Source organism: Ovis canadensis, chromosome 2 (assembly GCF_042477335.2).
Source record: "Ovis canadensis isolate MfBH-ARS-UI-01 breed Bighorn chromosome 2, ARS-UI_OviCan_v2, whole genome shotgun sequence".
Classification (NCBI taxonomy): domain Eukaryota; kingdom Metazoa; phylum Chordata; class Mammalia; order Artiodactyla; family Bovidae; genus Ovis; species Ovis canadensis.
In genome coordinates, this window is record NC_091246.1 from 238,298,027 (window position 1) to 238,358,974 (window position 60,948).

The window sequence follows — 60,948 nt, forward strand, 5'->3', positions numbered from 1 at the left end:
ACACGTGTTCGATCCCTGGTCCGGGAAGATTCCACATACTGTGAAGCAACTAGGCCCGGTGCCACAACTACCAAGCCTGCACTCTAGAGTCCTTGAGCCACAGCTACTGAAACCCGCGAGCCTGGATACTGTACTCCACAGAAGTCACTGCAGCAAGAGAAGCCACGGCAATGAGAAGTCCGTTCACTACAGGAAAGAGCAGCCTGCCATCGCTGCAACTAGAGAAAGCCCACACACAGCAACAAAGACCCAGGGCAAACAAAAACTAATTAATTAATTAATTAAAAAGAAGTTAAAGAAAACCCATATGAGATTAAATTTGGGGTGGAAACATCAGTTTGAACCCATGTTGTTGCTGATTTTTTTTAACTTTTCCTGGATTGTTCACTATTGGGCCCAGAAGTGACTGCAACTCCTGTAGCAGTGAACACACATAACACTGAGTTCTTGTTTCCCATCTATCATTCACCACTGAGGGAACCAGGAACAAGGACTCTTTGAAGAAATGGTTCATTCTAAGTCTGGGGTTGAAAATGTACAATGTGAGCCTGGCATATCTTGCCATGCCAGAAAGCAAAAAAAAGTACACAAGATAAATGTGATTGTGTCAAAGGGATTCAGGCTCTGACCTAGATGCTGTGTGGGACAATGTGAACATCAAAATGGATAACAATATTACTGAGTTAGAACACTTTAAAAAATCCACAGTGATGTTTAGAAGAAAAAAGAAAAAGGTAGGTGGGTGGTGGCGGTGGCGGGGTCGGGGGCGGGGAGGGGGGAAGGGCGAGGATTCTTACAAAAAAATGCCAGCTAATAAATATAGAATTAATAAAAGAATGAAAACCCAGCACTTTTGTTTGTAGTGCTTCATTCAGGTAAGTCTCATCAATGATTGCTAAACTACTGGGTGAACTAGATATTCAGTTGATCCTCTGCCCATGTGACAATCCCATAAATCACTCACGAACTACAAAGTGGAGAGAGGCTTGGTGATCAAATTCAGCATCATCAAGAGTGCATGGCACGATGATGTTTGCCCACCAGGGTGAGGCAATGAGAAATGTGATTATCACTGAGTTTTCCTGCCCCAAATATTAAACCTGAATCTAACCATGAGTAAATCACCAGATTAATCCATTGTGTGGCACCTCCTACATGACAACTGGCTGAGACTTTTCAGAAAAACCAATGTCACAAAAACAAATAGCAGTGAAACAGCTGGAAGTTGAGAGACTGTTTCAGATTAAGAGAGACTAAAGGGACATAACCAAATATCATATGTGAACTTTGATTGGATCCTGGATAGGAAAAAAATCCAGCTATAAAAGACATTTGTTGTGAGGTTCCCTGGGGTCCAGCGCCCAAGACTCCACGCTCCAAATGCAGGACGCGTAGGTCTGCTCCCTAATCAGGGAACTAGATCTCACATGCCACAGCTAACAGTTTGCGAGCCTCAGCTAAGAAGTTCACATGGCGCATCTGAAGATCTCAAATGCTGAAACTAAGACCTGGTGCAGCCAAATATTTTAAATTTTTTAAAAATTGCTGCTGGTAGACAACTCTAAAGATCTGAATACGAATGGTATACTGGATGTTGTTACAGTGATGATAATGGTATTGTGGTTTCGTGGGAGAACATCCTTATTAGGAGATGCTGAGATATTTAGAAGTGAAGTGTCAAGAAGTCAGCAACTTACTTTCAAATTGTTCAGCAAAATAAAAGTACATAGGATAAACAGAGAGGGGGAGAAAGAGAAAGCAAACATAGCAAAATATTAACCGTTGGAGAATCCAGCGGATGGTGTAAGGCTGTTCACAATACTCGACTTGTCTGTAGATCTGACAATTTCAAAATGTTGGGGTCGGGGGGGATTTGCAGAGCAGACAGAGAAGGCTGTGATAGAGCTTGCTGCCAGACCCAAGGGGTTCTGCCACCCACACAGTTTAGAAAGGCTTCCTAAATTACCACAGACTAACCCTCTTATATCTTCCTAAAAGATGGAAGCGTCTATATTTCACGTTCCTTGAACATCCTCAGCCCCACTAAGCACCTGGTAAAACTCTCACCATTTACAGACACCATGAACCCAGCATTCATTGGAAAAGTTTCCGTTCAGTTCAGTCACTCAGTCGTGTCTGACTCTTTGTGACCCCATGGACTGCAGCACACCAGGCCTCCCTGTCCATCGCCACCTCCCAGAATTTACTCAAACTCATGTCCACTGAGTCGGTGATGCCATCGAACCATCTCATCCTCTGTCTTCCCATTCTCCTCCTGCCTTCAATCTTTCCCAGCATCAGGGTCTTGGGGTTCTCCCCTTTCTTTTCACCTAGGACCCTGGGGCTCTTCCTAAGTAGACTTCAGGCTGTGCTAGGGCAGGAGCTCTGGCCTTTCCAGCCCTCTCTTGGCTCAAAACTGTGTTTGTTCCTTCATTCACTCAATTATTTGACAAGTATTTCTTGAGCACCAGGCACTATTTGGGGCACTAGGGACACCCCGATGAAAGAGCAGCCCTCCCAAAGTTCACAGGCAAACTGCAACCACCACAAATGCCTTGAACGGGAGGAACACAGCGCCAGCAGAGTTGGCAATGGGGGAACTGCCCGGGTGACAGTCGAGTGACAAGCAGGAGGTACAACTGGCAGGCTCTGGGGATGGGGTGGATTTGGGGGATGATGAGCAGGAGGGTTGGCTTGTATAAGTGCACAGACGGTGGCGGCCCTCACAGGACATCCGGGAGCAGCCCCAAGGGAGGGAGGTGGGTGTACGACGGGCACGCGGAAGAGAGGCCGGAGCTGTGCTCTGGGTCTGTGTGGAGTCACGGAAGCTGCGTGTGGCCAGAGCCTGCCCCGCTCCTCCAGAAACCTCGGCCACTCCTCGAAGAACACAGAAGAACAAGTCTTGAGTCCTGTGCAGGCTTCTGTTTCTCCACTCTCCTTTGTCCTCAGAAGCAGATTCTGGACAGCATCCCTCATTCCAGGGGACAAGTCTCTGTTCTGCTAGCCAGGAGGATGCCTTGCCTTTCTCTCCTGGAAACCAGGATGGGGACAGAGGAACTGCTCAGGGACGCACAGGCAAACACAAACTCTGTCTCATACACACACACACACACACACACACACACACACGCTTGTAGACATGATTCTGCCTCTGAGGCCTGGCCACCCCAGAGATGTTATGATTTGCTTTGCAAAGGTTAGAGATCATTTTATTTACCCAGGATCACCCTGGAGACTGGAACCTTCCTCTGCTACCCTCCTTCCCCCAACACCATAATCCACAGTTTCCTAAAAACAAGAAATTCTTGGTCAAAGTGCACTGTTACTCGGAATGAAACAAAGGGACTAAGCCTCACTTCCAGGTGGACATGGAACAAAACATGGCAAAACACGGCAAAACAAGCAAGCATGGGAGAAGAGTCCTTAGAAATACAAACCCTCTGGAATGAGCAGGAACTGTGGGGTTGGAATCTGTTTTCATTTCCTGGGGCTCCTGCGACAAACTGCCACGGAGTCAGTGGCTCAAAACAACGGAAATGTATACTCTCACCAGAAGGCCAGAATCAAGGTGCCGGCACGGCCACACTCCCTCCAAAAACGCTAAGGCTGCGGGTGTTCCTGTATCCTCCAGCCTCTGGGGACTCTAGGCACCTCCTGGCCCGTGGCAGCAACCCTCCAATCTCAGCCTCTGTCTTCCTACGCCTTCTCTGCTGCGTGTCTGTCCTCTGTGTGTCTCTGATAAAGACACTTGGCATTGGATTTAGGGCCCATCAAGATAAAGCTCCCACAGGTCTCTTCATCTCAAGATCTTCAATTATGTCTACAAGGTCCCTTTTCCCAAATAAGGTCATATTTACAGGTCCCCAGAATTGTAAGGTGGATGTCTCTTTGGGGGCCCCCGTTCAACCTACAGCAGCGTGAGACTTTCACAGAAGATGGGAGAGGAGAGGCAGTGGTTTGCCTCGCTTTCTTTCTGACTTGGCTCTGGGGCCTTGTGGTGAGGACCACTCATACTACAACTACGCTGAGAAACCCATAACTCCCTCAGGCTCTCACCGCTTGTCAAGAAGAAAACAGAAGGCATTCTGGGAAGTGCTGGTGGGCCCCAAGCCCCTTCCCAGCACGCAGACGGAACTCTCTTCAGGCCTGCCTCCAAACCCCCCTGCCTTGAGGTCTCTCAGCCGGCCGCCCCAGGCCCCAGCTGTGTCGCCTTCCATCAGACTCCATGAGCTTGGGCATCGATCTTGTTTGAACCCCTTGACAAACATTTGCTGGCTGCCTACTCTGTGTCGGACCCCAGGCTTAGGAGAAAGCTCATCTGGCCATTAATCCTGCTGAGGGCTTCTCACGCAAGCCTTGAACTGGTTCTGTGAAGTCCCAGATTCCTGTGACTGGGGTGGGGGTGGGGGTGGTGTGAGTGCGAAGTTCAAAAGTCAGAACAGAAAGCTTAAATCCTTGTAGCCAAAATCACCCTCGAAGATCCCTTTTTTAAACCACCAAGAGCCAGACCTTGAAGCTCGAAAGCAAAAACCAACTTGTCCCCCTGCACTGTAGACAAGATCGCCCTTGCCCTGGGAGCAGATCTGATTTGAAAATGGGCGTGGGAAGAGGGACATGCATTAATGAGACTTTTTAAAAATTTCTTCATCCCGATTTTTTCAGTTGGATTTCCTAAGTTATGGGCGTGTGTGTGGCAACTCACTGGATGTTATTCCCACGAATGTCAGCTCAGTTCAGTTCGTCGCTCTGTTGTGTCCAACTCTGCAGCCCCACGGACTACAGCACACCAGGCCTCCCTGTCCATCACCAACTCCCAGGAGCTTGCTCAAGTTCACATCCATCAAGTCAGTGATGCCATCCAACCATGAACCACCCTGAATACAAGCTCCCTGACAGCGGGTAGAAATCTCCTCCTCTCCTCTAGAATGGGTCAGGGCCTGTGCAAGGCTGGGCAGGTCAGGGATTGGATCAAGGTGCTGAGGGAGAGAAAGAAGGGAGGGCAGTGGTGTGGTCACTTCCGGGGGGTGGGGGGGCTCACTTCCCCGAGTAACTCTAAGGTATTTTTCTGAAGATTAGTCTCATCAAGAGGAATTCTAGGATAAGCTGTCCATCTCACCTCACTGCCCAGGCCCAGTGCCTTCCCTCTGGGCTAAATATTCATCCAAAGCCAAGTCAGGGACAGGCCCACATCATCCAATTCTAGACTTTCAGGTGCAGCCTTGTTCATAGTCACCATGCCCAGTGTCTGGGAGCACAACACACCGCAGATGCTTGGTAAATGTTGAAAGTCTCAGGGAGTTCTCAGGTCTGCCAACCTCAGCCAAGGTCTGAGCTTCCCTGTATCAGTCAGGGTTCTCCCGAGAAATAGAATGAATAGGATGTGTGTATAAGGAGAGACAGATTCATTTTAGAGAATGAAGTGCACATGATCGCAGACACTGGCAAGTCCGAAATCTGCAGTGAGCCAACGGGCTAGGAAGAACTGATGCTGCCGTTCAAGTCTAAAAGCAGTCTGCCGACAAACTCCCCCTAGCTCGAGGGAGCTCAGTCTTTTCTCTTAAGGCCTTCAACTGATTGGATGTGGCCCACCCATATTAGGTTAAGGAGAGCAATCTATTTTACTCAAAAACTTGCTGACTTGAATATTACACCATTCTCCCCAAAAAACCCTCATAGAAACATCTGGAATAATATTTGACCAAGTTTCTGGGCATGGTGGCCCAGTCAATCTGACACACAAAATTAACCATCATATTTCCCTACCCCTGCCCTACTGAGGTTCTCTCTCTCTCTCTCTTTCTCTCTCTCTCTCTCTAATTCTCTGCATCCACTCCCTTCCCTGCTGGGCTGACCCTGAGCTGTCCCCTGCCCTGTTCTACCCAAAGAGGCCCCAGGGACTTGAATTTCCTCCTTCTTGGACCTTTTTCTTTCCAGCCAGCTGGATCTCATCACTCTGGTGATTCCCAAAACTATATTTTCCCCCAGGACCCTCCAAGAGGGACCCAAGCGTGGTTGGCTGTGCCAGGGGTTGGAAGTAGCTCTCCCTGGCCCCCTCCTCCACTTTTGCTCCTGTGTGCATCACTATCAGCCTGGACCAGTAAGGAAACAGCTTTAAATAGAAACCGATAACTTTGCTTTATTTTCTTCTAGCTTAACACCAAAAGAAATCATGGCATTGTTCTCCCTGTTTATTGCTGTCTCTCTGCTACCAAAACATAATATAATCCCCTGAAGTACTAAGGGGCTCCATCCCCAGAGCCTAGCCCAGTTCTGGGCACAGCTTAGGGCCTCAGAGTGCTGGTTGGATAAAGGACGTTTACCGAACATCTCCTTTGCTCAGCACATGCTGTGCCAAGGCACGGACACCAGCTCAGCTATGTCAGCAATTTACAAGTTCTGAGCATCTCCACCCTCGGGCCCTAGATCCTTCATTCCTCTCTCCCTGAAAGCTAGATTCTCCCTTCCCTGAGGACAGGAGCTATTTTCCATCTCTCTCCCGGTATCTACCCATGGACAGCTGAGTGTCCCAGGGCACGGACTGATCCCCTTTCATTCCCTGGAGAAATATGAACAGAATCAATGAGGAGAAGCTTGGGGACTTGTGGGAAGGAAGGGGCCAGGGCACACAGGAGGGCATGGGTGGCTGATGCCTTGGTTCAGCTCTTCCACAGTCGCAGCAGTTCGGGGGCTCTGCAAAGGAAAAGGGCTCAGGGGTGTGCTTTGGAAACAGAGTTCCAGTTTTGTATCCAGCTCTTCCTGCACCCCTGGCACTGGAGGATCCCCAAGGCCCCTGGCCCAAAGGAGGTAATGTTGCTCTTTCTCTAATGCTGCGATCCCTGGCCATCTGGACCCTTAGCCCCGCAGCGCCACCTGGGGGTCAGCATCATTCAGCCCGTGTTGTGAATTCCTATCCTGGCCAGGGCCTGAGTAAGAGAAGATAATATGTTCTGCCTCAAGGAACTTGGCTCTGGGGGGAATCCAGGAATCCACCGTGCACACGTCTTTCTTAGACAAAGCAGAACTCTAGTAAGTTCTCCTTTTTATTTCAAACTTAAGGTGCGTTTATCATTAAAAAAAAAAAAAAGTAAACAAAGAAAGCTCCCCCCTGTGGCACTGCCAGATAAAATACAGAACTTCCCATTAATTTAGGATTTCAGATAAACAACAAATAATTGCATGAACATGCTTGTTCTAAAAACAAATACTTGCCGTTTATCTAAAACTTAAATTTCGTTGGATGTTTTGTATTTTTTATTTGCTAAATCTGGCAACTCTATACCATAACCCAGTTAACTCTCTGGGTAACATGTTGAGGTGTATTTATATACTTTTTAAATCCCAATATGCGCATTTTTTAACCCAGAAAGGGGAGAGAGGCTCACAAGGTAGACTGTTTTGCAACGTAATGTCTCCATTTAACAACATTCCGTGAACATCTTTGCGTGGGATTGAGCGTTCTTTCATAGTCTAGTTTTCCATGCAGACGTAATCTAAGACTCTTTGACATCTGGCATTGATTATCATGTCCTGATTCCTTTTTTTTTTTTTCCAGGCACTAAGTGCCCTGATCCTCCCTAGTTTCCGGTACTTCACCACGGGCTCCCTTTCTGCTCTCTGTAGGCCATCTGTAGTAGGTATCAGTCTGAATTCTACACATTAATATACTAGCCGCTCAGTCACGTCAGACTATTTGTGACCTCGTGGGCTGTAGCCCACCAAGCTCCTCTGGAGCCTGGAATTCTCCAAGCAAGAATACTGGAATGAGTTGCCATGCCCTCCTCCAGGGGATCTTCCAGACCCAGGGATCAAACACAGGTCTCTTGCATTGTTGGCAGACTCTTTAACATCTGAGCCATCAGATTAAGCAGGGCTGAATTCTACAGCACAAATAAGCAAGTGCTGCCCTCAGACAACATGGACCTGGCTCAGGAACTGGACTGTGGGGTCTAATCCCTTTCCTGCAGCTCCTCACTCAGCAGCTCCATGGCCATGGATGTGGCCTGTAACTGCATGGCAGTGACCTCCTGGGTGGCAAGATGGGGTTGGTGATTATGCTAGGTTATTGTGAAGACAGGTCTTTCTCTCCCACCCTGGCAGGTGGCAATCTCCCAATGGGTAAGAAGCTTCCCTATCTATCCCAGTCACCACTGTATCCTTGTAGAATTTGCTCGATGCTTGCACATCACAGGCATTCACAAAATGTACATGGACCAAATGACAGAAAGATGAATGCTTTTCCATGGGAAGAAAGGATATGACTGTCCACTCTGGGAAGATGACGCAGTGTCCCTGTGCTGTGCTTAGTCCCTCAGTCGTGTCTGACTCTTTGTGACCCCATGGACTATAGCCCGCCAGGATCTTTTGTCCAAGGGGATTCTCCCGGCAAGAATACTGGAGTGGGTTGCCATGCCCTCCTCCAAGAGATCTTCCCAACCCAGGGATCGAACCCAGGTTCCCCGCATTGCCCAAAGGTTCTTTACCATCTGATGCACCAGGGAAGCCCAAGAATACTGCAGTGCTACCAGGATCTGTTAAAAAATAAACTGAGGCATATTAAAAATTTTTAAGAGTTTATTTGAGCAAAAACTGATTCAAATCCGGCAGCACCATACTAGAAATGATTAGGAGGGCCTAGCCTGAGTGACTTCACTTTCACTTTTCACTTTCATGCATTGGAGAAGGAAATGGCAACCCACTCCAGTGTTCTTGCCTGGAAAAACCCAGGGACAGAGAAGCCTGGTGGGCTGCCTTCCATTGGGTCGCACAGAGTCGGACAGACTGAAGCGACTTAGCAGCAGCAGCAGCAGCAGCCCCAAAGGAGCCAAAGGAAGATCAGATGTACAGAGAAAGTGCGGAAGCAAAGAAAGGAAATCATTTGATTGACTGTCAATTAGAGGCAACTTGGTGTTTGTGATTGGCTGTCCTTAGCATTTGGATTTCATGGCCCTGGGGTACTTACAGGCTTAGATTTGTTTGCTTCCAAAGGCATCACAGCATCAGAGCCACATCAGTCTGCTGTCTCCTTGTTTAGTTAATTTAACAGGTCTGACCACAGGCATTCTATCCACAGGCTCCAGAGCAGCCAGATTAGCCTCTGGGCTTTACCCCACCAGCAGCACAGCGCCTGCACTTCTTGTTCAGGTGACTCAGTCATCAGCGATGGGAGCTCCTTCTGCAGCAGAAAAGGTAAGTCTCTCAACTTTCTGGGAAAAGGGGTGGGAAGGGGAAGAGGGTGGGCCTTGGGTCCAAAGACCAGACTTAAGTCTGTGCCCTGCCACTTTCTGGCGATATGATCTTGTATCGATTTCTTATTGCTGCAAATTACCACATGCTTCGCAGCTTAAAACAACACGAATTTGTTATTTTAAAATGCTGTAGGTTGGAAGTCTGACGCAGAACTGTTTTCCTTTCTGAAGGATGGAGGGGAAAATCCATTTCTGGCTTTTCTTTTTGGTCCAAGGGCTTCCCTGGTGGCTCAGCAGTAAAGATTCCACATGCCAGTGAAGGAGATGTGGTTCGCTCCCGGGATCAGGAAGATGCTCTAGAGAAGGAAATGGCAACCCACTGCAGTATTCTTGCCTGGGAAATGCCATGGACAGAGGAGCCTGGTGGGCTACAGTCCATGGGGTCTCAAAAGAGTTGGACATGACTTAGTGACTAAACAAAACCAATGGTTAAAATTCTGTGCTTCCAAGGTGAAGAGTACAGGTTTGATCCTTGGTCAGGGAACTAAGACCTTGTGGGGTGTGGTCAAATAAACAAACAAAAACAGAAAGACCCCTTGTCTCTTCCACCACCTGAGATCCAGGCAGCAGGTACCAAATCTTGGACTTCTTAGCCTCCAGAACTGCAAGAAATAAATGTCTGTTCTCCACCAGCCAGTGTGTGGTATTTTGTTACAGCAGCCTAAGCTGGCTAAGACACTTTCCTTCCCTTTTAATTCAGTTCAGTCGCTCAGTCATGTCCGACTCTTTGCGACCCCATGAATTGCAGCACACCAGGCCTCCCTGTCCATCACCAACTCCCGGAGTTCACTCAGATTCACGTCCGTCGAGTCAGTGATGCCATCCAGCCATCTCATCCTCTGTCGTCCCCTTCTCCTCCTGCCCCCAATCCCTCCCAGCATCAGAGTCTTTTCCAATGAGTCAACTCTTCTCATGAGGTGGCCAAAGTACTGGAGTTTCAGCTTTAGCATCATTCCTTCCAAAGAAATCCCAGGACCGATCTCCTTCAGAATGGACTGGTTGGATCTCCTTGCAGTCCAAGGGACTCTCAAGCATCTTCTCCAACACCACAGTTCAAAAACATCAGTTCTTCAACGCTCAGCCTTCTTCACAGCCCAACTCTCACATCCATACATGACCACTGGAAAAACCATAGCCTTGACTAGATGGACCTTAGTCGACAAAGTAATGTCTCTGCTTTTGAATATGCTATCTAGGTTGGTCATAACTTTTCTTCCAAGGAGTAATCGTCTTTTAATTTCATGGCTGCAATCACCATCTGCAGAGCCCCCCAAAATAAAGTCTGACACTGTTTCCACTGTTTCCCCATCTATTTCTCATGAAGTGGTGGGACCGGATGCTATGATCTTTGTTTTCTGAATGTTAAGCTTTAAGCCAACTTTTTCACTCTCCTCTTTCACTTTCATCAAGAGGCTTTTTAGTTCCTCTTCATTTTCTGCCCTAAGGGTGGTGTCATCTGCATATCTGAGGTTATTCATATTTCTCCCAGCAATCTTGATTCCAGTTTGTGCTTCTTCCAGTCCAGCGTTTCTCATGATGTACTCTGCATAGAAGTTAAATAAGCAGGGTGACACTATACAGCCTTGATGTACTCCTTTTCCTATTTGGAACCAGTCTGTTGTTCCATGTCCAGTTCTAACTGTTGCTTCCTGACCTGCATACAGATTTCTGAAGAGGCAGGTCAGGTGGTCTGGTATTCCCATCTCTTTCAGAATTTTCCACAGTTTATTGTGATCCACACAGTCAAAGGCTTTGGCATAGTCAATAAAGCAGAAATAGATGTTTTTCTGGAACTCTCTTGCTTTTTCCATGATCCAGCAGATGTTGTCAATTTGATCTCTGGTTCCTCTGCCTTTTCTAAAACCAGCTTGAACATCAGGGAGTTCATGGTTCACGTATTGCTGAAGCCTGGCTTGGAGAATTTTGAGCATTACTTTACTAGCATGTGAGATGAGTGCAATGGTGTGGCAGTTTGAGCATTCTTTGGCATTGCCTTTTTTGGGATTGGAATGAAAACTGACCTTTTCCAGTCCTGTGGCCACTGCTGAGTTTTCCAAATTTGCTGGCATATTGAGTGCAGCACTTTCACAGCATCATCTTTCAGGATTTGAAACAGCTCAACTGGAATTCCATCACCTCCACTAGCTTTGTTTGTAGTGATGCTTCCTAAAGCCCACTTGACTTCACATTCCAGGATGTCTGGCTCTAGATGACTGATCACACCATCATGATTATCTGGGCCGTGAAGATCTTTTTTGTACAGTTCTTCTGTGTATTCTTGCCACCTCTTCTTAATATCTTCTGCTTCTGTTAGATCCAGACCATTTCTGTCCTTTATCAAGCCCATCTTTGCATGAAATGTTCCCTTGGTATCTCTAATTTTCTTGAAGAGATCTCTAGTCATTCTGTTGTTTTCCTCTGTTTCTTTGCATTGATCACTGAAGAAGGCTTTCTTATCTCTTCTTGCTATTCTCTGGAACTCTGCATTCAGATGCTTATATCTTTCCTTTTCTCCTTTGCTTTCGCCTCTCTTCTTTTCACAGGTATTTGTAAGGCCTCCCCAGATAGCCATTTTGCTTTTTTGCATTTCTTTTCCATAGGGATGGTCTTGATTCCTGTCTCCTGTATAATGTCACAAACCTCAGTCCATAGTTCATCAGGCACTCTATATCTATCAGATCTAGGCCCTTAAATCTATTTCTCACTTCCACTGTATAATCATAAGGGGTTTGATTTAGGTCATACCTGAATGGTCTAGCGGTTTTCCCTACTTTCTTCAATTTGAGTCTGAATTTGGTAATAAGGAGTTCATGAACTGAGCCACAGTCAGCTCCTGGTCTTGTTTTTGTTGACTGTATAGAGCTTCTCCATCTTTGGCTGCAAAGAACATAATCAATCTGATTTCGGTGTTGACCATCTGGTGATGCCCATGTGTAGAGTCTTCTCTTCTGTTGTTGGAAGAAGGTGTTTGCTCTGACCAGTTCATTTTCTTGGCAAAACTCTATTAGTCTTTGCCCTGCTTCATTCTGCATTCCAAGGCCAAATCTGCCTGTTACTCCAGGTGTTTCTTGACTTCCTACTTTTGCATTCCAGTCCCCTATAATGAAAAGGACATCTTTTTTGAGTGTTAGTTCTAGAAGGTCTTGTAGGTCTTCATAAAACTGTTCAGCTTCAGCTTCTTCAGCGTTACTGGTTGGGGCATAGACTTGGATTACTGTGATATTGAATGGTTTGCCTTGGAGACGAACAGAGATCATTCTGTCGTGTTTGAGATTGCATCCAAGTACTGCATTTCGGACTCTTTTGTTGACCATGATGGCTACTCCATTTCTTCTGAGGGATTCCTGCCCGCAGTAGTAGATACAATGGTCATCTGAGTTAAATTCACCCATTCCAGTCCATTTTAGTTCACTGATTCCTAGAATGTCGACGTTCACTCTTGCCATCTCTTGTTTGACCACTTCCAATTTGCCTTGATTCATGGACCTGACATTCCAGGTTCCTATGCAATACTGCTCTTTACAGCATCAGACCTTGCTTCTATCACCAGTCACATCCACAGCTGGGTATTGTTTTTGCTTTGGCTTCATCCCTTCATTCTTTCTGGAGTTATTTCTCCACTGATCTCCAGTAGCATATTGGGCACCTACTGACCTGGGGAGTTCCTCTTTCAGTATCCTATCATTTTGCCTTTTCATACTGTTCATGGGGTTCTCAAGGCAAGAATACTGAAGTGGTTTGCCATTCCCTTCTCCAGTGGACCACATTCTGTCAGACCTCTCCACCATGACCCGCCCATCTTGGGTTGCCCTGCAGGCATGGCTTGGTTTCATTGAGTTAGACAAGGCTGTGGTCCTAGTGTGATTAGATTGACTAGTTTTCTGTAAGTATGGTTTCAGTATGTCTGCCCTCTGATGCCCTCTTGCAACACCTACCATCTTACTTGGGTTTCTCTTACCTTGGGCATGGGGTATCTCTTCACGGCTGCTCCAGCAAAGCACAGCCGCTGCTCCTTACCTTGGATGAGGGTTATCTCCTTACTGCCGCCCTTTCTGACCTTCAACGTGGGATAGCTCCTCTAGGCCCTCCTACACCCACGCAGCCACCGCTCCTTGGGTTGCTCTTCCCGGCTGCTGCCTGTGGCCTCCGGCGCCGCCCCTGGCCTCCAGCGCGGGGTGGATCCTCCCGGCTGCCGCCCCTGGCCTTGGTAACGGGGTGGCTCCTCAGGGCCACCACCCCTGGCCTCGGGCGCGAGGTGGCTTCTCCCAGCCGCCCCTGACCTCGGACGCAGGGTAGCTCCTCTTGGCGGTTCCTGCGCCTTCACAGCCTTGCACTCTCCGCCGCTGCCCCTGACCTCGGACGTGGGGTAACTCCTCTCGGCTGCGCTGAGTGCACCGGGTCGCAGCCGCCCGCGCTTGCTTAGTGTGCCGGGTCGCAGCCGCCGGCGCTTCCTTCCCTTTTAAACAGCTTCTAAAGGTTGCCTACATTCCTTTGCTCATGGCCCGTTTCCTCCATACTTAAAACCAACACTCTGACACTCTTCTGCAGTTATATCTCCCTGCGACTCACCCCTCCTGTCTCCTTATTAAGGACTTTGTGGTTATATTGGGGCTTCCCAAGTGGCTCAGCAGTAAATAATCCACCTGCAATGCTGGAGCTTCAGGAGACACAGGATCAGTCTCTAAGTCAGGAAGATTCCCTGGAGAAGGAAATAGCAACCCTCTCCAGTATTCTTGCCTGGAGAATCTCATGGACATAGGAACCTGGCAGGCTACAGTCCATAGGGTCACAAAGAGTCAGACATGACTGAAGAGACTTACCATGCACACAGTGGCTATATTTGGCCTGCCTGGAATAATCCAGGATAATCTCCCTATTTTAAGATCAAGATTGTGTTTAGTCACTCAGTCATTTCCAACTCTTTGGGACCTCATGAACAGCCCACCAGGCTGCTCTGTCCATGGGTTTTTTCAGACTAGAATATTGGAGTGAGTTGCCATTTCCTCCTCCAGGGGATGTTCCTGGCCTATGAATCGAACCCAAGTCTCTTGTGTCCTCTGCATTGCAGGCAGATTGTTTACCCACTGAACATCAGGGAAGCCATTCTGTTGTTGCAAAAAAGCATATCCTAAAGTTGGGTCCAACGAACAAAACACCCCCTCCAGTCATGCCAACCCAGCACCTAGCACGGGATATGGTACAAAACAGGTAAGCACTGAACAGCAATGGCTGAATCAATGGAATAAGAATCAGAACCTCAAGGCAGAGTTTAGGGGCTAAGCAAGTATCCTTATCAGATTCTTGAAAGAGGCAATATGATACCTGTACTGAGGATTCCAACCGGTGAAGACAGGAAGGAGTCACTTCAAGCATCAGAGACAAGAAGAGGAGCCAGCAAAGGGCAGTCCAGAAGCCACTAGACCCTTTCAGGGGCTGGAAAGAACTGGCTACTTGAAGTAGAGGCAGAAGACCAAGGTGGAAGAGCTGGTTAGGCCCAGAGCATTCATATTTAATTTGCTGAACAATAAGATATCATTGATTAGGTTTTTGAGTTGTGACTCAATCAGGATTTGCCCAAGATCAAGTTACTCCAGAGAAGATGGAGTGAGGTAAGGGACCAGCAGCAGGGAAAACCAGATACCAAATGAAAGATGGTTAAACCATGGTTGGGGCATTGTTAGATAGGGAAAAGATGGTGGATCATCCTACAGGGAAGGATCAACCCCTCTGGGAACTTTGGACAGAAAAGGGCCAGAGTCATCTACTCTAGGCTTCAAATCTGAAAAGAGATGTGTATTCAAAAAAAAAAAAGGAGTTTGAAGAAAGTCTTTTTGTTTCAATGGGGAGACAAATTTAGTGACAGACTAAGTCTGAGACACAAAAATTTCTAGGGAGTGGCTAGACAGGACCTAAAAGTCAAAACAAATTAGATCAGGAAAGGATTTGGGGCAGTTTATTCCACCCAGAGAGGGTGGCAGATACCATTGAGGTCCTAAGAGCTGACCAACTTGAAAGCTGACAGCCAACTAAGTAACAACTCAAACCCTTATGCAAGTAACAACACAGACCTTTTCACCCTGAAGTGCCCTCAGAGAGAATTTTCATCTAAGAGTTTGTTCCTTACTGGAGTGTCTTTTTTTGCCCTAAATCTCTGGAACCATAAATCCGCCCTCGAACTGCAAAGCAAGAGTGGAGGAAGTAGTCTTTCCATCTTGAAGAAGAGCGTCACGTCCACGAGCTCCAGCTTCGCACACCAGGGCCCCAGACCCCAGCATCACCTCCTGACCCCTCCCCAGATCGCCTCGGGCTTCCTTGAACAGGCAGACTCTGCCCCAAAGTGGGGCCCAGCCTGCAGGCAGCCATGACAGCCCGTCCCAGAAGCGGGCCCTGTACCCCAAGATCAAGGATTAGCACTCACAATTCCATCTGAAACCTTAATTCACTTTTACCAAGTAAGCTGACATAGTCACAGGTTGCGTGGATTAAGACATTGGCACCTTTCAGGGTGCTGCTTACAGTAGACCTCGAATAATTACATAATCTCCAAGAGTCTGTTTCTTTATGAAGAAAAGTTCCTACAATGGTTGGAGCAGGGATTAGGGAGGGTGATTATATTAGTCATCTAACTACTGGGGAACAAGTGACCCTAAAATTTAGTATCATAACGCATTATCATCTACCTTTTCTGAGGACCAGAAATTAGTGAGCAGTTTACCTGAGCAGTCTAGAGGGAGGTCTTCCATTAGGGTGAAGTCAAGGTATCACCCCAGGCACCAAACATATGAAATATTGGCCAGTATTGAAAGTTTCCAAGATGTTTCCCTCACCGGCTGTGAGCAGGAGGCCTCAGTTCCTTGCGTGTGGGGCCCCCAAAGGGCTGCTCCAGTGTCCTTGCTATGTGGCAGCTGGTTCCCCCCAGAGAGAGTGATCCAAGAAAGCAAAACAGCGGCCACAATGTCTATTTTTCAACCCGTGTGCTGTGCTGGTGCTCATCACTTCGGTCGTGTCCGGCTCTTTGCGATCCTATGGACCGGAGTCCGCCAGGCTCCTCTGTCCATGAAACTCTCCAGGCAAGAATACTGGAGTGGGTAGCTGTTCCCTTCTTCAAGGGATCTTCCCAGACTAGGGATCGAACCCTTAGGTTTCCTGCATTGGCAGGTGAGTTCTTCACTACTGGCGCCACCTAGGAAGCCCACTTTTTAACCTAGCCACGTACCTATACTGCTTACTTTTAAATAATTTTTCAAAATAATAAATAGAAATTACTGAGTAATAACATTATTCAGTTTGGTCTATCTCAAAATTTCCAAGCATTATCAGCAGAATTCTTCCCTCAAATGAAATTTTACAGAAAATCCCAATATGACAACTAGAAACAACAGCAAGTGACCCAAAGGGTTAGTAGCCCCAGGAATTGACCATCTCTGTGCCTCTCACCCCTCAGTTTACAAACCTCTAGATTCAACCTTTTATCTAAGCAAGAACTTCCTGATTTTCCAAAGCTAGAAATAAGAGCTTTGATGAGATCTGAAATGGTAACACAGCTATTCTTCCCTCCTCCTGGAGTCTTTTCCTCTTAATGTCCCTTTATGATGACATGCTTGTGCTAAGTCACTTTAGTTGTGTCTGACTCTTCGAGAGCCCATGGACTGTAGTCCGCCAGGTTCCTCTGTCCATGGGATCCTCCAGGCAAGAATACTGGCGCGGGTTGTCATTTCCTTCTCCAGGGATCTTCCTGACCCAGGGATCGAACATGCATCTCTGAGGTCTCCAGCACTGACAGGCAGTTTCTTTACCTGGGAAGCCCTTTATGATGACATTTTATTTTATAATTTCTTTAGCCAGAAAGTTGCCCACCTTTCAAAGGAGGGACTAGTCATTTGCTTCAAACAGGAATTTCCGACTTTTTCTCACTGAGCCCTGAAAACTGTGCATCCAGAATGCTTTGCAACCTGAGAGCCTAAACAAGTGGGTTTTAGGTGCTCGAGGTGCTCCACTCTCCCCCACCTCCTCCCTCTCCACCATCCTCCCCAGTCAGAATTACAGAGGGTCACTATGACTCCAGAAGCCAGTATGACAGAGGGTCAGCTCGGCCTCTTGGACTCAGGATGCTGGGGTATTCACTGTGTCCTGGGAGCCACCTATAACTTGCAACCATTTAAACCTGGATTTAAATCCCAGACCTGCACTCACTAGCTGACTGAATATGGACAAGTTGCCTAACCTTCTGAACCTGTTTCTACATCTGGAACTTGGAAATGGTGCCCTCTTCATTGCTGGGTTGCACTAAAGATCACATGTGTAAAGCACTCAGCACGTAGAAGGACCTCAATTAAGGGGGGCAATTATTATTAGACACAAAGAAGGATCTGTTAAATGTTCCTCAATATCTGCTCACCCCTTCTTCCCTTTTGTAATAGACACACCAAAGGATTAACTGGGTTCCTACCTGCCTGCAATGCAGGAGACCCGGGTTTGATCCCTGGGTCAGGAAGATCCCCTGGAAGAGGGGATGGCTACCTACTCCAGCAATCTTGCCTGGGAAATCCCATGGACAGGGAAGCTTGGTGGGCTACAGTCCGTGGGGTCACAAAGTTGACACAACTGAGCGACTAATACTTTCACTTTCACTTTGGCCACCCAAGCGGAGGTCACCTATCTCAGCCTCCCCTGCAGCCAATGTGGTCACGTGGCTAGTTCCGGTCAGTGGCCTGTAAGTAGACTTGTGCCTTCGACCTTCACCTAGTCCCCCAGAGCCTCCTGGCCTGGGGCTCCTGGAAGCTTTCAGCAGGACGCCAGCTCAAAGTTTTCTGGTTAGCAACTTACTTTCCAGAGTCTTTGATTTTTTATATTTTTCAAAATAATTTTAAGCAACCTGGTAAAGTCCATTTTCTTAAACAAATTAATAAATGGAAAAAAGTGTCCCCACCAGAATTCCTGGTCAATGCAGTTGTCCCGGGCAGCTCTGTCCTCCCTCCCCACGGCTCTCTTTGCTCACCTGATGTGCTGGGCGGATAAGATCTTTTTATGCTTTTTATTTTGTTTTCTGGAAGATCTTTCCTAGCACTTTGATAGACCTCTGGTGCCCTGTGAGATCATAGAAAATATACAGTTTGGTCTCTGCACCTGATTCCTGGCACAAAGCTCCTGAACCCCTTGTAATTTCCTAAGTACTAAGAACACAAGGAGCATCTTTTGTTCCAGTAGTTGATCTTTGACCTTGGTTTCTGGGATTGAGCTTCTAGATCCCTTGGAATTTCTTGGGTGATAGGAGTGTCTTTTGCTCTACTGAGGCGACTCTGGGTAGCCTTTGTGGACATGAGCTGGTCACCCGAAAAACTAGCCATGATTCAGCTCAGTCGCTCAGTCGTGTCTGACTCTTTGCGACCCCATGGACTGCAGCACACCAGGCTTCCCTGTCCATCAGCAACTCCCAGAGCGTCCTCAAACTCATGTTCTTCGAGTTGGTGATGCCATGATTAGAAGCGTGGAATTTTCAGCTCATCCCCTACTTCCATTCTCCAGAGAGGGCCGAGGGGCTGGAAATGGAGTTAATCACTAATCTTGCCTGCATGAGGAGGCTTCCCCGCAAACTCACATAGTATGGGGTTTGGAGAGTTTCCAGGTTGGTAAACACAAGTGCGGGAGAGTGGTGCACCCAGAGAGGACATGGGCGCTCTATGCCTCTCCCTGCCCAACACACACACCTTGCCCTGTACATCTCTTCCAGCTGGATGCTCATCTGTATCTTTTTTTTTTTAATATTTATTTATTTTGGCTGCGTTGGGTCTTAGTTGCAACTCGGCAGGCTCTTCACTGCGACATGCAGACTTCTTAGTTGCGGCATATGAGTTCTTTAGTTGCAGCATGAGAACACTTAGTTGTGGTATATAGGATCTAGTTCCCCGACCAAGGACTGAATCCAAGCTCCCTCCATTGTGAGCATGGCATTTTAGCCACTGGGCCACCAAAGAAGTCCCTTCATCTGTATCCCATATCATATCCTTTTGTGATAAACTGAGAACAATAAGTAAACTGTTTTCCTGAGTCCTGTGAGCCACTCAAGCAAATTCATCAAACCCCAGGAGGGGGTCAAGGGAACCCCCTATTTACAGTCAGAAGCATAGGTAACCACTTGGATTTAGGATCAGCAGAGGGGAAGCAGGGGTCAGTCTTATGGGACACCACCTGTGAGACCTGATAGTGTCAGAATCCAGTAAAACTGTAGCATAGAGAACTGCTTGACGTGGGTGGAGAAAAAGCACATAATACATTTGGTGGCCAGAAGTGTCATCAGTGAAGTGTTCTGTGTGCCCAGCAAAGGAGAAACACAGGCAGGAAAGACTGGATTTTTCAAACGCATAACATAAAAGACTGGAGAGCAAGCAGTCAGACTGAACCTGAGTAGGACCTGCCTCCTAGGGTGCAGCCACCTAGATAGAGCCAGCCTCTCTGCTCCTCACTGCTTTTCAAACGTTCCAGGTGCAGTGAGCATCTAGGTCCACCGCTTTATTAAATGCACAGAAATCCATTTTACTTGGAGCCTTGGACATAATGATCCATCCATGGGTAAACGGACTTGTTAGCTTGACGCCAAAGACACACAAAATGATTGCGAAACTAATCACAGCCAGCGTGCCAGCGGCGCCCGCAGCAACTTCCCTGTATTGGAAAATTTCCAAGGAACAGCTGGCAGAGGCCCTTGGCCACACGGGAAGAGGTAGGGCGCAGGGGTATTGTGACATGCCCCAGGGAAGGGCAGTATTTCCCTTGGCCATCGGAGGCCCCGGCCCAGAGGGGCAAGGGAGCCGGACCGGCCATGGAGCCTGGGGCCCAGCCCTCCGGGGCCCAGCCCTCCAGGGCCCTGGGGGAAGGGAAGGCCCAGCCGCAGCAGCAGGGCCCCACCCAGTGCATCGAAGGCCACGGCCAGGTGGTGCTGCTGGGCGAACTCTGGAAACAGGATGAGTGCTGTGTGACCCTGCAGAACATTCTGGAGCAGGGCCCGACCGATCCGCCCTCCCGATCCTCGTCCATTCGAGCCACGAGCGGCCATAGCAACTCCAGCAACTGCGCCAGGGGGCGGCTCAAGCGCTCCGGGGAGAGCTCGTGGAAGCAGGGCGCCGATTGCCCGGCCGCCAAGTCCAAGCGCTGCTCGCAGAAGCAGCCGTACGAGCCGTGCAAGGCCAGGGACGCGCCAAAGCGCCAGTGCGAGGCGGCGCCGGCGGGGACCCCGGGTTCTGGGCGGGCGGAGGACGCGGCGCCGGGCTGCCGGGACCCGGGACGGCAGCGGGCGGCGCCCGAGTCCGGCGCACGGCTGCTCCTCGTGCTGTGCCGCGCGTCCGCGCTGCGCTCCCAGCTCCCGCGGCTGCAGCTGCTTTTGCAGCAGGTGAGCGCCCGGGAGCGCAGCCCGCCCGCCGCGCTCTTCGGCCTCATCGTGCAGCCGCGGCGCGAAGAGGAGGCTGAGGCGCGCCTTCGCATGGAGAGCCTGCTCTGCGGCGCCTTCGCCCGGCACAGCCCGGCCGCCGAGGTGCACACGGCCGTGTTCTGCCCGCGCCGCGCGGAGGGCACCCTGGACATCCAGCGCGCCGCCGGAGGAGCGCACAGGGTCGCGTCGCCGGGTTGCGTCCACCTCGTGGATCGGGCCACCCAGACGGATGGTGAGGGGCCCGAGGGAGGGCAGGGGGCGGGAACACCGGGTGGCCAGGTGCGCCCCCGGGGTGGGAAAGTGCAAATACAGAGGGAGTCCCGACCCTGCTGGTACCAAAAGGGAAAGTCTTAGACGCTCAGTCGTGTCCGACTCTTTGCGACCCCATGGTCCGTCCATGGGATTCTCCAGGCAAGAATACTGGAGAGGATAGCCATTGCCTTCTCCAGGGGATCTTCCCGACCCAGGGATCGAGCCTGGGTCGCCTGCATTGCAGGCGGATTCTTTACCATCTCAGCCAGCAGAGAAGCCGTTGGTGGGGATGGTTTAGTCACTTAAGTCCTGTCTGACTCTTGCAACCCCATGGACTGGGAACCTACCAGGCTTCTCTGTCCATGGGATTCTCCAGGCAAGAATACTGGAGTGGGGTGCCATTGCCTTTTCCAGGGGATCTTCCCAACCCAGGAATCCAACCCGGGTCTGCTGCATTGCAGGCAGGTTCTTTACTGACTGAGCTACAAGGGAAGCCCACGGAAGCCCAAGTGGTAAACAAATTCCTGATTTCGCGGTCCCTCTCCTAATGCCTCCACTTGCTTCGTTTGGGGTAAAGATGAACTGGGTTTCTCACGCCAGGTGGCTCGCTCGCTGAGGCAGTCTCTGGTCAAAAGCGTTGGAACTGATTTGTAGTTAAACCTCCCACCAGTCCTCCGGACCCTCTTCCCCCTTGCTCGAGGCTGCCAATCGCGCTTTTCTAAGGTACTCATTTGAGAGTCTCCAGTTCCCGAGCCCACCCCCTCCTCTCCAAATCCACCATTTCTTATTTGATTCTTTAGTCTTCTCCTCCAAGGAATCGCAACTACAATAAAAACATGCCTATGGTGAGCCAGGCGCTGTTCTAAGGGCTTTTCACGACTAATCTTCACAACAACCCAACAAGGAAAGCCCTGTGTTAGCCTAGTAACCCTCCTCCTTCCCTCACTTTGGGATTCTTACCTCCAGCCCTCAAGACCCTATGGAGGGTTCCAGACCTATAGGTTAATCAATCCATGGGTCTGAGGGCTCTGGGCTCTTAAATGAGCACCTAATGCCTCTGCCTCCTAGAATGCCTCCAGGGGCATCAGTCCAGAAGAAGGAGGTGCTCTGGGCTGGTAGTCAAGGCTCCATTACGGAGGCTATGCCACCCTTCTGCGGGTGACCAAAGCTGGTTGTCCCCTCTTGCTGATTAGCTGCCCTCCTGACATGTGGGGGTGAAGGGTCAGTTGGCATCTCTGGTGCCCTCGAGCTCTAAGATGCTAGTTTCGGGACAAATGGTGACTGCCTGATCTGGGTGCCCCGGATGCACCAGCGTCAGGGCCAGCAGCGTCAGGGACCTTCTGCTCAGGACCTCGTCCTGACCACCTAGCTCCATCCCTTTAGGCCCATTCTCCTCCCTCTCCTAAACAGTCCACGAGGTTTTCCCATGGCCAGCTTGGCTGCTTAGGAAAGCCTCTTGCCTGGGGACTGTTCCAACGGGGATCCTCAGGCAAGCCCAGAAAAACCCACTCCATCTTTGAAACCAAGCTCTTGGTGACACGGTTCCCAGGCGCCTTGTCCCCCGTCAGCCATGCCCGCCCTGCAGTCAGCGATTCCCTGTGCTCTGTGTCCATCAAGCAGCTTGTTGAGCCCCTTCTCTGGACTCTGGCCATCCTCAGTCTCCACAGCCCGGGAGTGGGGAACTCAAGAGAAGACAAGCATAGAAATCATTCTTGCACCACACAGAATGTGACCTGGGACTCAGAGGGAGAGAGAGATCACACTTCTCATTGGGGATCCCAAGAAAGGCTTTACGAGATGTCCACTTGAGGTGGATCTTGATGTTGGGAAGTGTTCTGAGAGGGAGAAGGGCTCAAGTGGGGGCGGGGGGGAAATGCTTCCACAAATGCAAGAAAGTGTTCCTAGACCTCCTGGGCTCACCAACAGCTGGAACTGGACGTGGGTAGCAGCAAGGTGGCCTATGAGTCTGGGACAATGAGTTGTGACTCACTGTTACAGAGTCACGTGTTGTAGAGTCAGACTTCCGGGCTTGGAAGAACAGAAGATGTTTTGGCAGTAGTGCTATCCTTCCGCATCCTTCTGGGGCAACCTCTTACTCTACAGGTGCCATCATCCTGCTTCTTGGGCCCTCCTTGCTATTTTCTCCATGGCCATAGGAAGACTCCTCACTCCTCCCAAAGCCTGACCCTCTGTGTTCCCTTCATCACCCTCCTGGGGTACAGGGATTTGTTTTCTGTGCTCTTTTTGGCTTTTTGATGTGAAATGGAATGTTTCTTTCATTGCTACCAGGAAATGCTACCCATATGTGTCCGTTCGCTGTCACTGTTTAGTTGCTAAGTCGTGTCTGACTCTTTGCAACTGTAGCCTGCCAGGCTCCTCTGTCTATGAGATTCTCCAGGCAAGAATACTGGAGTGGGTTGCCATTTCCTTCTCCAGGGGACCTTCTTGGCCCAGGGAGCAATCCCAGGTCTCCTGATTGGCAGGCGGACTCTTTACCACTGAGCAACGTAGGAAGCCCACCCATCCATGTCTACCCATCGCTAATTCACTTAAACCAGTGGTTCTCAACCAGGGGCAACGTCTCGTGCTCAGTCTCTCTCTCCCCGTGCCCCTCCCCCTGTCTCTCTCACACACACCACATCCCAGGGACATTAAGCAATGTTGGTAAGCATTTGGGGTTGTCACCACTTGGGTAGAAGGGTGATGGCTACTGTCATCTCATGGGCAGAAGCCACGGATGTTGTTAAACCACTTCCAGTGAAGGACAGCCTCCCAACAAAGAATTTTCTGACCCAAAATGTCAATAGGGTTGAGATTGAGAAATGATGGTGTAAACCAAGTTGAGGCCCTCAGTCAAAAGCCCATCGGTGCCTGAAAATCAAATTGTGCAGAGATAAATGCCTTAAGAGTTCCTGACCTGACTGCTAAATCAGGACAGGGTTCCCAACTCAGGTCTCCAGTCTCTCTGATTCTAAATTGAATCCCTTGCTGAGAGATCCATTGCTCTTGACTTCAGAGAATTACCACCTTCTTGCAGACTCACCTGTTCCGTGAACCTCCTCACGCCAAGGGTGAATCAGAGTCAACCCAGCTTTATTGATCTGAGCCTCCTTTCATTTCTAATCCTTTGTGCCTTTGTTTTCATCAATCCTCTCGAGGAATCTTAAAATTCATTAATTTTAAGGCTTGTATAATTATCTGACTCCCTAAGAGAAAGAGCCTTGAATGGGACTTATTGATGCCTCCAACCAGCTGTGTGACCTTGGGAAGGTAACTTAACTTCTCTGAACCTCAGTTTCTCTTTTGCAAAAAGAGAATCATTAACATGTTTTCAGGCTCTAGAATCCTTAAAATATTTCCTGTCATTTTATATTTCATGTCAGGTCTGGCCTTACATGGGGGTTCTCCCTAAACTGTAAAAGGTCTACTCTAAACCGTATCCTGGGGCAAGATTATCATCCCCCAGACTCTCAAGGTTAATAGTCAAAAACTCACCCAACTAGTGACACATTCATGGCAGAGTATCCTACTGTGAATATGTTCTGTGTTGCAGTCCAAGCATGAAGTTTAAGGCTGTCTTTTTAAATCCTGTTTCCTCTTCTGTCCTAAAATGGAGATCACATTGTTAACTTCAAGAAAGAATCATAGTCTCCTAATTGGCACGACGAGTTGGGAGTCTGAGAGATGGTCTGCTATTGTCAGACTGTGTGAATCACAACAAACTGTGGAAAATTCTTAAAGAGATGAGACTACCTGACCACCTTACCTGCCTCCTGAGACACCTGTGTGCAGATCAAGAAGCAACAGTGAGAACTAGACGTGGAACAATGCACTGGTTCAAACTCAGGAAAGAGGTACGTCAAGGCTGTATATTATCACTCTGCTTATGTAACTTCTATGCAGAGTATCTCATATGAAGTGCTGGGCTGGAGGAATCACAAGCTGGAATCAAGACTGGTGGGAGAAATATCAACAAGCACAGTTATGCAGATGATACCACTCTAATGGCAGAAAGTGAAGAAGAACCAAAGAGCCTCCTGATGAGGGTGAAAGAAGAAAGTGAAAATGTTGGCTTAAAACTCAACATTCAAAAAACTAAGATCATAGCATCCAGTCCCATCACTTCATGACAGATAGGGTAAAAGTGGAAACAGTGACAGATTTTATCTTCTTGGGCTCCAAAATCACTGTGGATGGTGACTGCAGCCATGAAATTAAAAGACGCTTGCTCCTTGGATGGAAAGCTATGACAAACCTAGACAGCATATTAAAAAGCAGAGACATCACTTTGCCAACAAAGTTCCATGGAGTCAAAGCTATGGTTTTTCCAGTAGTCATGTAGAGGTCTGAGAGTTGGACCATGAAGAAGGCTGAGTGCTGAAGAATTGATGCCTTTGAACTGTGGTGATGGAGAAGACTCTTGAGAGCCCCTTGGACAGTAAGGAGATCAAACCTGTCAATCCTAAAGGAAATCAACCCTGAATATTCACTGGAAGGACTGTTGCTAAAGCTGAAGCTCCAATACTTTGGCCACCTGATGCAAAGAGCCGACTCACTGGAAAAGGCCCTGATGCTGGGAAAGATTGAGGGCAAGAGGAAAAGGGGACAACAGAGGATGAGATGGTTGGATGGCATCACCGACTCAATGGACATAAGTTTGAGCAAATTCCAGGAGGTAGTGAAGGACAGGGAAGCTTGGCGTGCTGCAGTCCATTGGGTCACAAAGAGTCAGACACAACTTAGCAACTGAACAACAGCAACTGCTATTGTCAGTGTAATGAGTTTCAGGAAAGTTTATTTTTCCAAACAGCTGTTATGTTTTTGTGGAAATTCTTTTCCCCATTGCAACGTTTCTTATCAAAATTGGGGAACCCCCCCCCAAGTCCTTTCCCACAGTGAGGAGAGCCGACTTTGGGAGAAGGGGGAAGCCACTCCAAACGGGATAATCTAGTGTGGGGAAGCAGACAGTGAGACAGTCAAAAGCTGTAGATCTTCCATGGACCCTCACATCTTTAGTTACCAAAAATTCACAAAATGCATGATGAAGTGGTTTGTTTGTCTGGAGGGGGTAGGGGTTTCGTGAAAACCAGTGATAGAGCAAGCGTCTCAGCCAGGGTGTCTTGGAGGGGAATAGTGCACAGAGACGCAGGGACACACCAGCAGGCAGGTGCCCAAAGGAGGGTCTCAGTTTGCAGAATCGCAGGGTCAAAGTTGCCACAGGCTCAGAGGCCAGGCTTAACCAGGGGCCCAGGTGTGTGGGCACCTCCAGGAGCCAAGGAGGACGGAGGGCAGCAGGCAGGTGTCAACAGAAAAGACTGTCCCCAGAGCCCCTGCTGTGGGGGCCACCCTGGCTTTTGTGACCTCACAGGAGGCGGGTGGGTGACTCTGCTTCAGGGCCTCAGCCCAGACGGACGCCGGAGCCTTCCCCCAGGGCAGGGGCACACGGCCCCTCGGCGAGGGAGCCGGGACATTAGGCAGCTCCATGTAGGTGCACGCTTAGGTCAGGAGGGTCCACCATGAAGAAGGGCAAGAGGAAGAAGTCAGAAACGAGGCGCCGGGGCTCCGCCTCCCAGCACGCCAGCTCCGAATCCACCCCGCAGCAGCAGAGCTCAGAGTCCAGTTCCCAGCAGCCTGTCTCCAGATCCAGCCCGCGACCACCCAGCCCCAAGCCCACCTCGCAGCTGCCCAGCTCGGGGTCGGCCCCCCTGATGCCCAACACAGCGCCCGCCCTGCCGCCCCCCAGCCCAGGGCCCACCACGCAGCAGCCCAGCTCGGGGTGCACCTCACAGCCCAGCAGCAACTCTACCCCCCCGCAGCCTGCACCCCGAGCCCTCCCAGCTCCAGAAGTCAGCCACAGCCACTCGGCTCGAGACGTCGTGTCTCCAGACCCCAAATCCAAAGCATCCTCTCAGTCCAGGAAAGCAGGTGGGCAGCCTTCTTGCTCAAGTGGTTCTAGGCTTTCTGCTGATGGATCCCAGGGCTGCCCCAGAGGCTGATAACTCTTCTGATTGGGTCGTGATGTACTGATAATGTGAATTCTGGACCTGTGCAGTGGGAAGTTGTGTGGGTGAGGATGAGGGTGAAGGGTTTGGGGTTCATTTTTTTACCCAAGAGACCAGGATTCCTGGGTTTTGTCATTCCTTACCATGTTGAGCCTCTCTAAAGACAGCCACAGGGTATTCAGACAGATTAACATTCACCATGGCTCGGTGGGTAGTACTAGCTCCTTGGGAGCCATACATACCCAAATAAACACCAAGGCTGCATTAATAGAAGAATCCAGTGAAGGACAAGGAAGGCGGTCATGCTGCTTTACTCTGTCCTCATCAGGCTGTTTGTGTGCTTAAAAGATGCCTAACAATCTAGTCCAAGGAAGATAGTCCAGGTTGGGGAGCTGAGAGGAATCGGGGGAGGCAAGAGCCTTCTGGTGTAGGAGACTTGGTTGAGGGAATTGAAGGTTATCTGTCTGTCACCTGGAAGATATGAGTAGATTTGCCCTATGTTGTTCTCAGATGTCCAACTAAGGGCCCATGGATAGGGTTGCCGGATAAAATACAGGCCACCCTGTCAAATTTCAGATAAATAATAAGTGTGTCCTGAATATTGCATGGGCGTCCTATATTTTTGCTTGCTAAATCTGGCAACTCATCCATGGAAGGCACTGTAGAAGGTAGATTTCTGCTCAACTTTAAAAAGTATCCAACGATTAGCTCTGTCTGAAAATAGAATGGCAGTCCGGGGAAGTGGTCCCCCATCTTCTTGGGTAGCCAGAGTCTGAATGAGCATGGGATTGTGTCGAGAGAACTCGAACAGAGTTCAGGAAGCGGTCTGGTTAATACCATGCTACTAATAATGGTAATAGCTAACATTTATCACTGACATTTGACTCAGCCAAGTGATCTTATTTCACAGTCTTATAAAGGAGATACTAGTATCATCTCCATTTTATGGATGGGGAAACTGAGGCTCAAGCAAGTGTAACAGCTGCCTCTCATGCAGCTGCTGGCAGCACTAGGAGGGGAACTTCAGTCTATTCTGACTTTAGAATCCTCCCTCAGCTACAGCAATGATCTTCCAATCCTGAAAGGTTTGGTGGTCTGCCTAGGAGGAAGAATATCCTTTCTGAGCTTCTGGATCCACCTTGAGCCAGTGCCTGTGACTCTGTGGTCCTGAGCCCACCACACTCCCAGGGCCACAGCTTTCCCTTTCAGATTGTGTGGACATAAAATAAATGAGAGGAGTAAGGGCGAGTCCTAAGTCTAAGTATGGCTGTGACAACAATATATCTGTGGCTAGGAATCAATCCATTAACATATGGAAATGTTTTGAGTATGATACTAAATTTTGTATATGCTATGATCAGAAACATTACTTTGCCAACAAAGGTCCATCTAGTCAAAGCTGTGGTTTTTCCAGTAGTCATGTATGGATATGAGAGTTGGACTATAAAGAAAGCTGAGCGCCGAAGAATTGATGCTTTTGAACTGTGGTGTTGGAGAAGACTCTTGAGAGTCCCTTGGACTGCAAGGAGATCCAACCAGTCCATCCTAAAGGAAATCAGTCCTCAGTGTTCATTGGAAGGACTGATGTTGAAGCTGAAACTCCAATACTTTGGCCACCTGATGTTCTGACTCATTGGAAAAGATCCTGATGCTGGGAAAGATTGAAGGTGGGAGAAGGGGACAACAGAGGATGAGATGGTTGGATGGCATCATCAATTCTATGGACATGAGTTTGAGTAAACTCCGGGAGATGGTAATGGACAGGGAAGCCGGGAGTGCTGCAGTCCAAGGGGTCACAAAGAGTCGGACACGACTGAGCGACTGAACTGATGATCGTCAACCACTGAGATAAACCTTTCTGGATTATGGCCTGGAGAACTGATCTGTAGAACACAAGACTTGCTATTTGCACATCTTTTCATGAATGTGTGTGGCTCACCCCCAGGTTGGTGTTCTGTTTGTGGCGGAGGCAAAGAGGGAACTGGTGAGGCTCATCCATGGTTACAGTGGACACCCACTCTTCTTCTGCCAAAGGAATTGTCTCCCTTGGAGCCAGAGTGGGAAGGAATGTTGGTGATAAGGGATGAGGACCTTTAAATAAAGGATGCCATATTCTAAAATACAAATCTTTCATATACAGAGAATACTGTAGCTCAAGAAAATACAAGTCTTCCACAAGAATGTCTGTAATCAAGAAGATGGACAATTTCAAGCCTCAGTGAGGCTGTGGGGAAGTCAAAACCTTTTCACACTGATGGTGGGAATGTAAAATGGTTAAACTACCATGGAAAACTGTCCAGGAGTTCCTCAAAGGGTTAAACATGAAGTCGCCGTCTGATCCAGCAATTCCTGATCTGAGTATATACCTAAGAGAATTAAAGACATATATCCACACCAGAACTAAAACAGCAGCATTATTCATCATAGCCGAAAAGTGGAAACAGCTCAATGACCATCAAATGATGAATGGGTAACAACACATGGTATATTCGTGCAATGAAATACTAGTTGGCAATAAGAAGGGATGATGGGGACTTCCCTGGTGGTCCAGCCATTAAGAATCGAAATTCCAGTGCAGAGGACACAGGTTCCGTCCCTGGTCAGGGAAACTAAGATCCCACATGTCTTGGGGCAACTAAGCCCAGATGCCACAACTACTGAACCTGCATGCTCTGGAGCCCACACACAACTACAGAAACCCTCCCATCACAACCAAGACCCAGTGCAGCCAAAATCAAAGACATGAGCGATGCTGATACGTGCTGCAACACAGATGAACCCCAGACACATTAGACTAAGTGAGAGAAGGCAGTCTCGAAAAAGCCCACCTATTGTAGGATTCCGTTTATGAAATGTCCACAGTAGACAAATCTATTGCCCAGAACTGCAGGGAGTGGAGAATAGGCAGGGCTGCTAATGGGCTTGGGAGAAGATGGAAAAGTTTGGAATTAGTGATGATGGTTTCATACATTCATGAATGTATTGAAAGCCACTGAACACTTCAAAGGGGTAAACTTTATGGAATGGAAATTGTGTGTCCGGTTTGTTTGTTTTTTTCCCCCAGTTTTTTAAAAGGAAAAAAAAAATCTTATCTTTAGAATCCCATCCCTCCCCTTTCCAGGAAAAGTTTCTGTCGTGGGCAAGTCTAAGCAGAATGGGTGTTGATCACTGGCTTCTTGGGCTTTAGGGTTGGCAGCTCAGTCCAGAAGCCAAGACAGGGAATTCCCCGGTGATCCGGTGGCTAAGATTCTGAGCTCCCAAAAAGGGGGGCCTGGGTTCGATCCTTGACCAGGGAACTAGATTCCACATGCCTCAACTAAGAGTTCACATGCCGCAGCTAAAGATCTCACATGCCACAACAGTGATCAAAGATCCTGCAAGCTGCAACTAAGACCCGGTACAGCCAAATATTATTTTAAAAAATTTAAAAAAAAAAAAAAAAGGAAGAGGGAGCCAAGAGGGAAGTAGTCACAGGAGGGAATGATCCATCCGAGAGTCCTCTTGTGAAACAGCAGAGGGCGCTGTCTCCAAGTTCCTCTGGGACCTGCCGCTCAGGACAGCAATGGGAGATGAGCTTGGGAAAGGATCTCAAAGACGGTCCACTGGAGTGGTTGTCTTCTGGATGAATCTGTGAGCTCCAGAAAAACAGAACGTGGCTGCTCCAGTGCAGGAATGTCAATGCCACCTCTCCTAGGACGGGCAGTCCTCTGCTGCCATCCCTTCCCTCAAATTCCGTGGAAAGAGCCCCAAATTGCGAGTTAGTAATCCTGAGCTGAAGCCGGATTCTTCCATCTCCTTACTATCAGGGCACATCTTTGATATTTGTTGAGCCTCGGTTTCCTTATTTGTAACCTGAGGATAACAATATTCCCCATCGGGGAGTGCTGACAATGAGATGCGATGGCTAATGCCGTACAGAGCACTGTCCAGATGTGAGCTATTACATGGCTGTTCTCTGTGTTATTCCCAGGTAGCGTGCATTATTTCCCCAAGCAGTCATTCCTGTCTCCTCTGCACAGGCCTCTGCTCCTCGCGTGGACACCTCCTGCAGCAGTGCGCCCCTCACCTCTCTCCTTCTCTGTCCAGCAGGGCCTCTGATTCGAGTGGGCCCGCGCGCATTCTGTTCCTGTTCCCTTTGTCCCGGCAGCTCTGCTTGCTGGCGTCGTCTGGGCCTCTGCCACAGCCGCATCTTCGATGTCCTTCTGCCTCGGGCCTGGCCAACCATGTCAGGGAGAGGATTCCCAAACCTCCTCACCTTTTACAGGTTCTGCAGCCCCTGGGGGGTGCTGGATCTTGGGCCCACTTCGTATTTGCAGTCCTATGGACAGAGGAGCCTGGCAGGCTGTGGTCCCCAGGGTCGCAAAAAGTCAGACACGACTAAAGCAACTGAGCACACACACGCATGCACTCAGGCTCCACTGGGGACTCCAGGGCCCAGAGGAAAGCTGCTTCCTCGGGTGGGACTTCTGGCCTTTTCTGCCTGGACCCACTTGCACAGAGGGGTGCCAATTCTCTCCTCTGGGGTTCATTCTTCTTTGCTTCAGAACACACTCTCCCACAGCCCCACGTCACAAGCTCCCTGTCACTCAGAAGCTCGGTGATTAAACGCTCTGCCAGGCCACCGCCTCCTTCCATGGCCTGTGCCATGGGCAAAAGCTTCCCGTTCTTGACCCGCATGTGAACTTCCCCCAGAATTTAGAGATACCTGTGAATGTAAGTCACGTACCCCTTCTGAGAGGAAGTCCTCCCCCTCCTTCAACAGGTCTCAGGCTATTCCTGGCAGGCCCACAGGGGTCTGTCCCTGACCCAGTGGCCCCCACCGCCTCACCCTTCTCTTCCTCTCCCACGAAGCCCCCAGGTGGCTGCCACTTCCCCTGGTGGGAAGACACCTGTCCAGGGAACTCCTCCAGTGGCTTTTGCAGTGGCGCAGGGCTACGTACGGAGAAGGCAATGGCACCCCACTCCAGTACTCTTGCCTGGAAAATCCCATGGGCGGAGGAGCCTGGTGGACTGCAGTCCATGGGGTCGCGAAGAGTCGGACATGACTGAGAGACTTCACTTTCACTTTTCACTTTCATGCATTGAAGAAGGAAATGGCAACCCACTCCATTGTTCTTGCCTGGAGAATCCCAGGGACAGGGGAGCCTGGTGGGCTGCCATCTATGGGGTCGCACAGAGTAGGACACGACTGAAGCAACTTAGCAGCAGCAGCAGCAGGGCTACGTACAAGGGCTGGAGCGGGACCTCTACCTCCCCCCAGCTCTGGAAGCCAGGGCAGCCCCACTTGTACTCAGATCTCACACACGTCCAACAGGAGACGTCTTCCAGCTGGGCATCACCCGCCCTAAAGCAGAGCCCATCCACCCCCATCTCCATTCTATCCTCTTCCCAGCCCCTCCCCCACCAACTCCCCTCTCTTGTACATTCTTGAAAATCAGCATCTCTCAGCCTTGTGAAGTGAGGCAAACAGATACCCAGATGTGTTGGGAGAACATGCCAGAGCTAAAATGCTCTGCTACCTGGTAAGTCCTGGCTAGGAAGGGTCTCCCCACCCCCACCCCCCCCCCATTGCCATGATCAGCTGTCTTTCCACCCAGTACATTCATCCATCTGGTGCCAAGGAGCACCATGGATTCACAAACCACCAAGCAGGAAAACCTCCTCTGCATAGGATGCTAGGCATGGTGAGGGAAACCAGAACAGGGAACTGTACCCTTAAAAACTGTGCCGTCCACATGGTGTCTGATCCGTGCTCCTTCCGTGGCCACCAGACCAAGGGGGAAGGCCTGCCTTTCCTCCCCTCAAGGTCAGGGCCCTAGCTGCCTGCTTCCTTTGCCCCAGGGCCCGGTTCTTCACTCATCTTTCTGTTTATGAAATTGCCCTGTTCAGCAGGTCATGGGCTTCCCTGGTGGCTAAGCTGGTAAAGCATTTGCCTGCAATGCGGGAGACCTGGGTTCAATCGCTGGGTTGGGAAGATCCCCTGGAGAAGGAAATGGCAGCCCACTCCAGTACTCTTGACTGGAAAATCCCATGGGTGGAGGAACCTGGTAGGCTAAAGTCCATGGGGTCGAAAAGAGTCAGACACAACTGAGGGACTTCATTTTCACTTTCCTCATACTTACTAGCAGCATCGTACACTGTCCTTTCCCACCCGCTTTGTGGGGGTGTAATATGGCTTCCTCAGTTGCCTAATCTCCAGAACAGAGCTACGCAGTAGGACTCCTCCACAGAGGGGGTTGTGAAGCTTGAGGAGGACACTGGGTGGGAGGGAGGTGTTTAGCACAGGGCCTGGCACATGGCGGCCTTAAACACCTTGTGGTCATCTCTCTGAGTGTCCAGGGGAGCTGGCATCCCAGGCCAGCCCATCCCTGGATCCTGGAGGGAGTCTTGTGGTAGAGCGTTACGGAAAGAGGTGAAAGGAGCTGTGTTCCCTTGAGAGGAGGACCTTTAGCGGGGTGATGGGTGTTCCTGTGATCCTCATGTTTTCCACTTTCCCCTGCCTAGGGATGAGCACTAAAGCCCAGCTGCCCCCAACCCATGGGTTCTCTGCTTTACTCTGCAGAAGACCTCCAAGAAAACATTCCACTCATCGTAATTCGCGTGCTCCGAGCCCTCGGAACTGTTGCTGTGGCTCTGGGAGCGCTAGGAGCTGCCTACTACATCCTTGAATCTTTGTGAGCAAGTCCCCAGGCCCGCAGTCCGGCAGGTACGTGGACCCCTTTCATGCCTGTGGCCCTTTGCAGAGTGATCCTCAAGCCCATTGACTCGCCAGCCCTGTAGCATGGGGAGCATCTGTCCCTTCTCTGAAAGGAGGAGGTCTTTATGGGGGCACCAAGACCCCAAGCCTTTCAGGGGAAACTTGAGAGTGAGAGACTCATTTCTGGCCTCAGGGCCTACTGGCATGGCTCTCTCGGGCAGCCCTGGACACCCATGGACAATGCTAGACCCATTGTTGGGATCGTCAAAACAGAGATTTCCCTGTTCCCTGCTGACCTGGGGTGGTTCCTCTCCTCACAGACACCAGCTAGGAGGAGACAGGAGAGGTGAGCCAGGGGGTCCTACACCTCTTGGAGCTTTTCCTCCGAACTTTCTCCCTGCGGTTCCCACTGTTTCCAGCCCTTCTTGTCCTCTGTGAACTTCGTGTTCCACAGAAACCTTCTCCTGTCTTTTAAACCACTGTTCTCTCCAGACTATTCCATCCTGTACTGTGGATGATTTTTACGTACATAGGTGGCCTGTCTCCACGTTCTAGTACAAGATCCCTGAGGGCAGGGAGCCTGCCTTATGCAACATCTTGGATCCTCCCCTGTCTCAGGCTGGGCTCCCTAGTAGCAGAGCCTGAGACAAGGATTTGGGTGCACGGGATTTAGTGAGGGAAAAAGAGTGAGGGAGGCCAGAGAGGGAGGGGACGGAGCAAAGCAAGGTGAGGTCTCAGCTGAGGTCCACTTAGCCTGGTCCAGGCAGGTCTGGAGGTTGAATGACACCCAGAGGGGGTCTAGCTTTGAGGCAAGAGGGTTGGCCTTTCTTGTTCTTCTGTGAGTCAGTCGTTAGCTACTGGGAGAGGTTGGGAGAGCATGTCTGTGAAAACGTGGCTCGCGTTTGGGTGAGGACAAGTTCCTGGGGAAGGAGGCAGCTCTGGGCCGTCAGCAGATAGTGTTCATGATTCACAGGACTGGGCAGTGGATGTGCAAGCCCACAAAGAGGATCTGAGCAGGCACTGAGAGCACCTTTAATTATCAGTTCAGTCGCTCAGTCGTGTCTGACTCTGCGACCCCATGGACTGCAGCACGCCAGGCCTCCCTGTCCATCACCAGCTCTCTGAGCTTGTTCAAACCCATATCCATTGAGCCATGGACTGCAGCACGCCAGGCCTCCCTGTCCATCACCAGCTCTCTGAGCTTGTTCAAACCCATATCCATTGAGTCGGTGATGCCATCCAACCATCTCATCCTCTGTCATCCCCTTCTCTTCCTGCCTATAATTATCCCCATTGTCAAATCCATGTGCCATGAAAGCTTAATAAGTGATGAATGGGAGGAGAAGGGGAGGTGGTAATGGGAGCTTTTTTTTTTTGTTTTTTTAAACAACTTTTTATTTTATATTGGAGTATAGTCGATTAACAATAGTTACTTTCAGGTGGTTAGTTTCAGGTGAACAGCAAAGGGACTCAGCCATACATATACATGTATCCATTCTCCCCCAGACTCCCCTCCCACCCAGGCTGCCACATAACACTGAGCAGAGTTCCCTGTGCTGTGCAGTAGGTCCTCATTGGTTATCCATGTTAAATGTAGCAGTGTGTACATGTCCATCCCTAACTCCCTAATTGTCCCTTCCCACATCCTTCCTCACTGGCAACCAGTTCCAGACCTCTAGCAGCCACAGCAGGGTGTGTGGTGGGAATAGATGCTCAAAAGCCCAACCCAGAAAATAAGCTCCAGGGAGAGCTCGCCATCTCCTCAAAGGCTCTGCTGCCTGATCATGGGACCATTCATAAAAGAGCAGAGAAGTACCTTAAGCTTTGCAAAATTCCACAGCAGCTGAGATCCCCGGTTTCCTCATCTGAAAATAGGAAACATCACAAAACCTTCCTCTTGAGATGGTTGAGAGCATGAGACAGGATGCTTAGAGGGCAGAGAGCTGGCCAGGAGTCTTGTTGCTGTTATCATCTTGGAGATCGTTGGGAAGGTGCTGGCTTTGGAGTTAGAGCCGACGGTTCTAGTCTGGCCTCCACTCCCAAGTCGCTGGGTGTTCGGGCCCATATTACTTAACTTCTGTGAGAGTCGGTATCATCTCTAAAGTGGGGAGAATAACAGCACGTTGAAGGGCAGTGGTTGTGAGGATCAACTAAAGGATGTACAGCCCTCAGGGGCTGCTCACGGGCTGGGTAGATGGTGTGCTGAGTCATTTCAGTCATGTCTGACTCTTTGGGACCCTATGGACCATAGCCCGCCAGGCTCCTCTGCCCATGGGATTCTCCAGGCAAGAATACTGGAGTGGGTTGCCATGCCCTCCTCCAGGGGATCTTCCCAACCCAAGAACTGAGCCAGCGTCTCTTATATCTCCTGCACTGGCAGGCTGGTTCTTTATCACTAACACCACCTGGGAGGCCCTGGGTAAGATGGTAGTGACGGGCGTTTGAAGATGGTGCCTGAGCTAAAGCGTTTCATCTTAGAATCTCCTTCTGGCAGCACCCATGGGTGTGAGCTTGGGCAGGAAACCTTGGGATCAGATCCCCATTCTACCCCCAGTATTTCTGGGGCCTGGACAAGTTTTTTAACTCCTGATGCTTCATTTTCTTGCTCAGTGCAGATAATAATAGTACAGCCCACATTAAGTGGGGGACAAGGTGAAAAATGAGTGTAAAACACAGTGCAGCATCTGGCACAAAAAAGACCTCAACGCAGCAGCTACATCATCACCATCATTTTTAACTCAGTAGTCCCCAAATTTTATTGACCTTTGAAAGCTATAATATAATTTATTTTTAAAATATTTGTAGAGTAGTATTACAGAGAAGGCAATGGCACTCCACTCCAGTACTCTTGCCTGGAAAATCCCATGGGCGGAGGAGCCTGGTAGGCTGCAGTCCATGGGGTCGCGAAGAGTCAGACACGACTGAGCAACTTCACTTCCACTTTTCACTTTCATGCATTGGAGAAGGAAATGACAACCCACTCCATTGTTCTTGCCTGGAAAATCCCAGGGATGGCAGAGCCTGGTGGGCTGCCGTCTATAGGGTCGCACAGAGTCGGACACGACTGAAACTACTTAGCAGCAGCAGCAGCAGCAGCAGCAGCAGCAGCAGCAGCAGCAGCAGCGTACTATTAACCTATAATGCTCCATTAGTTACAGTGCACAACATAGTGATTCTATGCATTACAAAATTATTGCCACAGACACTATAGTTTTATTAAAACCTAAAATTGTTAACATTAGATGAGAAATTTGTAAACTAGAAGTCAGAATATAGTCAAGCTATGTTTTACAGCTGATCACTTATTTTCTTTAAATTAGCTTCCTTTTTAGCTTAAATGCAATTATCTTCAGTTCAGTTCAATTCAGTCACTCAGTCATGTCCGACTCTTTGCAACCCAATGGACTGCAGCACACCAGGCTTCCCTGTCCATCACCAACTCCCGGAGTTTACTCAAATTCATGTCCACTGAGTCGGTGATGCCATCCAACCATCTCATCCTCTGTCATCCCCCTCTCTTCCTGCCTTCAATCTTTCCCAGCATCAGGGTCTTTTCAGATGAGTCAGTTCTTCATACAGAGAAGGCAATGACAACCCACTCCAGTACTCTTGCCTGGAAAATCCCATGGATGGAGGAGCCTGGTAGGCTGCAGTCCATGGGGTTGCGAAGAGTCAGACACGACTGAGCAACTTCTCTTTCCCATTTCACTTTCATGTGTTGGAGAAGGAAATGGCAACCCATTCCAGTGTTCTTGCCTGGAGAATCCCAGGGACGGTGGAGCCTGGTGGGCTGCTGTCTATGGGGTTGCACAGAGTCAGACACGACTGAAGCTACTTAGCAGCAGCAGCAGCAGCAGCAGCAGTTCTTCGTATCAGGTGGCCAAAGTATTGGAGTTTCAGCTTCAGCATCAGTCCTTCCAATAAATATTCAAGACTCATTTCCTTTAGGATGGACTGGTTGGATCTCCTTGCAGTCCAAGGGACTCTCAAGACTCTTCTGCAACACCGCAGTTCAAAAGTATCAATTCTTCACCACTCAGCTTTCTTTACAATCCAACTCACATCCATACATGACTACTGGAAAAACCAGAGCTTTGACTAGACAGACCTTTGCTGGCAAATTAATGTCTCTGCTTTTTAATAAGCTGTCTATGTTGGTCATACCTTTCCTTTCAAGGAGCAAGCATCTTTTAATTTCATGGCTGCAGTCACCATCTGCGGTGATTTTGGAGCCAAAAAAAAAAAATAAAGTCTGACACTGTTTCCACTGTTTTCCCATCTATTTGCTATGAATTGATGGGATCAGATGCTATGATCTTAGTTTCCTGAATGTTGAATTTTAAGCCAGCTTTTTCACTCTCCTCTTTCACTTTCACCAAGAGACTCTTTAGTTTTTCTTCGCTTTCTGCCGTAAGGATGGTGTCATCTGCATATCTGAGCTTATTGATCTTTCTCCTGACAATCTTGATTCCAGTTTGTGCTTCATCCAGTCCAGCATTTCCCATGATGTACTCTGCATAGAAGTTAAATAAGCAAGGTGACAATATACAGCCTTGATGTACTCCTTTTCCTGTTTGGAACCAGTCTGTTGTTCCATGTCCAGTTCTAACTGTTGCTTCCTGATCTGCATACAGATTCCTCAGGAGGTAGGTCAGGTGGTCTGGTATTCTCATCTCTTTCAGAATTTTCCACAGTTGATTGTGATCCACACAGTCAAAGGCTTTGGCATAGTCAATAAAGCAGAAATAGATGTTTTTCTGGAACTCCTTGCTTTTTTGATGATCCAGTGGATGTTGGCGATTTGATTTCTGGTTCCTCTGCTTTTTCTAAAACCAGCTTGAACATCTGGAAGTTGACGGTTCACGTATTGCTGAAGCCTGGCTTGGAGATTTTTTTTTTTTTTTTTTGGCTTGGAGAATTTTGAGCACTACTTCACTAGTGTGTGAGATGAGTGCAATTGTGCGGTAGTTTGAGCATTCTTTGGCATTGCCTTTCTTTGGGATTGGAATGAAAACTGACCATTTCCAGTCCTGTGGCCACAGCTGAGTTTTCCAAATTATCTTCAAATGGGCCATAAATGCAAAATCCTATGCTTTGTCATTAAAAGATTCACAGGGAATATAAACACTGTAAAAATGAAGTGTCCTGGAATTCTGGCTGACGGGATGCCTGAAAAAAATCTCAGCTTTGATGTCCGTGTCCTGTGTGTTCAAAGATACTTGACAAGTGCTGGGTGTTGAGACTAGCCAGCTCCACACCGAGACCCTCTTTAACCAGAGGGTTGAAAGACCACAGGAATAGGTAGTGATTCCACATTATTGACTGCGGTGTCCAGTGCTACTCAGAGTGTCTGTGGTCCACGAGGGGTGTGTGTCCAGCCCTGAGCCCTGGGGGATGGGGAGATGATGGGAGGAGAGACAGGAAGAGGGGAAGTGAAGGGGGGGCGCAGATTGTGGGTTGAATGGAGAGGAGGAGAAGGGAGGAAGGAGTGGATTGGAAACCTGCCCTGCCGGGACTAGGTCACCTCCCTGGGACTAACTGAGAGTTTGCATTGGTGGCAAAGTTAACAAGCCTCCCCAGAGACTGAATCCAGGCTCCACTCCAGCCCTAAAGCTGTGTGTATGTTGCCGGCGGGGGTCCAGTTGGCGGGGGGGGGTTTGTTTTGGGACCCCAGCATCACTGCCATCACTTTCAAACCACGCAGTGTGCCAACATCACACAGTTCTGCCTCTTTCTTCTCCTCTGAGTGGTGACTCCCCTGTCTCCCTAGGGCAGGCCCCTTTCCCAACACAGAGTTAGGACAGGTGGATCCTCCCAGGGAGAGACAGGCCCTCTGCCCTCCGTCCCATGGTTTCCCTGGAGAAGAGGGAGACTGTGCCAGTGCCCCTGCCCATGTAGTAGCCTGAGACAGAACCCTTCCCAAGCCCCAGAGCCCATGCCTGGTGATCGTGAGGAGGGGGCGCTGCCTCTCCAGACCCTCTGCTTCTGTCAAGTTGCTTTTCTGGTGACTGTTTGGGAACCAGTGTTGAGATCCACACTCACTGGCATCCGGTTGCTTGACATGTGTTTTAAATGACCTCACTTCCAGTCTTGCTTCTGTCAGGGCCAGGCTGTGATGTAAACTCCCCCGTCACTCAGCAGATGCTGAGGGTTCTGACGGTTGGATGCAGGCACCATCAGTAGGGGCAGGGAAGCATTTTCTGGAAGCCCAGAACTAATAGCCACTGGGGCCATGGTATCTCCCACCTGGCTCCCCAGTGTCCCCCCACATACCCCTCCCCATGTAGCTATGCAAGTGGGTCAGCTGGGCTGTCACACGTCAGTACTGACCATGTGCCTAGCACCACACCAGGTGCTGTGAGACGTGACGACGCAGTAGGGCGTGGACAGCCAAGTCCACCAACAGGCCGAGGCTAGACTCAGGACTCTGAGGTCTGGTAAAGTCTGTGGATCTAGGCCAGCCAAGGTCCCCAGGCGAAGAGATCAGAGGCGACAATTCAGATGGAGGCCCACACACTTACCTGCCGTCCAAGCTAGAAGGTGGCAGAGTCCACATGGTGGGGAGTGTTTGTTAATTAAATAATGCATTCATTCATTTGATATTTCCTGGGCACCTACCTTGTGCTATAGGAGTAAACCAGGCCAGACAAGAGCTCTCCTTGGGGAGCCTACATTCTAGTGGATGCAGGCAGACTGTGGACAAGTCAGTGAATAAACAGGATCACTTGATTTGGTGGTAAATGTTGTCAAGGAAATAAGGTGGATCTGACAAAGAGCAGACAGAGGTGGGGTGAGCAGGAGGGGCCGCTGCCAGAGCCTGGCTGTTCTGTGAAGACCTCTCTGAACTGAGGGGCATTTGGCAGAAGGAGCCAGACCATGCGGATCTGAGGGAAGAGCATTCTGTGCAGAAGGAACAGCAAGCCCTATAGCCCTGAAGCAGGAAAGACTCTTAATGTTAAGTTTTAGGGCCAGAGAAGAAGCCAATATGGCTAAGAGCTAGGGGTCAGGATGCCACCTTAGGGGAGACCAAGGTCAGGCAAGGTCTTGGAGTTTCCACTGTGTTCTAGATGTGGTAGACAGCCTCTGCTACAGAGCAACAGCAAATCCTTACATAAGCACACTTCTGGGCACTTTACATTTATTGCGTGCATGCTAAGTTGCTTCAGTCATGTCCAACTTTGTGCAACCCTATGGACTGGACTGCAGCCTGCCAGACTCCTCTGTGCATGGGATTCTCCAGGCAAGAATACTGAAGTCGGTTGCCATTTCCTCCTCCAGGGGGGTCTTCCCAACCCAGGAATCGAACCCAAGTCTCTATGTCTCCTGCATTGGCAGGCGGGGACTTTACCACTAGCACCACCTGGGTTGACCAAAAGGATCATTCAAGATCTTCCGTAACAGTACGAAACACCTCAAACGTTTTGGCCAACCCAATATTAACTCATGCATCTTCCTCTCAAATGGGAATATCTCAAGCTCCTGGTTTTGATTTCAAAACAATCACAGTATCTATTGGGTAAAGAATGGGAATGGAGGAGAAAGACCAGGTAGGACTCACTTGCACTGGTCTAGACAGGCAAAGACGGTGCTTGGATCAGGGTTATGGCTGTGGAGGGATAAGTGAACAGGTACAGTGTGGGCTTCCCTGGTGGCTCAGGCGGTAAAGCATCTGCCTGCAACGCAGGAGACCCAGGTTCGATCCCTGGGTCGGGAAGATCCTGTGGAGAAAGAAATGGCAACCCACTCCGGTCCTCTTGCCTGGAAAATCCCATGGATGGAGGAGCCTGTAGGTTACAGTCCATGGGGTCCAAAAGAGTCAGACACAACTGAGCGATTTCACTTGGCTTCACTTGACAGTGTGGGGATTGAACCAGCAAGTCTGGCTGGTAGACTGGATGAAACAATGAGGAAAAGGGAAGCCTCAAAGTTGACTCTAAGAGGATGAAGGCACAAGGGATAGAAATCGAGAGTTCTGTTTTACTGTTATTTTTGCCGGACAGCCAAGTGGAGATGTCGAGTAGGTAAAAGGATGGAGGGAGCTCGCAGGAAAGGACAGGTCTTAGCTGTGAACATAAGGGTCATTAGCAATAGCTGATGTAGGAAAGATGGGCAGAGGGCCAACGTGGAGAAGTCCGATAGTGAAGGGTGACCCTGTGGAGTAGACACCTGCTCCTGGTCTTCTCTGGGTCTAGGCGGGCACCTGGGATCTGAGGAGGTTTCCAAAGGTAAGGAAAGCAGGCAGGGTCAGGTCAACAAGTGTCCACACTTGGAAAGGTCACAGAGATGTATCTCAGTGGGAGGAGCTGGTGAGCTGTGACCTCTGGTGGTAAGGCTCCAGCTGCTTCTCTCTGCTTGTTCTCCTGTTCCCTGCCAAACGTGGACAGACAGATGTGTGCTTCCCCACACTGGTGCCAGGACCCATCCCCATTCATGTAGTGAACAGTGGGAGGACCCTGAACCAGCACTGGGGTTCGAGTCTCATTGCCTCTAGATTGGATGGGCCGACTCTGGTGCTCATGGAGCCCCCCACCTGCCAGGCATCCTGTTGCTCAGCAGCTGCGCTCCAGGCAGACCCTTTCAAGTGCAAAGAGTTTTCACTGCTTCGAGATAAAATTTCTTAGCTTGACAGCTGAACGAAGGTTACCTACCTCTCTCATGTGGTTAAATCCTGGGAAGTGTTCTACCAATGGCATCACTCTGACGCCTCTCTTTTTAACTCAGCTGTAAAATCAAAGTGGGATCTGGTAGGTTTCCAAATGCCCACAAGGCCTTTTACGACTTGATTTACAAGTGGATTATGAGTTAGGTTACTTGGCCAATTTCAGAGAATCCCGTTCAAAATGATACTAAGGAGATTATCTCACATAACAACAGGACAGCCGGCAAGTGTCTGAGCTGGTTAACTCAACGGTGTCATCAGACACCTGGGGACTTTTCCAGCTTCTGGCTCTGACACCCTTAGCACTGGGCTGGCTAGTTCCCCTCCTGGGCAGACGGCTGGAGGAGCTCTCAGAATTGTATCCTCATACCTTAAAAAGCTAGGTGGCGCTGGTAGTAAAGAACCCGCCTACGAAGGCAGGAGACCTAAGAGATGCAGGTTCCATCCCTGGCTGGGGAAGATCCCGTGGAGAAGGGCGTGGCAACCCACTCCTGTATTCTTGCCTGAAGAATCCCGTGGACAGAGGAGCCTGGTGGGCTACAGTCCATAGGGTCCCAAAGAGTCGGACACAACCGAAGCGACAGCACGCATGCACACCCTGACAGCCAGAAGCAAGGGAAAAGGCCACCTCCCCTTGGGTCTTTTCTTGAGTTAAGAATCTGTCCCCAGGAATACTCCTGGAATACTTGCTCCCTCATTGGGGGTGACAAGCCCCTGCACTGGGTCTCCTGCTCCTTCTTAAGCAAATTAATAGCATAGCGGGGTGAATTTTCGTGACTGGATTAGACCGGTCTAGATGTCCCCCACACCCTGCCCCTACGGACAAGGGGGGGGGACAAGGAGGGACAAGGAGGGGCGTAGCCAGCCAAAGGAGGCCCCTGCCAGGAAAAAAGACGTGACAGTGGATATGGGAGAAGCAGGCAGCAGCACCGACTATGGCGGGCAAGAGCGTTTTAAGAAGGTGATATGTTAGGCAGTGCAGGATGAACGGCCAAGTGCAGACCTGTTGGCCTGGAGACGTCTCTGACTTCAGTATTTCAGCCACTGAAAGCCGCCCTGAGGACGCGTGAATCAGTGCGCATGCGCCTGTTGGTGGTTGGAGGAGGGATGAATTACGGGGTTTTGCCAAGTCATCCTGCGCTTCAGAGACTCAGCTTTTAGACCTTCTAAGATGGAGATGGGCAGTTGGGTGTCCTCACCCTAGAGAGTGAGGAACCATATGATGACAGTGGCAAAGCCTCCTCTCAAGGGAAAGAAGTTTCCAGAACTTTCTTTCCAAAAGCTTGGTGAGCCACTCTCGCTGCATCCCACCAGTGAATGACGCAGCACTAAAATCAATCAGCTGCTTCCCGCTCTCCTTTTGGGCACTGGGTATAGTAAAACCACCACAGCCTTCCATCTGCGGGGAGAGAGGCCTCATCTTAGCTGCTGGGGGCCCAGGGGACAGGGGGAGGAAACAGAAGGTGCCAACATGGCCCAAGCCCAGCTCCTGCCAGGCATTTTGCATAAGGTCGTTACAGCCTGAAGGGAAAAAAGCAAAGTCTCTGTGAGTTTGGACAAAAGGAAGAGGGAAGGTGATGAGTGGAAGAAATTTTAATCCTAAATTATTTATTTTCCCACAGGAGGATCTTAGCTGCTAAACCTTCACCCTGAGGCCATAAAACTGGAAAGCCACCAGAACTCTGGGGTCACAGAGTGTTGTCTAAGCTAATGACTCTGTCCTTATTTTTCTTACAGATCCAGTTTTCCATCAAGGATCTCTCTTGTCACCAAAATAGAACAAAACCAAAAAAAATTTTAAAATTTAAAAAAGAGTCTCTTTAGTGTATTTTACCTACAGACACAAAAGTTGGTCTTAGCAAATGGGTAGGGAAATGTGAGGGTCTTGGTGACTTTGTGAGCGCCCACAGGTAAACCAAGGTGGAATCCTGCCCTTCCTGTTGGGGGCCACGGACCCAAGGGAGGCAACTGTCTCTGCACACACTCTCAGAAGAAACGATTTCAGATTTTCCTATTCTAAATGCAGGAATTAGGCAACTTAATTCAGTACCTAAGGTAACTAGTCAATGGGCACTAGTATCCACCACCAGAAAACTCTGTCCCTGGGAAGTGGCTTCATTCAGCTTCGCCTGGGATGGGGGAAGTTCAGAGCCTGTCAAGGCGCGGCTCGCAGCCCTGTGGTTTGTCCGGTGACATAGCTGCCCCCAGCCAGTGCCTGGTGGGTCTGGACATCTAGTTCCTGGACCAGCCGAGGCAGAAGTCTTAGTTCAAGGTGATCCCAGGAAACACCAATAGGGGAGACAGGTGTGAAACAGGTGCAGTGGCCACTAGGAGCAGATGAAGCTGTATCCTTCTAACACGGTGCTAGGAAACAGAACACATACCTCAGAGTCACCCCGCCCTGGAGGGGAAGTTGGGTGCTACTTATACACTCATCGATTAAGGGCTCCTGGGAGGGAGGTGGTTAATTTTGTGCCCTGCCCCCTCAGGGGGGAGGGGGCCCAGGGGGGATGCAGATGGTGGAAGTTGGGAGGTGAGAATGCACTGAAGCCCGTTACCCAAGAGGATAGGAAGGGGTGGGTAGCAGAGGGGATGAGGACAACCCCTAACTCAAGTGAGCGAGTGCACAGAGCACCCAGGTGACCCGCTCACCTGTAAGAAGGGGCCAGGCTTGAACCAGCAGGACAGCCCTGGGGGAGGCAGGTTTGCCTGCAACAGCACGAGTGGGATTGTGCAAGCAGGTGGGGGGTGGGAGGAGGGGGAAGGCAGGCTGCCAGGAATCCCGGAGCCCACCCACCACCTCCCAATCCCAGGATTTCCCTTCCTGAGCAGACACTGGGAGACTTGGAGAGGGTACCCTGGGTTGCCAGGATCCTTCTCCGGGCAGTCAGCTTTTGGGAAGAAGAATGCTGGTTTCTGCTGGGGTTGGGTGGGGTCCTACTGCTGTCTGGCCTGCAGATCAGGATAAAAGGGACCCACAGACACGGTGGGGGGACCAGGGACCCCGAGGCTGCTGCGTCCAGTCAGCCCAGTTCTCTGACTGAAGACATTAGCTCCTTTTTTCTGGCATATTAATCAGGCCCCCTTTGGTTGTAAATGTCAGACAACCTAATCCCAAGCGGCCTGAGCAAAAGGAGTGGGTAAGGACTCCAGTAGAAGTCAAAAGAGAGTTCAGTCCAGATGTGGTTTCTTCCCAGGGTGCAGGCCATGCCCCCAGAGACCATTTCTCTCCGTCTGCATTGCTGTGTCAGTTCCGTGTTCAGGCAAGTTCACCCTTCAAGGTGCGCCAGCCATAGCCACCCCCCACCCCACCTCTGAAGTCAAGTCTGGCTGGGAAAGGCAGCCTGTTCCCGAAGCAGAAGGCCCCTGATCGGGCTCTGGTTAGGTCTGGGTCCCTCCTGGAAGTGCACTCTAGCCAGGGCAATGTGGTGCTCTGATAGGCCAGGCTAGCCCTACACAACCACCTTTGGAACTGAGGTTCGGCTCCACAGAAACTATGAGGGCTGAGAGCAGGGAAGAGACCAAATGGTGTTTTGGTAATCTTTAACCAAAGGAAATGGAAGTGCATGCTAGGCAGCTACAAACAGCAGGTACTGATGCCAGGTAGGTTTGGACCTGCGACCAGGGCCTTGGTGCTGGCCTCCCACTCCTGCCTCTTTCACTTCTACCCCCACCGCTTCACCAGCATGGAAGTAGTGGGGAGCTGAGGATTTCTAGCTGCTTTGGGCCCCAGGCCCCTGGTGGTCAGATTCCCCCAGCAGTGGTGACCTCACATTACTCCCCTTGCACCCAGGGAAATGTAGAGTCAGTGCTGACTGTCACAGTAATTAGGGGATATTATGGGCCACTAGTGGTGAAGGCCAAGAACACAAGTGCACAGGACAGTCCCACACAATAAATAAATATCCCACCCCAAAATACCAACAGCATCCTCCTTGGCAATCAGCGCCATTGGGTTCACCCAGATACTCTGCTGTGCTGGTCTTGTCTTGGGTCTCACAGTACTTATCATGGACCGTAGGCATCACTCTTAAAGAATGGGAAACCCTCCCCCATGAGAACAGCCGCGTTCCAAGAGTCTCCCATCATCCTGCTGTGTGGCGTTGTTGTCTGTCTCCCCAACCCTACTCTCCCCTTCCCCCATTAGGTCCTGGAGGCAGAGACCAGATGTTTTCCTCTCTCGAATTCTTCCCAGAACATAAAAGAATCTCGTGAGTGAATAGGCCTGCTACCATTAGGACCATTTTTGAACAAACATTTAGCTTGGGTTATTGTATTCAGAGTGGTTTATAAATGTAATCATGGGATTGAACTAGAGTTGACCCTTAAACAATTCAGGTTTGAACTACACAAATCCACTTGTACACAGATATTTTTCAACAGTAAATGCTGCAGTACTACATGGCTCATGGCTGATTGAATGTGAGGATGCAGAGGAAGTGCAGATATAGCAGCCAACTATAAATTAACTCAGGTCAACCCCTTTTGCTGTTCCAAGGTCAAATGTATTTTAATTGCTGCCAATTTCAAGCGATCACTCTGTGAGTGCCAAGTCATTTCAGTCGTGTCCGACTCTTTGCAACCCTATGGACTGTAGCCCCACCAGCCTCCTCTGTCCATGGGATTCTCCAGGCAAGAATACTGGATTGGGTTGCCATGCCCTCCTCCAGGGGATCTTCCTGACCCAGGGATTGAACCTGCATCTCCTCAGCCCCTGCACTGCAGGCAGAGTCTTTACCACTGAGCCACCGGGGCAGCCGAGATAGCTCCAAGAGGTGCTTGTGAAGTTTAGAACTAGAGAGAAGTAGAAGCAAATATATTTGTGAACATAGTGCAATAACTAAGGTTATCATAGCTGTGAGGTTGGAAACAGCCTGGTTGAGGCTAGGCTTGGGGATTTAGCAACTTCACCAGGCTGTACTCAGACCTCAACTCTGAATATGGTCTCCAGACCACAGGTTGGTTCTTCTTGGGAAAGTCAGGTCTGACCCACTGGAGCAATCCATCCAAGGGTGGGAAATGAGGGTAGAAGAAGGAAAAGGTGGAACTAAGTCCAGAAAGCCTCATCCTCCAGCACTTACCTGTCTGGTCCACCCAGCTCATTGGTGCCAGGAGCCTAGGACCAAGTGAGAAGTGCTGAGCTTTCAGATACTACTGTGGCCTTTATCCATCCCATTCCCACCTCCAGAGGACAACACTGTCCCACTGGTCATGAGGCATGGTGGGTTATAGGTAGAGTTAGTAACTACGATGCAGAAAACTGAACTGACAAATCCATCCATAAAATTCATGAGGAACACCTAAGTACAGCCTCTTCCGACTGCTGCCTAGGGTCTCGGGCTCACTGTCGCGTCAGGCAAGGCAAGTCCTAACCCAGTGGAGCAAGGACAGCTTTTCACGCTGCCATTGCAAGTTGCAGCTTTACCAGGAAATTCAGGCAAATCCTGTGTCCCCAGGCAACTCCTCTTCCGTATATGTAGAAACAGTATATACGTAAATAATATGCAGATTATATACGTGATCACACCTCGCACAGCCATAGAGACTCGAAGCAGGAATTTGAATCAGCAAAGTGTCCTTGTCAGCATCCCAAGATGCATTCCTGGCCAAAGCCGGGAGGAACTGAGCCATGAACTGACTGAACGACTGGGACCAAGAGCCTTGAGGCACCTCCTCGCCAGATGTGTAGCATTGCTGGCTGACAAGGAGGAAGCTCTCCAAGAAAGAGGACCGCTTGATCCCAGCTGCAGGGTTGAAGCAAGGAAGCTAAGCTCAGACTCCTCCAAGAGAGAGAGATAAAAGAGTTCTATACAAATCTGGGGTGATTGACCCCAGTTGAGTACATAAAATAGACACACAGGAAGGCCCACCTGTCTTCCGCTGGACTCAGGGTGAAGAGTCTGGGATGGATGATTCCATGAAAACGCTGAACCCCCTCACTGGATTCTCCTATATGCCTCTCTCCTTCACCTCACTCCATTTTTCTGCCCTTCTCTTGCCTGCCCATCTCCAGTGCGCTAGTGAACTGCTTGTACCATGTTCTGGGGAATCTGATTATACCCCCAAAATGGTGTTTGGACTGCAGTCTGCTGGAGAATGGCACTGGCGTGTGGTTTTATCTGCAGGTGTGGTTGGAGGTGATTTTAATGTGCTGATGAGCCATCTTCAAAGACGTAGTGTGTATGGAAGGTTCCAGAGACTACAGTTGCTCAAAGAGCCTGGGGCTCCCAGCAGGCCCTTGGCTGAGCCCTGGGAGCTGGATAACTCTGACTGTCTCATCCTCCAGGGATGAAGGATCATTTAGGGTATATTTTGGACCTTTGGGAATGGCATCCCATCATATCAGTGTCTTCTAGGAGTATCTGAGGTTACATATGTAGTTTTGTTGTTGTTCAATCACTATGTCCAACTCTTTGTGACTCCATGGACTGCAGCACACCAGGCTTCCCAGTCCTTCACTACTTCCCTGAATTTGCTCAAGTGTTTGTCTGATGAGTCAGTGATGCCATCCAACCATCTTATCCTCTCTCACCCCTTCACTTCCTGCCCTCAATCTTTCCCAGCATCAGGGTCTTTTCAAATGGGTCAGTTCTTTGCATCAGGTGACCAAAGTATTGGAGTTTCAGCTTCAGCATCAGTCCTTCCAATGAATATACAGGACTGATTTCCTTTAGGATGGACTGGTTGGATCTCCTTGCAGTCCAAGGGACTCTCAAGAGTCTTCTGCAACACCACAGTTCAAAAGCATCAATTCTTCGCCGCTCAGCTTTCTTTATAGTCCAACTCTCACATCCATGTGTGACTACTGGAAAAACCATAGCTTTGACTAGACAGACCTTTGCTGGCAAATTAATGTCTCTGCTTTTTAATATGCTGTCTAGGTTGGTCATAACTTTCCTTTCAAGGAGCAAGTGTCTTTTAATTTCATGGCTGCAATCACCATCTGCAGTGATTTTGGAGCCCAGGAAAATAAAGTCTGTCACTGTTTCCATTGTTTCCCCATGTATTTGCCATAAAGTGATGGGACCAGATGCCATGATCTTAGTTTTTTTGAATGTTTAGTTCAAGAGATGGGAATACCAGACCACCTAACCTGCCTCTTGAGAAATCTGTATGCAGGTCAGGAAGCAACAGTTAGAACTGGACATGGAACAACAGACTGGTTCCAAATAGGAAAAGGTATATGTCAAGGCTGTATATTGTCACCCTGCTTATTTAACTTATATGAAGAGTACATCATGAGAAACGCTGGACTGGAAGAAACACAAGCTGGAATCAAGATTGCCGGGAGAAATATCAATAACCTCAGATATGCAGATGACACCACCCTTATGGCAGAAAGTGAAGAGGAGCTAAAAAGCCTCTTGATGAAAGTGAAAAAGTTGGCTTAAAGCTCAGCATTCAGAAAACGAAGATCATGGCATCTGGTCCCATCACTTCATGGGAAATAGACGGGGAAACAGTGGAAACAGTGTAAAAGACTTTATTTTGGGGGGCTCCAAAATCACTGCAGCTGGTGACTGCAGCCATGAAATTAAAAGACGCTTACTCCTTGGAAGAAAAGTTATGACCAACCTAGATAGCATATTCAAAAGCAGAGACATTACTTTGTCGACTAAGGTCCATCTAGTCAAGACTATGGTTTTTCCAGTGGTCATGTATGGATGTGAGAGTTGGACTGTGAAGAAGGCTGAGCGCTGAAGAATTGATGCTTTTGAACTGTGGTGTTGGAGAAGACTCTTGAGAGTCCCTTGGATTGCAAAGAGATCCAACCAGTCCATTCTGAAGGAGATCAGCCCTGGGATTTCTTCGGAAGGAATGATGCTGAAGCTGAAACTCCAGTACTTTGGCCACCTCATGTGCAGAGTTGACTCATTGGAAAAGACTCTGATGCTGGGAGGGATTGGGGGCAGTAGGAGAAAGGGACGACCGAGGATGAGATGGCTGGATGACATCACGGACTCGATGGACATGAGTCTGAGTGAACTCCGGGATATGGTGATGAACAGGGAGGCCTGGCGTGCTGCAATTCATGGGGTCGCAAAGAGTCAGACACGACTGAGGGACTGAACTGAACTGAAGTTTAAAACTAAAGCCAACTTTTTCATTCTCCTAGATTTCACTTTTATCAAGAGGCTCTTTAATTCCTATTCTGTAAGGCTGGTGTCATCTGCATATCTGAGGTTACTGACATTTCTCCCAGCAATCTTGATTGCAGCTTGTGCTTCATCCAGCCTGGCATTTTGCTTGATATACTCTGCACAGAAGTTAAATAAGCAGGGTGACAATATACAGCCTTGACCTACTCCTTTCCCAGTTTGGAACCAGTCCATTGTTCCATGTCCAGTTCTGACTGTTGCTTTTACACATGTAGACCCCTCAGAAACAACCCCAAGTGCAGACTCAGGAGTTAAAACAAGAATTGGGACAGCAACGAATCCTTTCCAAGAGGATTCACCCAACAGGCACCGGGGTAGGGTGGAGGAGCGGGGTGGAAGTGGAGGAGGGGTGTTGCTAAAACACCCACATCTTTCTCACTGTGACCTCTAGGGGGAGTCTCCTGCTTCCTCGAGCCAAGAACCCACAATGAGGACCCGTACTGGGACCGAAATCTCAGGCCAATTCGTGGCCATGAGTTTGAGCAAGCTCCGGGAGTTGGTGATGGACAGGGAAGCTGGCTGGCTACAGTCCATGGGGTCTCAAAGAGTCGGACACGACTGAGCAAAATGAACTGAACTGAGGCTTTAAAGCCTCCTTCCTCCTCAAGGCTTTCTCACTCAGCCTCTCCAGACCGGGAAGAAGACGAGCACGGGGTGAGGCCAAAGGGAGTAAATGACATGGGTCAGGTCTCCTGACTGCCCCTTGGTTCACACAGAACCCCAGAGTGTGGGGCTGAATCTCTTAGAAACACCAAACGGCTAGAATCCACCCCTCCCCAGCGTTGCCCACTGGGCTGCCCTGCCCCTCCCCACCAGGCCTGGTCCTCCAGGGAAGAAGAGGTTGCAGAGCACCGAACAGTGGCGGCCCTTGGCATTGAGAACAAGGTTGCGTGTTTATCTCATGCAAAGCAGCTCCCTGGAAACCTGCAGGGGGAGGTGACTCCACACATATCCCAGAGTCCTCCGCGCTCTTGGCACACGCGCCTCCCCCACCGGCTCAGCCGCCTGATGCCCTGCACCCCTTTCTCTCCTCCGTTCTGTACCCTTCACATGGCACAACAAACATAGAAAGACTTCATTCACGGGCTCCAAGCCTCGGCCTTCTGTGGAAAGCTTCCTTAATATGCAAATTCCTCAGTATTGGATTTCTCTTTTCAAGTGTATTCTCACTGAGAGCCCTTAAGCAGATCAACACTTTCCCAGGCAAAAGGCTCCCTAAAAATGATATCTGCATGTAAAGGAGAAGCTTCTGAAACTGCCAGGAAGCAGAACTTCCAGCTATCAAGTCAGGCCTGACCACGAAGGGAGGGAACCCAGTTTCTCAGAGCTTTGCAGGTGGATCTTTGTGCCCCACCGTCACCTAGGCCTGGGCCCCTCTGTTCAGAGTTGCCTTGCACCAGTGCACACGTTAGTCCTGGGTAACTGGGAACTCAAAACGAGACCGCTGTCACCCACCAGAAGCTCAGATCCAGGGAGGAGGACAAGCCTTGAAATGAGCCAGCTATCCACTTTCCAGAAGCCCAGCTCCCTTTACCCCCACAACCAAGAGGTTCGGGCCTCAGTGCCTCCTGGACAGAGCAGATCCGCCCTGGGGCGACTGTTGGGTCAGTAAGCATTGGGTGTTTTAAGGCTTGATGTCCCGTCTGGGCTGCCTCCATGTTGGCATTTCCAAGACTAGGTCTCTTCCCCTGAGCTTCTCCTCGACCCTCTGACCTTTACTCTCTTACCCTCTGACCAGGTGACCCCCTCCAGGAGGGGTTGCCTTATCCTCCCTCTAGCCTCAGATGGGGTTTAAGCTGAAATAACTGAGGCAAACAAGATTCCTCTCTCCTGTTACACCCTTTCCCAATGCCGCCAAGAGATCACTTGGTTAAAATGGACATTTTTTTTCCTGATTATGTAAGATTTCATGCCTATATTTGCTACCCGCTCTTATCACTTCTCTTGGAAATTGTTCTGTGCAATATATCATTTTTAATAGCTACATGAGGTGCTGTCATCTGGCTATCCTTAATTGATCAAATGAGCCTCTGCAGTTTCTGCATATTGCTGGCTCCCAGTGCTGATCGGCAAATACTGGCTATGATGCCTGCTGGAGTCACAGATGGGGAAGGGGGACCTAGCTGCATCTGGCTAAGCCAATAAGGGAAACAGTGGCTGATGATCTGTAGAGTCTACAGATCAAGCAGGCTCTGGGGTGGGCTTAATCCAAAGATCCCATTTCTTTCTTTTTCTCCACTCTGCCTTCCATCAAGTTAGCTTCGTACTAAGACTCCTTGTGGTTGTAAGATGGCTGCCAACAGCAACTGTTACCAAACCAAACTTGCTTGCCTGCGCACAGTAAAGCCAATCTACCCCGACTAGGTTGTGGTGAAGGAAAGTGCAGTGTTTATTGTAAGGTACCAGACAAGGAGTCTGGGGCAGCTAATGCTCAGTGAACCTATGCGGACATAGGGCACCACATTCTCGGAGTGGAAGCTGTCAACACAGTCTATAATATCTCCTTGCTAACAATTTTAGTTGCCCACTTACGCGTATACTCTTATTATCCTAATCATTAACTGCTCAGTTTTGTACTTGGGAGGAGCCCTGCTGTGTTCTGTTCAGTTTGAATATGGCTGATTCTCTGTTTATATTCTTACCAGCTCTCTTGGCTCAACTGACTATTTTTGTCACTACATGTTTGCATTCTTTGAATCATCAATTCTTGAGCCAGGCTTTTGTGACTCAGGGGAGGCCTAGGTGACTACAGCTTTTCTACAAACAAGAGGCAGGCAGAGAATATGGGGAAGGAGTCTGTCCCAGGAAGGTCCCAGGGCCTGACACACCCAGGACCATGAAGGGTGACAGCGTATTTTACCCATAAATGCGCCATATTTGTTTTGAGCTAAAAACACTTAAAGCACAGATGATGAAAGAATGGCATCCTAATCTCCCCTTTCCTTCCTGAAAATAGGAAATTAAAAACTCCCACATGAAAGAAGCCTTCCATGTACTAGAAAGAAAGTAATATTCTTATCAAGGACAAAACTGACAGTTGAGACTGAGAGAATTCTATACAAACAGGCTTTGTTAAAATAATTCTTATCTTCCTTTAGCCTCCCCACACAGTTTAGTAACTTTTCCACAATTGCCTGTCTTTTTCCAACTAATATAAAAGCATATATGTTTTGCTTTTTGGGGGGGTGTTCATTTCCTTATGAGGGCTCCAATGTCATATAACATTCTTAGAATGTGTATGTTTTCCTCTTGTTAATATGTTTCATGTCAGTTTATATCTCAAGCCCAGTCAAAAAACCCTAAGAGGGTGCAGGGAAAAGGTTGCATCCCTGACAGCTGCAATATGTCTTTGTCAACATCCAGAGAAAGGGCCCACAAGCCTGTGCCTTTCCCAGCATTCCAACCAGCAGTCCTATAACTTGCTCTAATTGGACCCTTTTGAGTCACAAAGCACCAGTGATGGAGACCAGGGGAGTGGAATGTGCTCGTTGGCTTAGACCTCCCAGGGCCCACCTACAGATTCAAGTTGAATTAGCTTCCCCTGAAGTGAGTAGATTGCATGAGGGGAGGCATATAATCTGAGTGAAAATTAGGTTGTTTTAGTAAGGAAGCTTATTTAGTAAGCACTTCCCTGATAGCCCAGTTGGTAAAGAATCCGCCTGCTTTGCAGGAGACCCTGGTTCAATTCCTGGTTCAGGAAGATCCACTAGAGAAGGGATAGGCTACCCACTTGAGTGTTCTTGGGCTTCCCTTGTGGCTAAGCTGGTAAAGAATCCACTTGCAATGCGGGAGACCTGGGTTGGGAAGATCCCCTGGAGAAGGGAAAGGTTACCCACTCCATTATTCTGGCCTGGAGAATTCCAGGTTGCGAAGAGTCTGACATGACCGAGTGACTGTAAGGAAGCATGGAATGCTGAGGAGATGATCAACATGTACATTCTCAGTATTGGTTTTTTCCTGTTTTAGCACGTCACCTACTGACGGATATAATAATGTGCATGTTGGCTCAGATGGTAAAGAATCTGCCTAACAGTGCAGGAGACCTGGGTTCGATCCATGGATGGGAAAGATCCCTTGGAGAAGGGAATAGCAATCCAGTCCAGTATTCTTGCCTGGAGAATTCCATGGCCAGAGGAGCCTGGTGGGTTACAGTCCATGGGGTCACAAAGAGTTGGACATGACTGAGCAACAGACACTTTCACTTTCACTGATGAAGATACACATTTTCCCAATTGTTCACTCTTAAAAGCAGTACTACCTTGAACATCCTTAAACATACACACCCTTTTGCACAGGATCCCCAATACCATCTTCAAACTTGCAGTATACTGCTCTCTCCATGTTTGAGGCCCCAAGAACAAGCTGCCTGACACCTTCACTGTCATCACCTCCATGACCTGAGTAACGAAGACAGAAATGAGTCAGGGTGGCTGTCTAGGGTTGGAAAAAGTGAGGCGGGATTCTCACTGAACAGAAGCCAATTATGGCCAGGGAGTACTCCCTGAGGGGCCAGAAATCCTGGTCAGATACCTCCGTTGGTGCAACTGCCATGTGTCTTTAGACTAATTCTGTGAAGTACAAAGACTGATTAGCTCTCTGATACACACCTGACAAATAAGAGTGAGACAGAGACAGAAAACAGCAGTGCTTTCTCATTCAAAAAGTTGAGGGGAGAATAGCCAAAGCAATCTTGAGAAAGAAGAATGGAACTGGAGGAATCAACTTGCCTGACTTCAGGCTCTACTACAAAGCCACAGTCATCAAGACAGTATGGTACTGGCACAAAGACAGACATATAGATCAATGGAACAAAATAGAAAGCCCAGAGATCAATCCACACACATATGGACACCTTTGACAAAGGAGGCAAGAATATACAATGGAGTAAAGACAATCTCTTTAACAAGTGGTGCTGGGAAAACTGGTCAACCACTTGTAAAAGAATGAAACTAGATCACTTTCTAACACCGCACACAAAAATTAACTCAAAATGGATTAAAGATCTAAATGTAAGATCAGAAACTATAAAACTCCTAGAGGAGAACATAGGCAAAACACTCTCAGACATAAATCACAGCAGGATCCTCTATGATCCACCTCCCAGAATTCTGGAAATAAAAGCAAAAATAAACAAATGGGATCTAATTAAAATTAAAAGCTTCTGCACAACAAAGGAAAATATAAGCAAGGTGAAAAGACAGCCTTCTGAATGGGAGAAAATAATAGCAAATGAAGCAACTGACAAACAACTAATCTCAAAAATATACAAGCAACTTATGCAGCTCAACTCCAGAAAAATAAACGACCCAATCAAAAAATGGGCCAAAGAACTAAATAGACATTTCTCCAAAGAAGACATACGGATGGCTAACAAACACATGAAAAGATGCTCAACTTCACTCATTATTAGAGAAATGCAAATCAAAACCACAATGAGATACCACTTCACACCAGTCAGAATGGCTGCGATCCAAAAATCTGCAAGCAATAAATGCTGGAGAGGGTGTGGAGAAAAGGGAACCCTCCTACACTGTTGGTGGGAATGCAAACTAGTACAGCCACTATGGAGAACAGTGTGGAGATTCCTTAAAAAATTGCAAATAGAACTACCTTATGACCCAGCAATCCCACTGCTAGGCATACACACCGAGGAAACCAGAATTGAAAGAGACACATGTACCCCAATGTTCATCGCAGCACTGTTTATAATAGCCAGGACATGGAAACAACCTAGATGTCCATCAGCAGATGAATGGATAAGAAAGCTGTGGTACATATACACAATGGAGTATTACTCAGCCGTTAAAAAGAATTCATTTGAATCAGTTCTGATGAGATGGATGAAACTGGAGCCGATTATACAGAGTGAAGTAAGCCAGAAAGAAAAACACCAATACAGTATACTAACACATATATATGGAATTTAGGAAGATGGCAATGACGACCCTGTATGCAAGACAGGGAAAGAGATACAGATGTGTATAACGGACCTTTGGACTCAGAGGGAGAGGGAGAGGGTGGGATGATTTGGGAGAATGACATTCTAACATGTATACTATCATGTAAGAATTGAATCGCCAGTCTATGTCTGATGCAGGATGCAGCATGCTTGGGGCTGGTGCATGGGGATGACCCAGAGAGATGTTATGGGGAGGGAGGTGGGAGGGGGGTTCATGTTTGGGAACGCATGTAAGAATTAAAGATATTAAAATTTTAAAAAAAAAAAGTTGAGGGGAGGGCTTCCCAGGTGGTCCAGTGGCTGAGACTCTGCACTTCCTATGCCAGGGGCCCCCAGGTTTGATCCCTGGTCAGGGAACTAGATCCCATATGCTGCAAATGAGAGTTTGAATTTGGAAAAAAAAAATGATGCTGCAGTTAAAAGATCTTACATACTGTAACTGGTAACAACTAAACAAATATTTAAAGCCAAAAAACAGGGACTTCTCTGGTGGCATAGTGGAAAAGAATCTGCCTGCCAATGCAGGAGACACAGGTTCAATTCCTGGTCCAGGAGAATCCTGCGTAACGCAGAGCAACGTAGTCCGTGTGCTGCAACCAGTGATCCTACACTCTAGAGCCCACGAGCCACAAGTACACAGCCTGCAAGCTGCACTGATCGAAGCCTGTGTGCCTAGACCCTGTGCTCTGCAACGAGAGAAGCCACTGCAGTGAGAAGCTTGTGCTCCGCAATGAATAGCCCCTGCTTGCCATAACTAGAGAAAGCCCACCAAAGCAATGAAGACCCAGCACAACCATAAATAAACAAATAAAATTGTTTTTTTTTAAATAGAACTTTGAAAGAAAACAAAAAACAGAACAACAGCCAAAAAAAAAAAAGAAAAATTGAGGGGAAAGAGGGACACACAGTCCATAGCTATAACAAAAATCTTTCTACATGCTGATTTAGTCATACCTCACACATTCTGGTGTTTTATTTTTACTTTTACTCAATTAAAAATATTTCCTAACTTCACTTGTTTTCATTTGCCCCATGGGTTACTTGGAAAGTGTCCCATATATTTGAAGAATTCCTAGATATCTTATTGATGACTAATTAAATACCTCAGATAATGTACCCTGTGTGTTTTCAATCCTTTGAAATTGATTGAAGCTAGGGGATGAGTCTATCATAGTGAATGTGCTATATGTTTTTTTTAATACAATCTGACAATCTCTATTTTTCACATAAAAGTATTTGGTTCATTGATGGAAATAATTATTAATATGGTTAGATTTCAGTTTACCATATTGGTTTAGTTTTCTGTTTATCCCATCTGTTCTTTTTTTCTATTCATCTCTTCCCTGAGTATATTTAGTCGCCATTTATTTCATCTATTTTTTTAGCCAAACTTCTTGGTGTTGTTTCCAGTGGATTTTTGGTTTTTTTTCTAGAAACCGGAACATTCGTCTTTAACTTACCCACGTTATTGATCTCAAGCCTGCCTACCACCACCTGCACGCTACCTCTTACTTGTGAACTGTGTCCCTCAGCCACAGCATTTTTCCAGTCACAGAAGCTATTCATTCATGCATTAATCTATCAGGTACACTTAATGAGCACCAGGATATTGGAGGAAGGAGGTGCTAGTTCTCAAATGAAGTATAAATGGAAAAGGATATGTTTCCTTCTGGGCTTCCCCAGTGGCACAGCTGTAAAGAACCCACCTGTAATTACAAGAAAGAGGAGATGCAGGTTCAGTCCCTGGGTCAGGAAGATTCCCTGGAGGAGGACGTGGCAACCCACTCTAGTGTTTGTGCCTGGAGAATCCCATCAACAGAGGAGACAGGCAGGCTACGGTGTGCAAAATCGCAGAGTTGGACACGACTGAAGCAACTAAGCACACATGGTTCCTTCCACCACCAGAAGTGACAAGGCAGTGCAATCATTATCTCTAAGACCAATATGGAATGATGCTGTCACTGTAGAAAGTAAGGCCATTACAAGGATGAAGGCAGACTCTTCAATCATGTCCCAGGCAGTTCCAGTCAGCTCGACTTGAATGCAAACAAGTCAAGCTTCCTATACAAAATGATTACCTGGGAACAGGCAGAAGTCATTGAACTAGGAAAGCCAGAACGATTATGGGTGACTTGGAGCCAATTTTCCACACCGGTGCATCTGAGGACACTTTAAGAGCATCTTTAAAATGATGATTAAGAGCATTTTCAAATCATAAGACCAGTGCACAAGATCTGTATGTGTCAGGCTGTGCACAGAGGTGCTTTTTATAATGGCATAAAAGTCCCCAATTCTTTGGCAATGCCAAAGAATGCTCAAATTACCACACAATTGCACTCATCTCACACACTAGTAAAGTAATGCTCAAAATTCTCCAAGCAGACTTCAGCAATATGTGAATTGTGAACTTCCAGATGTTCAAGCTGGTTTTAGATAAGGCAGAGGAACCAGAGATCAAATTGCCAAGATCCGCTGGGTCATCAAAAAAACAAGAGAGTTCCAGAAAAACATCTATTTCTGCTTTATTGACTATGCCAAAGCCTTTGACTGTGTGGATCACAATAAACTGTGGAAAATCCTGAAAGAGATGGGAATACCAGACCACCTGACCTGCCTCTTGAGAAACCTGTATGCAGTTCAGGAAGCAACAGTTAGAACTGGACATGGAACAACAGACTGGTTCCAAATAGGAAAAGGAGTACATTAAGGCTGTATATTGTCACCCTGCTTATTTAACTTATATGCAGAGTACATCATGAGAAACACTGGACCAGAAGAAGCACAAGTTGGAATCAAGATTGCCAGGAGAAATATCAATAACCTCAGATATGCAAATGAAACCACCCTTATGGCAGAAAGTGAAAAACTAAAGAGCCTTTTGATGAAAGTGAAAGAAAAAAAAGTTGGCTTAAAGCTCAACATTCAGAAAACTAAGATCATGGCATCCAGTCCCATCACTTCATGGCAAATAGATGGGGAAACAGTGGAAACAGTGGTTGACTTTTTTTTTTGGCTCAAAAATCACTGCAGATGGTGATCGCAGCCATGAAATTAAAAGACGCTTACTCCTTGGAAGGAAAGGTATGACCAACATAGACAGCTTATTAAAAAGCAGAGACATTACTTTGTCAGCAAAGGTCTGTCTGGTCAAGACTATGGTTTTTCCAGTAGTCATGTATGGATGTGAGAGTTGAATTATAAAGAAAGCTGAGCAGCAAAGAATTGATGCTTTTGAACTGTGGTGTTGGAGAAGACTCTTGAGAGTCCCTTGGATAGCAAGGAGATCCAACCAGTCCATCCTAAAGGAGATCAGTCCTCGGTGTTCATTGGAAGGACTGATGTTGAAGCTGAAACTCCAATACTTTGGCCGCCTGATGCAAAGAGCTGCCTCATTGGAAAAGACCCTGATGCTGGGAAAGACTGAAGGCAGGAGGAGAAGAGGGTGACAGAGGATGAGAGGGCTGGATGGCATCACTGACCCAATGTATAAGAGTTTGGGTAAACTCCAGGAGTTGGTGATGGACAGGGAGGCCTGGCGTGCTGTGGTTCATGAGGTTGCAAAGAGTCGGACATGACTGAGCAACTAAACTGAAAAATCCCCAACATTAGGGCACTGATTGAAATAAAGTATGGTTAATCATGGTTTTTCCCGGTGGCTCAGATGGTAAAGAACCGGCCTGTAATGCAGGAGACGCCAGTTGGATCCCTGGGTCAAGAAGATTCCCTGGAGGAGGGTATGGCAGCCCACTCCAGTGTTCTTTCCTGGAGAATCCCATGGACTGAGGGGCCTGGAGGGCTACAGTCCATGAGGCTGCAAGAAGAGCTGAACACAACTGAAGCGACTGAGCATGCACGTACGCATGGTTAATCATATGTATGGGGCTTCCGAGGTAGCTCAGTGGTAAAGAATCCACCTGCCAATGCAGGAGACGTGAGTTCAGTCCCCAGGTCAGGAATATCCCCTGGAGAAGGAAATGACAACCCACTCCAGTATTCTTGCCTGGGAATTCTCATGGATAGAAGAGCTTGGCAGACTACAGTGCATGGGGTCACGAAAGAGTCAGACACGATTTAGCGACTAAACAACAACAAACTACGTATATGTGACACTGTTTAACCTTTTGAAATGACAGTGTCAGTCTGTAGATGTTGACATGGAAAGATATCCACAATATATGGTCCAGGGAGAAAAGCAGGCACTCGAACACTGAGTGGTGCCGTCTGCCTGAATAGTTAATGGCAGAGCAGACATATGGTAGGAGTCATGGAGTACGGATTGTGTCTGGTTTTGAATACTGTCATATTCCAGGACATGACACAGGGATTCACATATTCTAGGCCCTCAATAAGTATGTGTCAAATATAATCAAGACTTTGTTAAAAACCTTGAAGGTTAACCCCCGACCTGTTAATAATAGAACAGTGGGTGATTTTTTTTCTTTTTTATTGTCTTTATTGTCTGTTCTTTTTCTGCAAGAAATATGCTGAGAAGAGGATTGACCGCTGCCTTCAGATTTACACTGTAATGAATACATACATTCCTCTGTAAG

General features: G+C 48.6%; 1 protein-coding gene and 1 non-coding gene across 2 annotated transcripts; both read left to right on the top strand.

Moving 5' to 3' along the window:
* The first annotated feature begins 19,968 nt into the window (after positions 1-19,968).
* On the top strand, positions 19,969-44,092 carry SPATA3 (spermatogenesis associated 3). The gene is made up of 3 exons (XM_069574694.1): positions 19,969-20,902; positions 33,487-33,630; positions 44,018-44,092. Exons 1-2 carry the CDS (start codon positions 20,065-20,067, stop codon positions 33,600-33,602), a joined length of 954 nt encoding a protein of 317 aa, XP_069430795.1. The 5' UTR covers positions 19,969-20,064; the 3' UTR covers positions 33,603-33,630; positions 44,018-44,092.
* Positions 41,264-41,335, top strand: TRNAC-GCA (transfer RNA cysteine (anticodon GCA)). The gene has a single exon. It is a non-coding gene; the product is annotated as a tRNA-Cys (tRNA).
* Positions 44,093-60,948: the final 16,856 nt, after the last annotated feature.

What these genes read in the sequence shown, in the direction of transcription:
- SPATA3 (XM_069574694.1), top strand. Translation starts at nt 20,065, where the DNA reads ATGGAGCCTGGGGCCCAGCCCTCCGGGGCCCAGCCCTCCAGGGCCCTG. An exon ending in TCGGGCCACCCAGACGGATG is followed by an intron (nt 20,903 to 33,486) that starts GTGAGGGGCCCG and finishes TTTACTCTGCAG; the next exon opens with AAGACCTCCAAGAAAACATT.